Here is a 69,729-nt window from a genome sequence, read left to right as displayed (position 1 = left end):
CGTATACGTGCAAGCCTTTTTGTTTCTGGCTTTGATTTTGGTGCGGCCAATTAATATTTCTGTTTCCTTTTTTTTTTTTTTTTCATAAAGCGTAGTTACGCATGATTTCTGCTATAATATATATCGTGGACTTTCTAGCACTTCATTATATATATCTTAATTAGAAAATTAATTATTTCTTTATAAGCTGGGAGATCGAGCTACTAAAATTGATAAACTCACATGAATTCCTTCACTCATTTCGTTAACTCCCCTAGCCTGTATACATATATTCAAAGAGGCTATTAATTGCACCACTGTGCTACTTGGAAGTAGACATCTCCTTGAATTCCAAATCATCTCCTCCGTGCACAACCTAACACAATCATGAAGAGGCTCGTCGGTGGCCGGCCCTTGTTTTATCAATATGGAGTACCTTCCGACTCATTAAAAGCGGCCACCAGCTAATTATTGGTAGGTGCACGTTCTTTTAGGTCGCGCTACCCATATCTATATATCAAACATCAACAAATCTATTATCATTATTTTTCTCATCCTCTCATCATCCAATGATAAAAAAGAAGATGATGAATAACATTACTCATTAAACAAACCGGTCAGCTACCCACTAATTAACCAATATTAATTGGGGATTGATAGAATTGACATTGAAAATAGCAAAATTCTAAGATTAGATGTAAAGGATCTTAATTAATTGGTACTTAATCTTAATAAAAAAAACTCGAAATAAAAAATTAATTCAATCTCAAAAAGAATTTCTCGATAAACTTAGATATTTAAGTATAAAACACATTATAATATTTAGTTCTATTGAAGAATTAGTAACTAATAACTAACTAGTCCTTGGAACGGACTTAATACGTACATTATATTTGAAATAGTAAAAGAAAGTGTTATTGATAACAATACTCGAATGCGTAATCAATCAATTCTAATACATAGCACAATAATTAATTAGAAAATACGAGAAAAGTGCATATTTTAACAAAAAATTCAAATTAAATTCGTAAAAATATGACTTCAAATAAACATCTTGCAAAGAAAGTCCATTATTCTTTGGAAGCTTTGGTTGACTAGAACAGAGAAAATTTGAGGGGATGGATAGGTACCTTGGGAGTTGGGGCAGCCTGTTGTCCATAGCATCTCAAGCTGTGTAGCTTAGAGATCGTAATTCTGTATCTCTAATGCTCGAATCCTCAACACTTCAACATCCCTACTTTGGCTATTAACCCTGTTGAGAGAAAAATTAGTTGATTGACATATTCTTGTGAAAAACTATGTAAACTTGTGTTGTAACAAGTGTGTAGTGTGTCAAAGTGAAAAAGGGAGGGCCAACTCAAGTCAGAGAGTTCCCTCGAAGTGGTTTGACATTTCGCTCGAGCGAACTTCAAGTCAGAGACTTCGCTTGACATGACTCAACACTTCGCTCGAGCTACATTGAAGTCCGAGAGTTCACTTGACTCGGCTCGACACTTCGCTCCAACGAACTTCAAGTCAGAGAGTTCGCTCGACATGGTTCAACACTTCGTTCAAGCTACATTCAAGTCAAAGAGTTCGCTTGACTTGGCTCGAGCGAAACTAACTTCGCTTGACACTTCGCTCGAGCCAATGTTCTGGAAACCTAATTCTCTTATGTTTGAGCGCCTCTTTCCTTATTTGTATAAAAGGAAACCTTTTGGTTTTTCCTTGGTGTGGAGAAATCAGAGCAAAAACACAACCTCTTTCCAAGAGCACTTGAGAGAGTTTTTCTCCCTACATTCAAGTTGCATATCTCTTGGAAATTATACCTCCACCATAATACACTCAAAATAAAACACCATCAAGGTCCATTGAAGTGGACGTGTTGATTGTCCGGAAGGTTTCCGGAACTGCTGTTGATGCAGAGATCGAGTGGGTCACTCGTGATGTTGCAAGCCAAGTTTAGGAACTACAAAATTTTTGTGAGTGTCTCTAAATTGGTTGTAATAAACTCTTTCTATAGTGGATTTTAAGTGGTACCTCATACCCGGAGTGGTTTTAGAATTTGAAGAAGTTCTTCAAATTAGTTTCCACTTCGTGACCAAAATCATTGTGTTGATTGTTTGTGTTAATTGATTAACTGTTTGTTTGTCTCTATTTTTGAAAAGACCATCAAAATTGGATTACACCTATTCACCCCCATCTAGGTGTAGTCACTGGTAGAACCACTGCTTTTTCAAACCCCATTTGATCAAATGGTTTCTCCCTCCAATTTGGAAACTCAAACTTAATATTGATGGTACTTATAAAGGGAATCCGAGGCCAGCAGATTGTGGAGATGTCTAAAGGGCACCAACCGGTTCTTTCATTATTGGTTTCTCTCACCACTAATTAGGTGTTGGGCTAACAATTTTGCTAAGATTTCTGCAATTAAAATAGAGTTTCTCATTTGTTATCAATTTAGTATAGAAGATCTCATAATTGAACATTATGTTTCGCTTTCGGTGGTGAATTGGCCGAATAACAAATCTCAACCCTTGGAAACAACTTGACATATGGGATGATAATTTAAAATTTTAAAAGTGTTTTATTCCTTTAAGCTTGACTCATATTTATAGAGATGGAAATGCTTTAGCCGGCAATGTTGCAACACATGGGGTTTTGGGTAAGCTTCACTACTTTTTCTCAACTCCCAAAACATATTATATATAGGCATCCCCTCCATTGATAAAGCAAGTATACTTGGAGTAGGGGAGATGTTCACGGTAGTATAGGACAAGTTATGAATTTAATAAAGACTTGTGGGCACCAATAGGCTAGATGGAGAAAGAATTCTTTTGGTAATGTGCAAAAACAACCATTAATAGAGAAAAACAGGGGCGTGCAAGTTGCATTGGATAAGTATGAAAAGGTGTCGAGGCAGAAGATTAATAGAGAAAAAACAGCCATGGTCTTCAGTGGTAATGTGGGAAGGGCAACCAGAGAAGAGATTACCCAGTTATGGGGCAATAGTGAAATCCAACAATATGGATTGAAAAGGGTGTATCACAACTTTCAGGATGTCTGCTGCCACATGTGGATTGAAAAGGGTTCTAATCTTATCAACATTCCACCATCTTGTGTTTTCATCAATGATGGATGCAACCAGGGATTCTCGATTGTCCATCCTTACGAAACCTCCCTCCTATTTTAGAGGTTTGTGAACTAGAATCCATTTTTCAGTCCATAAAAAGAGCTAATTTCCCATCCCCAATCCGCCATCTACATCCTTCTTTCAACCACTTTTTTGCCTCCCAAATTCCCCTCCAAGTGTATGAAGGATTGTACGTAGCCCAAACCAGCTTAAAAAAAAGTGGTGTTTGAGAAGTATTTTGCCTTGAAGAGCCTATGCAGCAATGAGTTCTCATTTTGCAAAAGTCTCCACCCTTGCTTTGCTAGAAGAGCAAGGTTGAAGTTCCTCAATTCTTTGAAGCCCAATATCCCTCCTCTTGATTTCTTCTCACACATTTTGTTCCAGTTTATCAAGTGAATTCTTCTCTCATTCTTTTTTTGGCCCCACCAGAAATTTGAGATCAAACTTTCTAGTTTAGTACAAAACCCTGTAGGAAGGAGAAAACATTGCATAGAGTATGTTGGAATGGAAAGGGCAATAGCTTTTAGTAAGATCTTCTTACTCCCTTGTGACAAAAGCTTTCCTTTCCAGCATTGTAGTTTTTGCCACACTTTCTATTTTATTGCTTGAAAAGCTCTAGTTTTCGATCTGCCCACCACTGGAGGAAGTCCAACGAAAACTTATTTGACCCTTATGAGTAGGCATAAGGAAGTACAGTCAATTCCAAGAGCATCTCTTAAACAGTTTTTTACATTGGAAACCACCTCCCATGGAGTTTCTAAAACTTAATGTAGATGGGGCTACCTTCGATGGACTGCAAAGGGTGGGTATAGGAGTGATCCTAAGAGATGCAAAGGGCCAAGTGATTATGGCATCTAGCATGGTGGAGCAGGCAGTGGAGGAACCCGAGGCTATAGAGCTACTAGTCATTTTCTAAGGGCTTCAGTTATGTGTTAGCATGGGGATCTCAGAGATAATAGTTGAAAGTGACTATTTAAGGATTGTTGAAGCTCTACAGCAAAACACTATGATAGATTCTATCATGGTGTGTTATTTGGGGAAATTGCAAAGCTCTTTTATTCGATCAAAGGGACCAAAGTTTCCATGGGCAAAATGGAATTGGAATCCTGCTCTTCCAAAGAAAGTGTCAGTCACTATGTGGAAAGCCATGCATGAGTGTCTCCTATTGGACGATCGTATTAGGAGGCTTGTCATTTCGTTAATGTCTTGGTGCAATTGTTGTGTAGTTCGGGGATATGAAGATCTTAACTATGTTTTTGCGAGAGGTGAAGTTGCGGAAGAAATATGGCGAATTTGCTCTCAGTTAATTGGAATGCCGAGAATGGATGGTAGAATGTGGAAGGACAGAGTTGAATGTTGGCATAGACAAGCTTGAAGATCATCGCATAGTGGACAGTTGCTTGGTATTTTACCGTCAATCATTACATGGAGGCTCGATGGCGTCGGTGCAAGGCTCGAATGAGGGGAGTGGCAAAGTCGGTCCAGATGATATGGTGCTCAATTCGGTTTTGGCTTTCCTAGGCAGCAATAAAATTGAAAGCAGCTAGGAGTTTTAGTCGATGGGATGAAGAGGTTTTAGGCTTGTTTAGACTTGTTGCTGTTTTGGATTGCTGATTGTTTTTGTTTGGGAGTCTTTGATGTTTTCACCCATTTGTTTTTCTTGTTCCACGGTATTCCTCCACCAGAAGTGAGAACTTCTTTAATAAACTTGGGATGAGGCCACTATTGAACATATGGCTACTGACTCTTCTATTAAAAAAAAAAAACTTGGCCATTTCTATGGTTCAATGGAAACGACCTAAGGAGGGATGGGTAAAATTGAATGTGGATGAAAGTTCTATGGGTAATCCAGGGCCCTCAGGTGTGGAGGGAGTTATTCAAGATTCGAAAGGGGAGCTTATTTGTGGTTTTGCAATATCTACATGCCATAACTCGAATAACTATGCAGAAATGATGGGTTTATTACATGGTCTTTGGCATATTTGCAACTTGGGTTACCCAAATGTAGAAATTGAACTCGAATCTATGCTTGTTATGCATTGGCTTAAGACGAAGAGATGTGGGATTTGGTATATGGAGGATTTTTGGGAGGAAAATCAAAGGCGTTTAGTCAGCCTCAATAATTCTTTTTCTCATTCTTTCAGAGAAACTAATGCAGCAGCGGATGGCTTAGCAAAAAAAGGCGCTTAAGGTGTTAATGGGTCTTGGTTCTCAGTTTCGGATCTCCCTTCTTTCATTAGAGGAATCATTAGATTGGATAAGGGGGTTTCCCTTATATTCGGAGTAGTAGGAAATGATGTGTAGTATTTGGGCATTTCTTGGTTTCATTTTGTTTGTTATTGGTTATTAGTTATTTTTAGAGATGAGGGTTTCATGGTGTCTTGGATGTTACCACGGTATTCCTCCGCCGTAAGTGAGGGTTTTTGTTTTTTAATAAAACTGGGAGGGGGTCACTCTTGGACATGTGACATTTCCTCTCTTTAAAAAAAAAAAAAAAACATGGCGGCTCATTGTTTAGCCTGTTATGCCTGGAATGTTGCAAACATTGAAATGTGGTAGGATTGTAGTCCAGACTTTCTTTCTTAGGTCATTTGGCTTGAAAAATGTATGTAATCCTCATTATTAATGATATTGTTTTTCCTATCAAAAAATAAAAATTGATGTTACATATATAATTTAATTCTCCCTCAATATATAAATATATATATATATCTTAGTTTATTGTTTTATTTATTTGTATTGGACATGTTTGTACTTGGAAGGATGAGGTCATGTGTGTAAATATATTATTTAAATGGAATGATAAAAATGTAAAAGAGAGCTGCTACGTCCACCGCTCCCAGCTCCCAGCGCTAGGCCAAATTTTTTTTTATATGTATTTTTTAACACTTTTAAATATTTAAAAAAAATAAAAAAATCATAATATTATTAAAAAATACTTCCTTAATCACTAAGTAAAAAAAAAATAAAAATAAAAAATAAGAAATCACAGTGGTAAAATAGAGCGGTAGAAATGAGTGGTAAGAGTAGCATTTTTCAATGAAAAATTATATATATATATATATATATATATATATATATATATATATCTTAGTGTGTGGTGTAGGGATGAAACTCTAGGTATGCTAGTCTCACACTCTCATATCATGCATGCAACATTGTTCCTTTTCTGTTTCCCTTTTTCTAGTTTCATTTTATAGTGTAGCGAGGTCATCATTCCAATTGGTATTAGCATTTTATTTAGGACGTACCCTACTTTTTATGCTTATTGTTACGTCCAATATTACCAGTACTTTTTCACGCCTGTTTGATGTTTCTTATATATACTGAAAAATCAACTCGATCGTATCATGTTGTTTAATGTTTACCACTTTACCTTGAGGAACATTATATCCGTTTTGCCTTGGCAGTCTAAATTCAAGAGATGTGGTATGCATGTAAACTCTCCTTACACTCATCACCATCGTGAGTACCAGTACTAGTACTATTGCATATTTTCTTCAATATCCTCCTTATGTCATCCTCAAAGTGGTAAGACACTCCAAATCTTTGCAAGATATCAACAAGATCAAGTTGCTTTGGATGCTCCAACACTTTATGAAACATCATCGTCACTTCTCCCTTCAGCTGATCAGCAAGTTTTCTAGTGTATGAAACTCCCTGAGAATCCAATTTTCATATCTGCTCATTACCGTTAATCCAAAAATATATATACAATAAATTCTAAAACCAGTAGTAATAAACAATATAAACAGCAAAATGCACCACATATTCACTTTTCAATGACTGGATATAATCATAGTCCCAAATGGTAGGTTTGTAATTTGCGGATCTTCGAACAATAGTAGAGTCACTTGAATTTTGATCTCTAGAGGCCATGCCTCGAATTCCCTTTACTGTAGCCTGTAGCTAGTTTTCTTTTGGAATATTGAATGAGTTTCTTCGGAACAACTATAAGTCTATATATATATATATATATATATCTTTGTGTGTGTATGATCATCTGGTGACTATCATATATATGTAATTTGATCTTGAATAATAAAAGCACATGGCTACTGGTACTCAAAAGTGCATGGTTGTTTAATGGCAATAAACAACTCCAACGCAGTACGTGCAAGCCTTTTTTTTTTCCTAGCTTTGATTTTGGTTCGGCCAATTAATATTTCTGTTTCCTAATTTTCTTTTCTTTCACAAAGCGTAGTTACATGATTTCTGCTATAATTAATATATATCGTGGACTTTAAGGCTACGTTTGGGTAGTAAAAATATTTAAGAAGTGTTGAGAATGTTTGTGAATAATTATGAATAGAGATTGAAGTGAGTTTGTGAGTCCCATTGAGAGTATTTTGAGTTGTTTGAATGTGTGAAGTATGTTAAGTTGTTGACTTTTGGATATGTAGTTGAAAAATATGTGGGTCTCATAAATATTATAGTGATTTTATTTTTAGTAATAAATATTATAATAATTTTATTATAGTGATTTTTTAATATTAATAAATATTGTAGTGATTTTATTTTATTTTTATATATAATCATGATAAATATTATAATGATTTTATTTTTATATATATAATAGTGATAAATATTATAGTAATGTTATTTTTTATTTATATATTATAGTGATTTTATTTTTTATTTATATATAATAGTGATAAATATTATTGATTTTAATTTTTATTTATATATAATAGTGATAAATATTATAGAATGTTTGTGAATAGTTAAAAGTAGAGATTGAAGTGGGTTTGTGAGTCCCATTGAGAGTATTTTAAGTTGTTTGGCATGTGGAATATTTCCAATAGTACGAGAATACTTGAAAAGTGCTGAGGTATGTTGACTACCCAAACGTAACCTTAATTTTAAGTTCTAGCACTTCATATATTCTATATATATATATATATATACTTAGAAAATTAATTATTTCTTAAGATGGGAGATCGAGCTACTAAAATTAATAAACTCACATCAATTCCTTCTCTCTTTTCGTTAACTCCCCTGTATACATATATTCAAAGAGGCTAGCTATGAATTGCAGTACCACTGCTACGAACTTGGAAGTAGACATCTCCTTCATCTGCATGCACAACCTAACACAATTAAGATCAGGCTCTTACGTTGGTGGTTATCAACATGGAGTAGTACTCCGTACTCATTAAAAGCGGCCATGCACCAACTAGTTATTGGTAGGTGCACGTGGTAATTCCACGTCACGCGCTACCCATATCTATATATTAAACATATATACACAGCTACGTACCCACCAATTAACCAATATTAACTGGGGATTGATAGAATTGACATTGGAAATAGCAAACTTTAACAATATTTATTGCATTCCACATATGATCAGTCTCTCAAATCAAATTAATTAATGTTCCATAAATAATAATGTAGCTTTAACATCCTATGGTATCCCTCTCTAGATCATGGCCACACAATTCTAAGATGAGTTGTAAAGGATCTTAATTGGTACTTAAGCTTAATTAATAACAAAAACTCGAAATAAAAAATTAATTCAATCTCAAAAAGAATTTCTCGATAAACTTAGATCTTTAAGTATAAAACACATTATAATATTTAGTTTTATTGAAGAATTAGTAACTAACTAGTCCTTGGAACGGACTTAATACATGATTATATTTGAAATAGTAAAAGAAAGTGTTATTGATAACAATACTCGAATGCATAATCAATCAATTCTAATACATGGCACAAGAATTAATCAGACAAATACGAGAAAAGTGCATATTTTAACAAAACTTTCAAATTAAATTCGTAAAAATATGACTTCAAATAAACATCTTGCAAACAAATTCCATTATTCTTTGGGAGCTTTGGTTGACTAGAACAGAGAAAATTTGAAGGGATGGATAGGTACGTACCAGCATGGGACAGCTTGTTGTTCATAACATCTCAAGCTGGTAGCTTAGAGATCGTAATTCTGTATCTCTAATGCTCGAATCTTCAAAACTTTCAACATCCCTACTTTGGCCACTAATCCCATTTGATCAAATGGTTTCTCCCTCCAATTTGGAAACTCAAGCTTAATATTAATGGTACTTCTTATGAAGGGAATCCGAGACCAGCAGATTGTAGTACTGGAGATGTCTTAAGGTCACCAACCGGTTCTTTCATTATTGGTTTCTCTCACCACTTAGGTGTTGGGCTAACAATTTTGCTAAGATTTCTGCAATTAAAATAGAGTTTCTCATTTGTTATCAATTTAGTATAGAAGATCTCATAATTGAATATGTTTCTTTTTTGGTGGTCAATTGGTCGAATAACAAATCTCAACCCTTGGAAACAACTTGACATATGGCATGATAATTTAAAATTTTAAAACTGTTTTATTCCTTTAAGCTTGTCATATTTATAGAGATTGGAAATGCTTTAGCCGGCAACCTTGCAACACATGGGGTTTTGGGTAAGCTTCGCTACTTTTTCTCAGCTCCCAAAACATATTATAGACATCCCACTACAAGAAAAAGGGCATGTCCCGGCAATTTATTGATTGCTACAAAAAGAATCGCCGCAATAGAGTATCTTTTGCGGCGATTTAAAAATCGCTGCAAAATTTTGTTCTGAAAGCACAGAAAAATTAAGTCGGTCCCTATCTTAATTAGTTGCAGCGAATATATGTGTTTTTACATCAATTTAATTTGCCGGAAAAAGAAAACACATGTTGCAACGCATAAAATCGCCGTAATTAGGTCAGGCGCCAAATCATCTAAAAATATTTTCTTTTTTCCCCCGATTTCTTTACCCCTCCACTTCTCTCTATTCTTCCTCATTCCGTCTCCATTTGCCTTTCCACTTGTGCTCAGCTGCTACTCCACCCACATCCCCCGAACGATTTCATCTTCATTTTCATGCGACCACCTAAAGGTTTCTCTTTGACCACATTTTCCTCCCGCGAAAGCTACGGTCGAGACAGAATCTCTGATACCATACTGTGCCGTGCAATTCGTCTCTTTGAATCCATGGGATTTTGGGTCAGTTGCTTCCAACTGACACTGGTCAAAATTCAGTTGTGGGATAGCGTGGGTCCTTCCGTCACCACAGGTATGGCTGCAACTCAGAAGTGGATTTTTAATGAATCGATTTTGCAAGCGTGTTTCTTTACAAAATTAAAAGCTTTTTGTTTGTAGACTAATTTCTAGTTGTGCAGTTGTGAAATCTACCCCTTTTTTGCACGAATTTTGCATGTATATCTACATTTTGTGGTCCACATTCAATGTCCGTGGCTCGAACTTTTTTTGACCCTGTAAAAAATATATATTTTGCCAATACATCTACTAGTAATTAGTTGTTACTAGTTTATAGATAATCTCAAGTTTCTAGTCCTAATTGTTTTTGGAGTGTACCTATTCTGATAACACAGTATGTAAATTAATTTGTGTGTTTCGGTAACATGAGTTCTTCCTTATTTGGGACTATTCCCTGGTGCAGTTACCAAGAGATTCAAACCCTAGAATTTCCAAAGTCATTACCGACATCCAAGAAACAATTTTAATTTTGGAATAAGTTGGCATATATGTGTGTGTGTGTGTGTGTGTGTGTGTGTGTCTTTTTTGTGGGGCTAAATCAAAAAGACTTCTTTAAGGAAAACACTAAAGACTTGAGGAAATTTTTCAAAAGTATGTCTTCCCCAAGCATGACCCCAAAAATTTGCCAAGATTGATGATCATGTTTCCAATTCTGATGAACTGATAAAAAAGGGATCATGATATATATTTTAATTAAATTCATTTTTAAGTGCTCACTAAATTGGATTTTAGCTAGCTAGGGCTTGCCTTTACATTATTCATCTTGGGCAAATGCTTTTAAGGTAAATAGAAAAAGCCCCATTTACCCCACAACAGACTACATGTACCTCTTGAGTGCTGGAAAAATCCTTTTTTCTTGTAGTGTGAGTGCATGTAGTCTTAATGCAAGCCATGATCAAGAACATAATGACTCTTATATTAAGATGTGATTTAAAAAATGATTATATATATATATATATTTAGATATTGAGATATATCTAATTATTTTTAAATTAATCATACCTATCTCATTTGTTGGCCTTAATTAAGTTACAAAACATAATGACACACTTTAACTAGGAACTCCAATTATAACTGTAACTACTTCTTTTGGTATAAGTAAGAAGCTCGCTCACATATGATTGAATCGCACTTTTTCTTAAAATTAGAAATACATTATCATTGTGAGAGATTGATAACTTGGTTACATAAGTTTTTTTTTTTTAAAGAAAAATGACAATATCCCGATTTTATCAATCATTTGGGTATATAAATCGCTTAAATAGTACTTCCTAAATACCCCTTCAAGTGCATTATTAAATATTGATCAATTAAGTGCACTTCCAATATATAAAAGCTATGAGCATTTCCTTTCTTATTATTACTTTTTGTTTTCATGTTTGTCCCATTGTTTATGCATGATCTCTTACATGCATGATGATTGTTAGTCCATAGCCCTCTGATTTCTTTGTATAGAAAGCTCATGATTCAATATTTCCCCCCGAATTACATTCATATCATTTCCGGTTAATAATAGGTGCATAAATTATCTCAAATTTCTTTTGAGATTCATGATATATTAAAAGATAATATTGGGGATTATCTTGCAACATATATGGTGTGTATATATATGATTAAATAATCGAAATGCATGAAATATAATCACTATTGAATACATAGGTTATATTTTCACATAAATATACTACTCCATCTAACTTCACATGATGACTACTTGTGTGATACACATGTACATGATGTATTAAAAAATTGACCAAATAAATCTCTAAATGATAAGGAGATCATTTAGAGAATTTTTAAGTACTAATTAAAAACAAATATTTGGTTCATGAATTAATATTATATATATATATTATTTTGGATCAACCCATATTCAACTTATATATTATTGAATAGACTGAATTTTGGTTCTTGACATCATGATCATGGATGAAAATACTGTCATCATGGACTGGTATTTGTCCCATTTTCACTAACATATATATAGAGACAAAAGCCACTAGATTCCTTCCATGTAACACACGGCAAAAACACATGGCATCCGAACCACTATAATCTTGGGACCCACGTACAGTTAGGGTTACTGTGTCTAGCTGTCAGCATCATAGAGAAGGACATCTTCATCAGAATTGAGTTCTCTCTCCCCTCTCTCTTGGTACGTAGGGTGATCCAATTAATCAAGCCCACAAGAGTCTTCCAAGGACCCCATCCTGCGATTTCTTATATTTTCACTGATGAAACCTTTACTTCCTTGGCATCTTCTTGTGCATTTAGAAGTTTCCCTTGTCTCTTGCGTGGTAACATTTTTTATTTGGCTTAGGATTAAACACATGACTGCATGCATGCACAAGTTCATGTTGATCCAACACGACCAGAAAATAAACTACAAAAATCATTGATTTGCTAAGAAATATGAAACAGATTAAAACTAATACTACTACTACCAAACATTGCATTATTTATTGCATATAATATGCTTTCAAGTACCTCCAGCCAATCCTTTACCCTCCTTTAATTCATTCGTTTCATTTGTCCTTCTACATTCTTTTGGCAATAATTTCTTGGCTGCCAATAGGGTTGATGAAGACTCTTCCTGAATTGTAGCTTTCATTTTGTTAACAAACAATGGTTAGCGGCTGGCCTAGCTAATGCTGATAATGCAGTTTCATTTGGATGTGATTCCCTAACTTTGTGACCGACTTATAATGCATTCTTCCACATGTTATTCAGGAACCCTAAATAATGAATACTTCTTCAAGCTTTTTTGTGTAGTTCATCTCATTATATAGGAGAGGTAGACCCCATATATGGAAATCGATCATATCCTATTATATATTATAAAGTCTATATATATATATTTATTTATTTTTTTGGACATTGATCCTATGCTCATGAATTAGAGAGTAGATTAATTTAAGGATATTTGCATGTTTATATGCCCCCCATGTTTAACCCAATTGCTTCATTCTTTTAATTTCTTTTTTGGATTCCTTTTTCTCCCCCACAACCAATTATTAGGAGCTAATGAAAATCGATATTGGGAAATGGATATATTAGGGGATCCCTTCCATATAGAGAATATTGAAAACAAGTATTGTATGTGAACAACTTAACTTTCATTGAGTATTCGTATACAATTTATAGTTACAAACCGGAGCTATAAAAAGAACATTTACAGGAATAAAAAGAATACAAAGAATACAAAGAATATGCTATACAAATAAATAGCACAATCAGTGCTCTTGTAATGAGCTAGAAATAATGTCTTGAGATCACGCAACGATCAATGTAATCCCATAGTTGGAGGCTGATTATGTGATTGCATTTATACGCCCCCACAAGAATGGTGTACCATCTGTTACGCCAATCTTGGAGCAGAGGAGCTAGAAGCGTGAACAAGAGAGCGGCTTGGTAAGTAGATCGGCCAATTGGTCTTGAGTTTGAACGTGAGCAACCTTCAGAGCTCCACGAGTAACATAGTCACAAACAAAGTGAAGGTCAATAGCAATGTATTTCATGCGTGAGTGCATGATTGGGTTGAGACTGAGGTGAGTGGCACCCACATTGTCGCAAAGCAAAAGGGGAGGTTCTGAGAGAGGAATACCAAGTTCAAGTAGAAGGGACTTGACCCATGCAATCTCAGAGGTAGTAGTTGCTAGGGCCCTGTATTCAGCTTTTGTCAAGGATCGAGCTATTGCCTTTTACTTCCTAGTTCGCCATGATATTAAATTTGAACTAAGGAAGAGAAGATAGGCAATGGTGGAGGTTCGATCATCTTGATTGTCTGCCTAGTCAGAGTCCAAGAAGGCACAAAGTCGAATAAAAGATGATCGTTGAAGCAATATGTCATGCTTAACAATATGCTTCAGGTACCGTAAAAGTCTCTTAGTAGCTTGCCAATGAATAGAACTAGGATTATGCATGAATTGGGCTAGTTTGTTGGCAGCAAAATTGATATCAAGCCTCATGAAAGAGAGGTACTATAAGGCACCGATGATGCGGTGAAACTCTATGCAATCCACTAGAGGAGAGCCATCTCCAAGATGAAGCTTGACACTGGTGGATAGAGGTGTGGTCACAGATTTGGCACCATCCATGTGTGTGCGATCAAGTAGGTCTCGAACGTATTCTTGTTGAGTGAGGAAGAGACCCTTAGTGGTAGGGACTACTTCGATTCCCAAAAAGTAGTGGAGAGGTTGCAGCTCTTTTAAGGAGTATTCAAACCCCAAGTTGAGTTTGATTATTACCTGTAAGGATCAAATCATCGACGTAGACGAGTACATGCATGGTGATTCCCTTAGAATTGTAGATGAAGAGAGAACAATCTGAGGTTGAATTTTTGAATCCCAGTTGAAGCAAGCTTTGATGCAGAGTAGTATACCATGTGTGTGGCGACTGTTTAATGCCATTAAGGGACTTGTGAAGTTTACACACAAAGGAGGGATGAGAAGAGTCTACAAAACCTGCTAGTTGCTTCGTAAACAACGCCTCATCAAGTATCCCATGCAAGAAAGCGTTGTTAACATCAAGTTGAAATAGAGGCCCGTTTTGTTGTAGTGCTAGGGAGAGAACAAGGTGAACAATGCTGAAATACCGGACTGAACGTTTCGCCATAGTCAAGGCCGGGGCGTTGATGAAAACCCTTTGCAATGAGTCAGGCCTTGTACTGTGCGATGCTTCCATCTGGGTTTCGCTTGAGTTGAAAAACCCACTTGTCGCCAACAAGATTTTGAAATGGATGAGGAGGGACAATAGTCCAGGTGCCATGCTGAACCAGGGCAGTAAATTCCTCTGATATTGCCTGTCGCCAATTTGGATCCTTGATAGCTTGAGAAACACACATTGGATCAACTGATGGAGTAACAGGGTGTTTGGTGACCAGATAAAGTTTTTTCGGCCAGTAGATGTTGTTCATGGAGCGTGTGACCATTGGGTGAATGCGCAAGGGAGGTTGATCCTCTAGTGGAGGTGGTGATGAGGAAGTAGTATTTGTAGAGTAAGGGGCAGTGATACTAACCTCGGGTGAAGTGGGATGAACACATGGCATATGCTGCGTAGGGGTGACTGCATGAGGAGGTGATGCATCTTAACCTTGTACTGGAGGAACAGGGGCCACTAAGGTACTCTCGAGGCAAGGACACGATGGACTAGTTGGCATTGGAGGTGAATCGGTTGCATGAAGAGGAAAGGTATCTTCAGCAAAGGTAACATGACGAGAGACATAAGTGTGATTAGTGTCCACGTGAAGACATAAATAAGCACTATGAGAATCTGAGTAGCCAAGGAATACGCATGGGAGGGATTTTGGTTCCATTTTGTGGCTGTCATACAGTTTTAACCAAGGAAAGCAGTGGCATCCAAATGTGCGAAGTTTAAGGTAATTAGGGAGTTGATTGAAGAGTTTTTCTAAAGGACTTATCATGTTTAGGACAGGGGTGGGTAATCTGTTGATTAGGTTGATGGTTGTCTTGAATGCGAAAGTCCAGTAGGTTAATGGCATGTTCACACGGTGGAGGAGAGTTAAGGCAGTCTTGAAAATATGTCGATGGTGTCGTTCAGTAGTGCCGTTTTGTTGCGGCATGTGGGGGGCGGTAGCTAGATGATTAATGCCTTGAAAGTTGAGGAATGCTTTGAGTTTGACAAATTCCCCGTCATTGTCAGTGTACAAGTTTTTAATCTTGTGACTATATTGGCGTTCAAGGAGAGGAACAAGCTGATAGAAAATAGGTACAACATCAGATTTATTTTTTAAAGGAAAGAGCCAGCATTACTTAGTGAAGTGATCAACAAATAATACATAACATTTAAAACCAGTTTTGTCAACAATTGGGGCAGGACCCCATACATCAGCATACAAGTATTCAAGAGGAAGGTGACTTGTGAGTGATGTGGTCGAAAACGAAAGCTTGTGTGATTTATTTATATGGCATGAGACGCAAGTATTGCTGGACTCTTGGAAGACAAAGGAAGAGAAGTGTGACTGAGGAGATGCTGCATGATTTTGAGGGAGGAATGTCCGAGACGATTATGGCATGCATCGAGAGAGACCTATGTTCCAGTAGCAAGAGTCGAGAAGGCTTGCTTATTCGGATTGGCTAGTGCAGGGAATGGATACACACCTTCAATGTAATTACCTCGAAGCAGTTGCACCCCTGTGATCAAATCCTTCACAAGAAATGAGAGTCAAAAAATTCAACAGAGACATGATTCGTTTTGGTGAAGCTGTGAATGGAGATCAGATTTTTTTTTTTTTAATTAAGGGAACACATAAGGTGTTATCAAGGAAGAAAGAACATTTAGGTGCAGAAAAACACATTGAGCCAACGTGAGTAACAAGTAAACATGTGCCATTGCCAATGATAACCTCATCTTGTCCATCATATTCAGAGTGAATGTTGAGGTTGGAGAGATCAGTAGTGATGTTGTGGGAGGCAGCGAAATCCATGAGTCACTTTTTCTCTTGACCACTAGTGGTTGTGCAGTTGACAAGGACATCAGGAGGGCACAGCTTGTTGCATTTCTTGGTTGTGTGCCCATTTTGATCACAGAATTGGCACGTAGGGGTAGGGCGATTGTTGCACTGTTAAGGTTTCTTTGTTGAATTTTAGCGATTGTTGTTCTTGGGAGAGGAATTTCCTTTGCGATAGGAAGCGTTTGCGGTGGCCACCAGTGTTGAGAAGGTGGTTTCTAGACATTTAAGATAGGCTTCATGTCCAAGGAGTAGATCATGAAGTTCTTCTAACGTGAGGGAGGTCTCTCGAGCCAGAATCGGAGGCACAATGTCACGGAACTCAGCGCCAAGTCGATTGAGGACATGAAGGGTAAGAACATCGTTGGTCAAGGGGGTGTCAATGAGAGCAATTTCATCAGCTGTGGCTTTGATGGATTGCAAAAACTCAGAGACTATGTGAGATCCACGTTGATTCAACGTGAGTGTTTCCTTTAGCTGCATCACCCTGGTCAGTGAGCAGTTTGCAAACAGGTGAGCAAGGGTGTCCCATGCTTCTTGGGAGGTGTCAGCCATGGCTATAAGGGGCATGACATTCTTGAACACAGATGAGAAAATCACACTGAGGAGAAGCTTGTCCTGACGGTACCAGTGAAGGTATGTAGGGGACATGGAAGAGGTGTCTGTGCTGGAGGAACTATTGGTATCTCGCGGTGGACTTGGGAGGGAGCCGTCCATGAAACCACGAAGATTCTAACCAATCAAGAGGGAAGTAAAGTGTGCACGCCATAAGGAAAAATTCATGGTTGTGAGCTTGATAGGCAGCTAAGAGGCAATATTGATGGCGATAAGGGAAAAGGTGTGGGTATTTTCTGGGTTGGAGATGGGTGAGGGACCAGAGTTGCTCATGGATGAAGACATGATATGGGCCAAGAAGAAGATTCTCGTTTGAGATTAACGAGCTCTTGATACCATATAGAGAATATTGAAAACAAGTATTGTGTTTGAACAACTTAACTTTCATTGAGTATTCGTATACAATTTATAGTTACAAATCGGAGCTATAAAAGGAACATTTACAAGAATAGAAAGAATACAAAGAATGTGATATACGAGCTATACAAATAAATAGCACGATCAGTGCTCTTGTAATGACGCTAGAAATAATGTCCTGAGATCACGTAATGATCAATGTAATCCCATAGTTGGAGGTTGATTATGTGATTGCATTTATACTCCATTGATAAAGCTAGTATACCATGTTATTGCTATTAATTTCCAGAGTATCCTCTGCTTTCTGGTTCTAGTCTCTTGTTAACAGGTCCTTTTATTCTACTACATATTTAACTTTAATTTGATGTATATTGTTGCCTTTTGTTCTGGTATAGGTTTTATATAAGCATGGTTTTTTATATTTTCTTCTATCCCCCAAGCTTTATGATTTAATATTTATTTCTCCGTCAAAAGTTAGGGTTTATTAATAAAATTTAGATTTTATCCTCTTCTAAAAAAATAAAAATAAAGATAAACATAGTTTTTTCAATAGTTACATAATTTAAATGTAAGATAAGTGATAGGATTTGGAATTGCTGCACTAGCCTCCCTGTTCTATATTTATAACCAAAATAAAACATATATGTTACAATTGAATATACATGATAAGGAAGAGATTGATTTACATAAATCCTATCTAATCTGAAAAAATAAAGAGAAGATAAGATAAAGATAAGAACGTGATCATCCCAACATATTTGAATGTGAAGGTAGTGTTGGTGTTTGAGAAGGACTCTGTTGTTGGGGTAAATCTGTTACTGTTGTAGTGTTTGTTGATGTGGATAAGGATAGTGGTTCATTTACTCTAACATTCCCCTGCAAACTAATGGGGAGTGCACGAACCACCAGTTTGTCCCTAAGAAGTAAAAATTGATCCTTTGTTAAGCCCTTGATGAAGATATCTGCAATCTGAGCTTGAGTGGAAATGAAGCGAAGACTGATATCTTTGCTTAAGACCTTCTCTCTAATGAAGTGGTAATCTATTTCAATAGTTTGGTTCTTGCATGAAAAATGGGATTGGCAACCAATGACAATGCCCCAAGGTTATCACACCAGAAAACTGGTGCCATTGAAAGATAAATATGGAGGTCTTGAAGAAGCATTCTTACCAATAAAGCTCTGCAGTCACCATTGTCATTGATCTATAATCTGATTCAGTGCTCAATTTTGAAACCACAGATTGTTTATTTGCACTCTAGGAAATTAAGCAAGAGCCAAGAAATATTGCATACTTAGTTGTGGATCTACGATCAACCACTAACCCTGCCTAGTCAGATTCACTAAGGGCTCATTTGGATAGTGAGATGATTGTTAGGATTATATTATTTAATATGACATTTGCCAAGAAATAAACTGTGATGAATGCAACCCTTAAGATATCTAAGAACACGTTTGGCAGTCGAAAAATGTTCTGTTGTAAGTGAATGCAAGTAACAACATAGTTGATTGACTGGAAAAGAAATTTCTAGTTTAGCAAGAGTACAGTACTGAAAGGCTCCAACCAATTTTCTACAGGTGGTAACATTATCCATAGGATCCCCTGGGAACTATGAGAGTTTATATCCTGAGGCCATTCAAGCAGTGCATGGCTTGGCACCAGTCATGTGAAATTGATGTAATAAATCAACTATGTACTTAGACTTGGACAAATAAGGACCAGTAGAATCACGATGAACCTTTAAGCCAAGGAAGTAGTGCAAGAAACCTAAATCCTTAACTGCAAGCTCTTGTTTACGAGAACTAATGAAGCTCATAATAAGATTCAAATTAGTACCTATTATAATGATATCATCTACATAAATTAGTAGAAAGATATATATGTACTGAGTGACGATGAAAAATAAACAAAGAATAGTCAACATGAGATTCTATGAAGCCAATATTCTGCAAAGTTTGTGCAAACTTGTGAAACCAAGCTCTAGGGGTCCCTTTAAGCCCACAGAGGGCTTTGTTGAGTTGAAAAACATGATGTGGAAGTTGAGGGTTGTTCCATGTACACTTCTTCAATTGGAGTGCCATGAAGAAAGGCATTAGAGATATCAAACTATAAGAGGGGTCAGTCATAGTGAAAAACAATACTAAGAATCATGTGAATGGTGGAGGGCTTGATAACTGGGTTAAAGGTGTCAGTGTAATCTAAGCCATCTTGTTACTTAAAACCCTTGGCTACAAGTCGAGCTTTGAGTCTCTCAACGGAGCCGTCTGAGTGTTCTTTTACTTTGTATACCCACTTGTTCTTAATGACATTCTGATTAGAGGGTTTTGAACAAAGTGTCCATGTGTTGTTTGCTTGAAGCACTTGGAACTCTTCTGCCAAAGCCTTATGCCATTCAGGTTGCTTAATAGCCTAATGAAATGAAGGAGCAATGGGAATAATAGTGGTTTGTAAGCTACACAAGGGATAACGAGTGTTATACATGTGGTAATCAGAAAAATCTTTTGGTTTAGAAGGGCCAGTACATGATCTTGTAAGCATAGGATGGTTAGAGGGAATCAGAGATGATGTCACAGGAGAGGATGAAAGGTTAGGCAAAATAGAGTAAGGTGAACTATTTTCATGCGCAGATTCAGAGACTATTGGGTTAATAGGAATTGCAACAGGGGAAATATGTGAGGAAGATGAATTCGAAAGAGGATTAAGAGTTGGTACCTCAACAAACATGTTTGGTGCAGGAAGTGCAGATCTTGTTGGTTCATATTCTTGAACAGATGAGCCCTGCAAAGTAGACTTTAAACCAGGAAATTGTGTTTCATCAAAGACTACACTACGACTAAGATAAACCTTATAAGTGAGAGGATCTAAATAACAATAGCCTCTGTGATTAGAACTGTAGCCAATAAAGATACATTTTTTAGATCGGAATTGGAGTTTATGACTATTGTAAGGTCGAAGTCAGGGATAGCAAGCACAACCAAATTTCCTAAAAAGTGAGTAGTCTAGTGTTTTAATTAAAAGCACTTCATATGGTGATTTGTGCTTAAGAACAGCAATTGGTAGGCGATTAATTAGATAGACAGTTGTGATAAAGGAGTCAACCCAATAGTTTAAAGGTAAGTGAGAGTGTGCGAGTAAAGAGATGCTTGTTTCAACCAAATATCTATGTTTTCTCTCTGTAACACCATTTTGTTGGGAGGTACGAGGACATGATATACAATGAAAATACCATTGTGTTGAAGAAAATCCTTAAATTGATTGGAACTGAATTCACCGCCACCGTCAATTTGTAGTGCTTTAATAGATTTATCAAACTATTGTTCAGCAAAACATTTGAATTGTAAGAAATACTTAAAGACATCAGATTTGACATATAGGGGCTACATCCATGTGAATCTAGAAAAATCATCAATAAATGTAACATAAAATTTACAGTCACTTAATGACTAAATGGGAGAACACCAAACATCTGAATGTATTATTTCAAAAGGAAATGTAGACATCCGTGAAGAACTAGAAAAATGGAGAGTCTTGCTTTTGGCTAATTGGCAAGACTCACATACAGAAGATTTATTGATACCACTAGACATGGAGATAAGACACCTAGACTTTAACATTTGTAAGATAGCAATAGTCGGATGACCAAGTTGATGGTGCCAAATGGAAGAATTAGCAAAGACTCAAAGGAAGGCAACATAGGCTTTAGTTTTATTGGATGTAGTTGGAAACTTGATGGGATAAAGACCATTTTTACTGGGCCCTTGTAAAAGAATCCGCCCTGTGAGATTTTCCTTCACAACAAAAAAACTTGGATTTGAGTGCAAACCAACAATCATTATCCTAGCAAAAACGTTGAATGGATAACATATTAGCAGTAGCTTTAGGGCAATGTAAGATATTATTTAAATGAACTTTGGATTGACAAATAGTTGAGGAACTAGTGGATGTGATATACAAACCAGAGCCATTCCCAACTGTGACTTCTTCGCCTCCATTATAAGGTTCAGTGATGGTAAGATTGTTGAGGTCGGCAGTGATGTGTGCATTAGCACCATTGTCTGCAAACCAAGTTTGTTCTTCTCCTGAATTAGACTGTTTAGCAGCCATGGTAGCAAGTTGTGATGGAGGGTGGCGTCCTTGATATGAGAAGTTCATGCAATAGAAACAATCCAGGGCTTGGTGTCCACTTTTGCCACAAATTTGACAAGGAGCATAGTAGCTAGTAAAGAATGTATTATCTGAGTTTTTGTCACCTAAAGCTGCAATGGTCTTTGTAGGGTGGATGGTTTGTTGTGAGTGTTGCTATTTCGGATTCCCATTGTGGCGTTGGGGCTTGTAAGGGCCATTTTTCGTTTTGTGAGAATAGAGTGTAAATGAACCTACATCTTGAGTACTTCCAACATTATAATTAGAAACTAACATTTCATAATTCAATAGCTCAGTTTGAAACTCATCAAATGTAAGGGATGATGTTTAGGTGGCAAAGGAATTAGAAGAGACAAATGCATGATAGGAGGTGTTCAAACCACTGATGATATAGGTGATCAAATCGTCATCATCAACAGGCTTTCCACCAATAGCCAGTTGATCAGCCAAGAGTTTAATATCCTGTAAAAATTCACCACATGTCTTGGAGCCTTGCCAAAGGGAATGAAGTTGGAGCTTCAAGTTGGCAATTTGAGATCATGATTGAGAAGCAAATATGGAGGCAAGAAAGTTCCACACCTACTGTGAAGAATGAAGGCCATATACCAAGGCCAAAACATTTTCTGAGAGAGTGGCATTCAACCAGCTTAACAAAAACTGGTCTTTTTTATACCAAAGGGTAAATGTAGGGTTGATCGTGTCAGTGAGCTTCCCTGTGGAGTCAATGACAAATTGGGGAGGACAAGCCTCAATGCCATCAATGATACCCATGAGATCGTAGCTACGTAGGACAGGCTGGAATTGAGATACCCAAAGTAGATAGTTTGAGTGATCCAATTTAACTGAGATTAGAAAAGCAAGATTGGGAGCATTGAATGGAATAGTGAGAGCAGCGGTAGTGGGAGTGGTCATTGTAAGATCTACAGAAGCAATTAGAGTAAAAGCGCTGGTACCATGTAAGATAAGTGATATGATATGAAATGGCTGAACACAAATAAGGGGCTTGCATGTTGTATATTTATAGCCAAGATAGTACATATCTGTTACAATTGAATATACGTGATAAGGAAGAGTTTGATTTACATAAATCCTATCTAATCTGAAAGTACAAAGAGAAGATAAGATAAAGATAAGAACATGATCATCCCAACATATTTGAATGTGAAGGTAGTGTTGGTGTTTGAGACAGACTTTGTTGTTGCACGGGGTAATCTATTACTATTGAAGTGTTTGTTGATGTGGATAAGGACACTGGTTCATTTACTCTAACATTAAATGCATTAAACTTATCTTTCTTGTAAATAGGTTTTCTATAAACCATATATTTTTCAAATATATATTCCAATTAGAAATCGGACCATAATTTCAATAGACTATCATTCCACGGTGGTAATTATTTACACATGCCTATATGTATATCTACCTCATTGAAAATATATTTAGTTGCTCAAAAATCAAGCATGCACTAGTGCTTTGGGTTTTGAAGGGGCAGGGTGTTTCAAGGTTAGGGTTAGAGAGGTACTATAACGACTTGGCCCAATAATTGTAAGGTTGGAATTGATAAATTTTATTGAGCTTAAATTATATTTAATGAGTTATATTGGATAAGACTATGAATGATAAATTAATGAAGTTTTTTTTTTTTTAAATTCAATCTCATCTATTATTTATTGAACGAGGACTCATTTTAAAAGTGAAAGAGCGGCTATTATAAATTATTTCAATTTAAAATCATTATTAATTATAGTTACTTATACAATTTCTAGCTATCATTCTCAATCAACTACTTAATTATAAAATATATCTTTAATTCAAATTGTAATCTCATATGTCAATCACTATCAGAGTCCAAATTCTAATTTCATATGTCAAATTCAATCTCTTCCCCAAATTTCTCTATATCTTCCCTTATTCCTTAGCGTCACGCATGCCCACGTCTAGCAGGCAGCAAATCTCCAACGCCGCCGCACGTCCCTGCACTTCTCTATCGCACAACAAATCTTTTTCTCTTGGCCCCTCTATCCTTATCTCTATAGTTTATTAGTTTATTCTTTGTCAATCGTATACTAGCAGTAGCAGACAATAGCAGGTGCCGCCCTAAGTTTAATTTAGTGTGGGCTCTCTATCTCTCAGCCAAGCTCTCTCCACCTTTCTCAATAGCTTTTATAATTTTTATTCATTTAATTGGTTCAATTCATATACATTGGAGGCCATTACACTAGCTACTAGCAGGTAGGTAGGCTAGCTTAAGCAAGTGATGATGGCTTACTCTTAGTAATATTTTCGTGTAGCCCTCTATGTCAAGTGAAAAGAACGTCATTCTAGTGGAATATTATTATAATTTTTCAAAAAGTATGTTCAAACTTTCAATTTTTTTTAAATAAAATATCATTTAAGCCCAATTGCCTTCAAGTCTTCTCCGTAATCTTTTTTCTCTCACACACACACACTCTCTTCTTAATTCTCTCTATATCGGTATTGGTTACGTACGGACAAGAATGAATATTGAAATGAATTTCACTTAAATTTGCCATTGGAATTAAGATATGAACTTGATGGGATTATAGATTTATGAGAAATTCGCCCACAAAAGAGAAGGTCACAAGATTTTAGGATCCGAGAGTTCTAGATTTCTTTTAGGTTTTAATAACGACGTAATTAATTAGGAATTTACAAAAATTACTGACATGTTTATAGGTAATCAGTTATGCATTAAAAGGTTTATGAAAAGTCATGATTTTATGTTAGAGTTATGTATTAAAATAATTTATAAAAAATCATGCATGATTTTATGTGAAGATTTATCTATTAAAGTATTTATAAAAAATCATGACTTTATGTGAGGAAACATGTATCACAGAATGTTACGAAGGAATGCAATTTCATCTTAAATCTATGATATGAGTTTACAAGTATGATTATGATGAGGTACGAATGATAAGATATGTAACGGCCTATGTTATGATATGAAGACGGTACCTATGTTATGGGCATATTGCTATGTCAAGTCGTACATGCTGGTAGTGCACCCAATATGTCTTCCTTATGTATGAATTCCACAACTTACGGCCACGGACGGAATCAGAATCTACTTAGATTCACTAACCCTAACTCATAGGGTCAACAATGGATATCGGCCTATGATAAGTGAAAGATAAATTCATGTTCATATTCATGTTATTTATCTATGTAATTATGAATATGCGCATTTTTCAAGAAAATCTGATAGTTATTATGTTTACTATATGATGTCTTGATTATTGAGTATTTGCCTCATTTTTATATATTTTTATATTTTTAAACCACTCCAGATGATGACATTTATGAGGATGAGATTTCAGGATAAGACTTGACCCAGGAAGGTGAGGCAGAGGCCTTGATAGTTTATGTTATGCTTAGTTTATGATTTAAGGTTTGAATAAATTATTTTGATAAACACATGAGACTTTAGTATTTTTTTCAAAAAAATAAATGATTTCGCAGACTCTATTTTGGATTTTAAGTATTTACTAGAGTTTGTTTTACTTATGAAATCTTTTGCATCTAGCGCGTCATTAAATAGAAGAAGTTTTAGTCAAGTTTAGTAGCATATTGTCTCTCCAAAAATTTTAAAAAATGACTTTATTAGGGAGCGGGGTGTTACAGGTACCCTAATTTGGCAATTGGCCCTCCACTCAGTCATACTATAGGGGCTACTTGCTATGCAAGGTGAGAGAGTGTGTGTGTTTTATTCAGGAAAAATGGCTTGGATGATTCTCGGATATGCAAATCCCGTGTAATCATTTTCAAAAGAAAAAGAAACACACCTAGGACTCAAAGGAAAAATCTTTCTCATGAAAAAAGGAACACACCTAGGACTCACATGAAATACCGGTTTTTTCATGGTGAAGAAAGCCAACCCTCGCTCGAATGAAATTTTAGTGATGGAAATGAACCAACACAAGAAGTTTCCCACACTTGAATGTTCAACTAAACATCAAGTCACAAACTTAAAATGTAAATTTTTAGAGTTTGGCTAGGATTAGGTGACTAAGATGATAGCTAGATATCATCTTTAGTTTGAGTTTGTGAGTTGTTGAATGTAAAATACTTGAGTTTATCTTGAGTCTGTACTTAAATGTTTTAGATAAGTCAAAACAGGTAAGTCGAATTTCAAGATCCTTATCTTATCCAGTGAAGAGTTTGGATTTGAAACCGCCCCAATGCTGTGAAGATAAATTTCAATTGTCAGCAAACTGTCAGTAAAACCATTGCAACAAATTCAATCCGTTAGCAGAATCTTACTAGGACTTGGAAACTGCTTCCAGAACTATATTTAAGTTGTCGTACTAATTAGGAACGTGTGGATTCAGAGATTGAGAGATATTTGAATAGCACTTTCCAAGTGGTTATTTTTTGTGAAAATATTCTCTTGAAAATTTTTCGATTTTTTCTCTCAAAGAGTGTGTCGTGATCCATGGTTGAGATAATGAGATTGTTTCAACCATTAGAGTTCTAATAGAAAAGTCAATATTTGAAAATAGTCAGAGGTTCTAATTGTTATTGTTGTAGAGACAAACGGATTATTTGGTTGGTCAAGTAAGAGTGTCAATAGACAAAGGTTTGTAATTAAAACTCGCTTATAAAATATTTTCAAATAATAAAATTGACTTTTCAATATAGGTTGCCTGGTAGAGTTTTACCATTAAAAAATTCTTTAAAGTGTTTCCATTCGTTACCAATTGATGATCTCTGTGTTATGCAATTAATTTATTTTTATGCTAATGCTATTCTTATTGAATAATGATCACATGAATATTGATTAACGAATTGATTGAGACATTGGTAGATCTTCGATCATGTTGCTATATCTTCCTAATGGGAAAATATACGATCATCAAGCTTGCTAGATGGTTAGTGAGATTGAATGGTAAACTGTCAAAAAAAAAAAAAAACTTTAGGTGATTGTGATTCTGTGATGGTTATAAAAAAAATTTTGTAATGGTTTATTCCGTCACAAAAAATCAATTACAATGTAGTAGTGGTGGTTGTTGCCTCTAGGATACGGCATATTATACTCAGTACTCTATAGGATTTGAAAGATCTCATGATTGTCATCATGTACTAGGCGGGGGATCTCGAAAAAATTTCTAAATTCTGTTTCTAAGAAAAGGTTCAAATGGACATGCTTTTATTCAATCATTACATAATTTAAAGCAATTAAAATTCTTGATGATAAATTTTACCTAATCGATCTAATGTTTTGAAATATATTTTCCAAGCGGAAATTAGGCCATATTGACAATTAACTATCATCCCAAGCTAATTAGTGAGCATGCATGCAGTGTACGTAAATTAATTACACATACATATACCCAAGCACATATATATACACCTACTCTACTCCTTGGGTATAAATTCATAACGTAATGCATCAAGCTAGAAACAGTATACATGTTTAATATAGATATATATATATATATATATATATATATATATAGGTACAAATAGAATGTGCGATTCTCCAAACAAAATATCCTAGCTATATGTTTAAAGCATTATGACCTGGAAGGTTCTGATCCAAGTTTATAACTTTCCAGCCTCTTCCTTCCTCTCTCCCTAGCCATGCAAGCAACTGCATGCAGGGACCGGAGACGGCAGGTTTCAATTATAGTACAACCAAAACCTTTTCATCCATATCGACTAAACTACGCTTACCTAGAACATGGAGCTCTACAAAAATATAAACACTTGATAATTTATTGAAAGTGATGATCATGATCATGACAGTCTTGTTTGAATTTCATGATTGAGTAGATTGTGGCACGGTTATATAAAAATGATCTCGATCGATCTTCTCCATATAATATATAAATGGTGATCAACATGACAGTACTCTTATTTTGAAATCCAAACAGCTTGCCGTATCTTCCTAATGATCATATATTTTTGGTTATGCACGTATATAGCTAGCTTTACTGGGGGGCTAATCGGGTCTTCGATCGATTCTGTCGGCCCAATGAATCATATGATATTGCTCAACTATAATTTAATTGATGTTACATATATAATTTAATTTAAAGTAGTACTGTCTCGTTGATGTTACATGTATAATTTAATTCTCCCAGCGCAATATATGATCTTAGTTTATTGTTTTATTTATTTGTATTGGACATGTTTGTACTTGGAAGGACGAGGTGTCTGTTAATATACATATTTAAATATAATGATAAAAATGACAAATTACATATTAGTGTTAGATACTGAAGCTAGGTATGCTAGCTAGCTACTCAACACTACTCTCATCATGCATGCAACATTGTGCTGAGTCATCAGTTTATGTTTCCCTTTTTCTAGCTAGTTTCATTTGATAGTGTAGCTAGGTCATCATTCTAATTAGTATTAGCATTTTATTTAGGACGTACCTTACTTTTTTATATGCTTATTGTTACGTCCAATATTTACCAGTACTTTTTCACGCCTGTTTGCAGCAATATTTGTTAATGGTGACGTCTATGTTGATTATAATCTCTACTGATTCGTATCCAAAATTAAGCAAAGATCCAAAAGCCAGATCATGACCCAGAGACTCAGTACGTGAAGTTGAAGTTGAACCTGCATGTACTGCATGGTAGGAGACTGGGACCAAGTGATCATCATGACAGATCATGCAGAAGAGGCTGATACATATACATGTATATACATATACATATTATATATATATTTATTTATATATATGATGAAATGACCATATATATAGACATGAAAGCCTGATCAGAAGAAATAGTGGGATATTCAGCAGAAAGTACAGAAGCTGAACCTATTATTGCATGCAAATTCTTAGTTTCTGTTAATTGAATGGCTCGGGCTCAGTTCCTAATTGCCTTCTCTGGATCATCATGATCTGGCTTTTGCATCTTTGCGTAATTTTGGATACGGACCAATAGAGATTATAGTGAGTTCTGGTTCAATGATCCACGATAAATGTTTAAGTGGCAGATTTATGTAGATCTTTGTTGTTGGAGGCAAAGTTGTACAACAAATATGTACCGATCGAGCGGCCTTCAACAATACATTGAAAATGCATGGATTACAGTAGCAGTATTCCCATAGAAAAGGATCGAATCCTCGGACTTGAGGCTTTAAACATAGCATTTCAACCCCATGAAACCAATATGAAAAAATCTACACAATCTCTTACTATTCATCCAACCTCTACACACCAGTGACACCACACTTTTTTTAATTTTTATTATTTGTTTCTTTTATCAAATATTTAATATATGAATAATGAATAGAAGAATTGAATTAGTTTTAAAAGAATAAATTCAAAAACAAATTTGAAAAAAATATTAAAAAATTTAAAAATTTTAAAAAATATGATATGTAAAGGTCATGAAGGTTATGTAGCATTGCTGCTCTGTAACAACAAATCACACTATATTACTTCATACAAATCTTAAAATATGCATTCAAATTAAATGCATGCAATTAACCTAATCCAACCAAATGCACAATACCCACTGTTCGTGAGGCATAGCCCGAAGAAGCCCGAAACGATTAAACCCAACCCGCTTTAGAAAAACGAACGGTGCATTTTATACTGGGGTTTAAGCCCTAGCTAGCTAGGCCCCTCTTTCTTTTTCTTCTCCAAGTCAATATTATAATTAAAATTTATTAAAATTATTATAAGGAGGATAAAGATTTCTTCCTCTCAAACAGTAATACTTTTTATCTTATAAATTTACCACTCCATCTATATCTTCTAATATCTTAAAAGTATGTATAACGTGAACAATAATAAATAGTGATTATTATTCACATTAAAATGTAATGAACAGTGGTTATTATTCATGAATCACTATTCACGTTAAAAGCCAACAGTAATAAACAGTGATTGAAAAAATTAAGATTTGAGACTTTAAATCTCAACCATTTATCTTGAATCTCCAGAATTGATCCAACAGTAGAGATTAAAACATTAAAAATAAACAAACTTAAAATAGATAATTAAAATATAAATTCAACTTTAATTTATAAAATACTAATATTTTATCATTAAATAAAAAATAGAGTTTTGTTAAATATTTTTAAGAGAATAAAATCATATAAATACTTAGAGTTTGGAATATAATTTAAATTTCATAATATTCTTAATTAACTAAAATCATTTAGATAAAATAATTTTTTTAGTACTCCTTGAGTTATTGAGTAGTGTGGTTAAATTCTACAATTCATATATTTTGTTAAAAAAACTATTGTTAGAATATCCAAAATCTTTTAATTTTCATATTACTCATATTACTGTAATATTTTGTTATCATTATGATACTTGTTGAAATTTATTTTTCTATTCCTGTACATTAAATTATTGACTAATTAATTTTATTTAAAAAAAACATATTATTTTTATATTTTGTGGATATTAGTCACTAGGAAAATGTACATTGCACGTCACTCACTGCTAATATATATATATATATATATATATATATATATTTATATATATATAATTAAGTAGCATGCATGCAGTACCATATATTTTGAACTTGTATGCGATGATTAATTAGTACCTAGTCAGGGAGTACCCTAACCTAACCTAATTTCCAAAGTTCTGTCCCTTTTTTCCTAAGAAAATTTTATGACAAAATTAATTAATTAATTGCAAATTAAATATATATAGAACTGTTCTTATAATTAATTATGACAATATTTTATGCGAGTTAAACATGAAGACATTTAATTTTTCACCTTCAAAACGTTCAAAAGACAAAATTGTGTGAAATGATATCTTATCCCACGCATGGTCCGGTCATGATCAATGCATATATGGACAACACCATGTGTTACATTTTGGCTAATGACATGACGCGTACGTACATTTCCAAACAAGGTCGATCGTGATTAAGATCAGCATGAACTATATAATAAATATATTCAATTCATGTCAAACCAAAATGAAGCAGGTCCATGAATGTTGACATTAATAAATATTGCCAATTAATTATGGTGGACATGATGCATGCATGCATCAGATCTCCACCAACCCGCATTAGACCAGTACTCTATACCTCCATATATATATATATATATATATATATGGCATGCATGCATGCCCAAGTTCAAAGCTTTTGGTTAAGCGCAAACTACTTTAGTGCATGCAGTTGTTTATAATTTTCTTCCATATATCACGGTTGAGATAGAGTTAGATCAAGTCATGCAATCTGTTTCTTTTTGTACCTTTTTGTTGATGGACCACAAAGAATATATCAAAGCGATCAATCGAGATAATATAAGAACGTGATAATAGGGATCTTTTGGCCAAAACTAGCCCGGGCCCTAGCTAGCTAATTAATTTAAGACAATTAGGGGTGCTCTAGATCTGGGTTGTTTTTGGGATCCGTCTTTGAAAGCAAGTGATCTTCCAATTAAACTTTTCAAATTAATGAGCTACGTACGTATATATGTAGCTAATTTTTAGGATTTCCATAAATAAATAACACTCGAGTACTCCACATATTATATATATATATATATATATATATATCATGATAGCACTACAAGAAAAATGGGCTTTTGTGGCCATTTAATTGCGACGAAAATGTTATTTGTGACCAAAACAGTCTCATTTTGACTGTAAATAATCATTTCGCTGGAATTAAATGGCCACAAATAAGTAGTTTTCTTGTAGTGTAGGGACCAATTGTTTTAAATTACTTGCCATCATCTATCTTATTTGTGCATATTTATAATTTATAGATATTAGGATGATCATCACTAGATTGCTAAAAACAATCTGATTCATATGATTATTTTATATTTTTAAATGGATCGATCGATTTGAAATAGATAACGCATGCAGTACGTAGTACTCACTATACATGAAAACTTTATCATGTTTTGACGAATTACTTGAAGAGACGGGATAGGATGGGATTTGGCCTGACTCAAATTGGGTGATGTATCCTTCTGTTAATTATGACTCTCAAGATGTAATGAAAGATATTGAAAGCTACAAGTTAAATACTGATAAGATTTATATTTGAAGAATATTTTCATATAATCTTTTTAATTAATTATATTTTTAACATAATTTTCTTTTTCCATGTAGATATAACTTTGATGAGTATTTTGAATGAGACCGATTGAAGATTACTTGAATTTTCCCTACTTATTGAACTCACGGTGATTCGGAAACAAGCTGTTGTGATGAGTATTTGTTGGGCGGCTGCTTTTTGTTTATCTTTACGTCCAAAAGGACTTCTCTTCACATATACCATGCTGCTTTTTGGTTACTTTGTATGTACTTTTTTTCTAGACTAGGAAGGAGTTTTATTTGTATGCTACGGCTTAATGGCATGCTTACTAGAGACCATATCTCTAGTCTCTTAAAGATATTGTTTGAATATGCATGCACACCATTTAAAAAACTCTTGCACTACATGTCAACCTTAAAACTCAACCTCATTTCAAACTAACCCTTTTATTCGCATGCAGCTTTTGCTTGTTGTAAAAAGATTAGGTAATGTCATATATATATATATATATATACCATGATCATGCACATGAATCAACCATTGTTCGCAGGTTAATTTCTATACACATCCTTGAGAAACTGCATATATAATCTCGTTCATGTTGCAGAATTAGATCAGGAAAATACAGGTAAGAGCTAGCTAGCTAGAGATCATATTCTAGCTAGCTACGTACCAGTACCTCAGTTTCAAACCATTAAAAAAATACCAAGTTTGAATGACAAAAGGAGTAGGAGTAGAGCAGGAGCTAGAGATCATCTCCATTAATTTCGCTCGAGCAAGTACTTTTCTAAGTACGTACGAAGTTGCAAATTCAATTCACTAGGCTTTCAAATTACTTTCTCCCTTGCTTTTTGCTCACTACGAGCAATACAGGGAAGTGGGAAAAGGTTTGGAATATTGATTATGACGTGCATACGTAAAGTAAGCGTCAAAATTTATTCGAAACTACTAATAAATTAAAGCTCAGAAAAAATTTATACAATTTTTTATTATTTACACAACTTTTTCATACCATCATATTTTGTTTAATTTTTATTATTTTTTTATCAAATATTTAATATATAAATAATGAATAGAAGAATTGAATTAGTTTAAAAAGAATAAATTTATAAAAAATTATAAATTTATAAATTTATAAAAATATAATAGATAAAAATTAAAAAAATTGTGTAACATTGCTATAAAGCTTAATTGGTTTTATGGAAGGATCCATCGCTTTGAGATTTAGGAGATGTTTGGATTTGAAAATGACTTGAGATGATTTGAGATGAGCTGAGATGAGTTGAGATGGATTGTGAATAGTAATGAGATGAGTTGTGAATAGTAGTGAGATTTATGAATTAAAGTTGCTGAATAGTAATGAATAATAATGAGATGAATTGAGATGAGTTGAGATGAGCTGAAATGAGCTGAGATAACTTGCGAATCTTTACTGTTTACATGATAGAGCTGCAGGACAAGATAATGAGTGGCAGGCAGCCTTGCATTTGTCGGTGTCAACTGGTTAAAAGTTAAAACGCCACTCTCAAAACCCTTCTCTCTCACACATCATTCCGAGTTTACCTCCAAAAGAACCCAAAAAGAGACCTCAAGTTTGGGCCAAATAACGGGGTGCAAGGGGGACCCATACCCATTTACCAAAGCAATTCCAATCAGAATTCATCTAAGAAGACAAACACTGAAGAGACAATCCACTCGGCTGTTTTTTCTTTTTCTTTTTCTTTTCTTTGTTTTTTAGCACATCACTTTCCCACGTTTTTCTTCTTTTTCTCCTCTCTCTCTCTCTCTCTCTCTCTCTCTCTCTCTCTCTCTCTTGTGATCTCTCTCCACATTTCTAAACTTCGATCCCTGGCCTAAAGTTCCTTGAATCCATTAAAAGAGAATCTTTGGAAACCCAAATTGGAAATTAAGAAATATATCCATATTCATGTTCAAAAGTTCTTTTTTTTATATATAAATAATTTAAATTAGAACCTAAATTAATGGACAAACTCGATTGGGTGGGGGAAGTGCTGCACAGTGCACACGCATGCTTTTTCTTTGTAAGAAAATAAAGGAATGGGGACATGTCATTCAGATGCAAAGCTTGTAAATTAAGGAATGACTAAATTCACTTAATCTCCTCCATTAACTAAATAATTTCCTTTTTATATAATAATATATGGTGAACTAATTTATAAGTGCGAAGTTGGGTTCCCAAATTCGAGTTCTTCTTTTTCATTTGATTCAATACAATTAGTTATATATAGTACGTACGTGAATGAATATGAGAGCCTGGTCATAATACTTATAATTAGTACAAAATTATCAAGCACTCTAAATGACTCACATGCATGATCATATTCCTCACTAATTAATGCCAAAAAAGATTAATGAATTAATTGGCCACCATGCTGACCCACCTATGTGGCGCGCAGCCTCAATGATTTCCCACGATACTCTCTGCAAAAACTAAATTAAAGACTGTCTTTTTCCCCTTCCTTGTCTGATAATTTCTACTACATAAATTCGGCCGCCAAGTGTTGCGGTTGTAATCCACCACGTGTAGGCAACTTATAATGGGAGATCAATCTATTTCCTTGAGAGTAAGCCAAGTACTGTACATACCTAACTCCTCATTTGCTCAAAAGCAAAGTAACCGGGGCAGCATACATATATATACATATTCAATGAATGTATATATAACCAAGAGTATTAATTAGTAGTGAACTCAATAAAATTTGATCAAAATTTAACTAGCCACTTTCTAACAACACTAAATAACAAACTCTCCAAATATATCACTATTCTATTAAAATATTGATTTTGACATTTTCATTTATTTTAATTCTAATTGTAGTTTGAATATTTATTCGTTATTAAAAAATACACATTAATTTTCTAACGTTGATATTAGATTTTAAAAGAAAAAATTGGCATCAATTAAAAATAATATTGCAAAACTAAAACTTGAAGTACTCCAGTAAATTGATGCCACGTTATTGAAATGATGACTGATAGAGAATGATCGCCTTCTGTGGTTGAGTTTTGGATTTGAGTGCTTCGTGCTTTCGTGATTTGGGTCGCCTTCTATGTCTATCTCGTTGAGCTGTCACGTTATAGCAGCCACCTCCGCCAGGTCCTTGCCGCTGCCCCTAGTTCCATCACTAGTGCTAGTAGGTTTGTCTCTCCTCGCTATTCATGTCTCTGTTTCCTTCTCTCCCCCCATCCGTTCGCACTCTTGGTTTTGCTCTTCACGATCTTTTTCCCTTTGTACGCATCACATCGCCACCCTCCTTCCTGGGTTCCATCCTTGCTCGCCGTTGGTAAGCCATCTTTCCTCCACCATCTCTTTCTCCCTGTCTCTACGAGTCACCATTGTAACCGAAGCCCTAGCCACTACTATCGTCTGTTTCCATCTTCCTACGTTGAAACCAGGTCGGTGGTAACCCCCTTGGTCTATGTTTCTCTCTCTCTCTCTCTCTCTCTCTCTCTCTCTCTCTCTCTCTCTGTGTGTTTCGGTTTAGATCTGCAACCATTCCAACCACCGTCGCACCACCCCACATTGGTAAGCTTCCCTGCCATCTTGATTAATCTCTATTCTTCCTCCCTCTCTTGCTTCCAAAGCCCAAAAGCTTGACCTCAACCGCCATCCCCTTCGTGCTCCTCCCTATCGATGTTGCTATAATGGGCTCTTCATCTCTTGGCTTCTCTCTTGTGCTCTCTGTCTCACTTTCATGCTCTCTGTCTCACTCCTTTGGACGCTTCGATCATCCAAAATGTTTACCTCTACAATGTAAGTAGTTCTCGGACTAACCTTAGAATAACACTATTGAGGGAACTAAGAAGTGTGACTTGTGAACCATACTTTACTGTTGTAAACTGTGAATTATGTACAATCATGTGAACTGTGTAGTTTGGGATGTGGCCATCTGCTGTGTAAGTGTTGGGTGAATGCGCAGTTTGAGATGTGCTTGTGTAGTATGTGAAGTGTTGGGATAAATGTGCAGTTTTGGGATGTGGTTGTGTATCGTGTAAAGTGATGGGATAATTGTGTTGCTTGTGATGAGATAAATGTGTAGTTTTGTGACTTGTCGTGTTGAAGTGCTCTTTTGTTGTTTAAATGTTATGTTTATATATTAAATATTATTGTTGAACGTCATTCCTCATGTAATTAACTACTGCATTTTTGGACTGCATCATTATCGATGTCTATAGAATTGTTGGATTTTTGTGTCAATGAATTTTTGTGGATGTGTGCATTTCACAACCCCAAGCTGAGATGGAGCATTGTCTAGTGGAGCTCATTTGCTCACTCAAAAGCACATAAAATTGAGTGACATCTCCTAGGTTGTGGTTGAACGATAATAGGCTCAGGTGAGATAGTAATGGTCTTCGGTCAATATCGTTGCCTCTCTACTAGTGGAGGCTAGGGGATGCTTGGTCACGAAGGTGGTGGGCATGAAACTAGGTATTGCTTGTTATAAAATCACATGCATAATCGTTACGTGTGAATGGCCCATAGGGGAGACCATGGTGCATACATTAATGAAATGAATATTTTCAAAATAAAATATATTATTTTTGGGTGTGTATCAATTTGTGTGGAAAATCTTATTGAATTTTTAAGTTTGTATTAAATGTTTTCATAATTTCCCTTTCCATCTGCATGTACTTTGAGCGTTAGACTTAGTTCCACCTACTAAGATTTTACGAAATCTCACTGTAGTGGTCCCACTTGTGGTTCTGCTCGTCAAAATTGTAGATTTTGGTGCAGATGATGGACATGATGATGGGTACGAGTATAGAGGTCTGGCTTCGTCAGAAGAGTCAAGATTGGGGTTATTCCCCCGTTGTAATGACATGTTTTTTTTTGGCTAGTTGTAATTATTGGAGGATTGTAATATTCTTTTGTCTATGGTTTGAAGACTTGTGGCTTACAGATATTAGGATTGTAATGTATTTAGTTTTTTAGGGTACTATTAGTTAGATTTTAATGACTACCTTTTTAATTTCCACTACAGATGAACTATAGACATTTATTGAGCATGCGAGCACATACTGTATTTTCACATTGTGCGAGGGGTGTATGACTTGAGCATCCAACATCTCGACATCGCGGCTGCTGCCAAACCACAAGCAGGGGCGTGGAGTGCCACAAAAAGGCCCATATTGGTTGAGCAAGAGATCATTTTAGAAGACTTTTGTGATTTCATTTGGGCGAGAAGGAGTCTCGAGTCCATAATCAAGTATAGAGCATGAGTTTTGATTTGTGAACAGCAAGGAGGGGCCTATCCTGATATGGTTGTTCAATTCTATCAGGCAGTATCAGAGATGGGGGCTAATGACGAGTCGTTTACATTAACTATTCGGGTGTCAGTATCACCGTCTCAGCAAAAAGTATCACTAAGTTCCTTAGCATCGCTCGTGTGGCAAGTGCATACCCTACATTGCTACTAGTTATATGGCCAGATGGTGATGTTGGACTCGAGGATAAAACTCCCCCAAATGAGGGTCCAATAGATGATGAAGTTCTTCGGTTGATGCTAGAAGATTTGGCTCCTCAATATGATGGTAGCAAGGTGATCAAGCAAGTTGAATGTAGAGCCTTCTACCATATGTTGCAGTTGATTGCCTCACACAATACTGATCCTAAAAATCACAAGAAAGATTTCGGTATGGATCAAGCTCAATTAATGTTACGAATAACAAAAGGGGAGCCAATCGATCCACCTCTATATAACTTCCTCATCCAGATTCGATCTGAGTCACAATATTTGACTAGAGATAGTCTACCATATGCCTTAATGATCTCTAACCTACTCTTAAACATGGGGTGAGTGTGCTGGAGTGGAGTTGACCATAGATCAGGCCGTTTAATATGGCCACCTTCAGCAAAAGCAAGTGCCACTTGTAGAAGATTCACAATATTGTGGCAACATGCAGTATCACTGAGTGGGATCCAACTACTACAGAGGCTGCCATTGCTATAGATGCTACGGAGACTAATACCACAAAGCAATGGTCATCTCATATTCCAGAAATTGTTGATACTATGAGCAGGGAGATCTAATCAATGCTTGAAGAGCATCGTGCGATTTTGATCGAAGACATGCAGACGATCATTGTGCTCATCATGATTCGACTGAATGATATGGAGGGTTGCATGGCTGCAATGGAGGAGGTCCTTGAAAATCTAGGTCAATAGTTTAACTTATATTAGGGCATTTATGGGCACCATTGTCACTTTTGGAAAGATTTTTATGCATCGAATGTTGGTTCATATTATTGAAATTTTTATTTTCTCAAACATTTTTTTATAACTTTTTTGGTCTTTTGGAAAGAAAGTTTATTTTATGTGCAAATTGTTATATATATACACGTCATGGAATTTTGCTCATGCATCTTTCTACGTATACTTGTTTTACAGCTAATAAAAGAATATAAATTTATACTTCCAATTAATTTGAATTTTCTGTCTCCAAATGAATATAATGTTAACTTAATAAGCTTTGTTGTTTTAATAATTATTTAAGTGGAAGTTTTGATAGTTTTACTACATTGCATGAAAGCTTTTTTGCACTTTTTGCAATTTTGACCCTATGTGTGCCAAAGTTTAGGTCAGTTGTGCTACAGTAATGGTAATATTGTCTAGCTCCTCATGAAAATACATTATGTACAAGCCAGACCTAATTAATTTGCATGCTTAGTTTGTCTGAAAAATAAAAACGCTTTATACATTGCATACTACACTTCTATATATATCGAGATAGCTAGACCGACATAGATACATATATACACACATACCAATATATGTATGTATATAAATACCAATACATACATAATTAGGTATGTATATACATACCTAATTAATTTGCAAGACATACATACATGTATGAAAACTTAATATATATATATATATATATATATGTGTGTGTGTGTGTGTGTGCGCGCGCACGCGCGCGCGCGCGTGCATGGCAGTAGGTTTGATGAACTCGAGGTCTTCACGGATTCTGTAAGAGATTTTTATCAATTAATGGCAGTACTATATACACCTCCCATAAACCTAAGTGTGATCTTTGTGGATTTGGAACTTCTTTGCTGAAGAGTAGAACTTAGAGAGAGAACCTCCAACTTCTCTCTAAAAACTCCCCCAAACCGAAACTAGTTTGAGGGGGGTGGGAGCTTTGGCCCCTCCCCCCTCACTTTCCTCCTGCCCTTTCATTTATTTTTCTCTTTTTCAAATTTGTGTTGTGCTCTTTGTTTTTGTGTGTTTTTTCTCAGGTCAAATAAAGGACCAAACTGGGAATTTCTGGTGTTCCAAGTTCGACCCGCAACCCTCCATGGTGGAGATGAGCAGATCGGTGCTCGTGCTTGTGAATGCACGTCGGATGGACTAGATGGACTGCTGCTTAGGGGTGGCAGCGATAAATGAGAATGGCAGGTGCTCATGCATGTGGAGGGGGGGGGGGGGTGAGAGGCACGGTGGCTATGATGAGATTTTGATCTATTCGCGGGATTTGGAGGACCATGCGAACCATTTACTACTTGTGCTAGGTAAGTTGCAAGAGCATCAATTATATGCGAAGCTTAACAAATGTGAATTCTAGCTCGATGAATTCAAGTTCCTTGGGCATCTCATCTCTCAGGAGGGTGTGCCTACCCTGTGTTTCCACAACTGTGTGGACGAACAATGATATCAAGGATGAGGCTCCAGCAGACGATGAGGTTCATCAGTTGATGTTGGACAATTCAGCTCCTCCATATGATGGAAGCAAGGTCATCAAACAGGTTGATTGTTGAGCCTTCTTTTGCATGTTAAATTTGACTGTCTCACACAATATCTTTCCAAGAAAGCACAAGACATATTTCAGCATTGAATGCGCTCGACTAATGTTATGGTATTTGACTAAAGGTAGTCTATGGTATGGATTGATAATCTCCAACCTCCTAATTAAATCGGGGGTGGACGTGCTTTCAACAGAGTGGATGCACCCACAAATTGGCTGGCTTAATAAAATCACTTTCACCAAGAGTGAGGGCCACTTGCGGAAAACTCACATTAATGTTGTGGCGGCATCTGGTGGCATTGAGAGTGATCTAGCTACTACGAATGCCGGAGCTCTTACAGAGGCTACAAGGGTACCAGGGAGATGAGATCTCTATTGGAGGACCATCGTGCACTTTTGATCCATGACATGGAGATGTTCGTGCAGAGGATCACTGTGACCATCATTACTCGACTGAAAGCATTTGAGGCATGCTTGACTATGATGGAGGAGGACCAAGATAATCTATCAATGTAGTTTTATTTTACATCGAATATTTGTTTTATCTCGAACATTGTCACATTTGAATACTTTTTGTTTTATTATATATAGCTTGTATATTCATTAAATATTTGTTTTTTTTTCCTTATCATTTAGCGATATCAAAAATCAGTTTCATCGGAATATTTTTTTTTTTTTTGAAAATTGTTATTTACTTAAAAAAAACTAATAATTTATATTTATAATAACATATATTACTTTTCTAGGACGACATATATGATCTATTTTAATTAACCATTGAAAATAATAATCCATAAAGGTAGATTTCTCATCTTTTAGAAATGAAAATTAATAAATTCAAATAATGATTACTTTTAAAAAAAAATTTAATGCCTTTAAATAAATTTCTATAACAATTAATGGTTATTTCAATTTTTCTCATCACAATCTGAACAAATATTTGGACCATTCCAGCAGTTTGTAACTTTGTTCGAACCTAAAATTTAGGTTCGAACTAGATTTCAAACATCCCTGCCAAAACTGATAGAACTTTTGGCCAAAAATATCATTCGAACAATTATCTCAACATTTGAATGGAAAATAACATACCGTCGAATGGTCTAAAACTCAGTTCAAACTAGAAGCTTATGTTCAAACTAGGTGCAACCCTCCCCCGCCACAATTGTATAAAACTATCCACCACAAATATTGTTCGAATCGTTATCGCAACATTCAAATGTAAAATACGTTATCGTTCGGATCGATTACATTACATTTGAGCTATTTTCCCTTTTGGGACGCTATCTTTCATCCCAAAAATAGTAGTTCGAACGAATATTTATCTATTTGAACGGATAAAAAATCGCTTCCATATTTTGGGATGAAATTTAAATTTTGTAGGGACAAAGACAAGCTGGTTTCTCTAGAGGGAGGCTGAAACATATATCAAAATTTGTATATAACTAAAATGAAAAGATTACTTAAAAACATGCACAAGTATATCATAAGTAATTTCAAGTTTGAATGCTGCATAAAAATTAAAAACATTTAATATGCCGACTCATCTCAATATTCTTTTAAGATGTAAAGGTCATTAATGATCACATTTCTTCTCAATATATAATAGGAGATAATTTATAAGAAAGACTTCATTTATTTTGTTTGAAACCTTGTCTCAACATTATTAAAAGCTTAAGAAGTTAATTTTTTTTAATATCAAAACCTAGTCTTAACAAATATTTTTTTTATTTTAAATTTTTAACGTGTCCTGCATATTGTTCAACTTAAGTATTCAAAATAAATGGTAAAGAAGATAACACATGAAAAGTCACATTAATTTTGATATTCAAAGCTAATTTAACTATATATTTCAGATTCTTAAATAGAAAGAGACTCAGATTCTTAAAAGGAATGAGATTTACAGGGCAAGATAGACTCAATCATTTCAAGGAATACACATCTATATAAGGTGGAGATCTCACAAATCTGACAGGCTCTCCACAGAAGCTCCCTACATACTAACTCTATCACACATAACGACTCCAAAGGACCTTCTCTCAAGGGAGGCATAACTTGGCCCTAAGAGATTATAAGATCACCCATTATAGTGGATTTCACGCCCAAACAACCCATTGGCGTATACTTTTATGTCGAACTACGTAAAACCATATGTCTCTCTTTATTTTTATTTTTATTTATTTTTTATTTATGTTATGGATGAACGCAAAGAGCAATGATATGTGAGACCCTGAGAGATTTTTTGGAAACCTTGTCCCAACATTATTAAAAGCTTAAAAAGTTAATTTCGTTAATTTTTTTTACTGCCAAAACTAGTATTAACAATTTTTATAATTTAAAGTTTTTAACGTGTCCTGCATATTGTTCAACTTAAGTATTCAAAATAAATGGTAAAGAAAATAACATATGAAAAGTCATATTAATTATGATATTCAAAACTAATTTAATCGTACGTATGTACAACATAATAAATCAAACTAAAAACATTGCGTTTACATGATGAATCAATGAGCATATATATGACTTATGGAAAATAAAACATGTTTGGGATTGAGTAATACTATGACCCAAACTCTCATCTCATTTTCACGCCAAAAGAACCCATGGGCGTGGACGTAGGTTTTAATGCCGAACTACGTAAAGCCATATGTCACTCTTTATTTATTTTTATTTTTTATTCTCTATTTATATTATGGATAAACGTGAAGAGCACTAAATTAACACTCGAATCATTATCGTGGACCAATAATAATCATTTCCTCCCTTCCGATTTATTATGTGAATTCAAGAATTACTAGCTGGCACCGTCTGTGGGATATTATTATTCTCTACACCAGAACTGGGAGAATGAAGATTTTTTGACATACAAAATCATCCCTGAACAAGCAAATGGAACACCCTTGAGATTTGGTTTCTGGAGATTTTCTCAACTAAAACTCATTGAGGTTCCACGAGAAACGTAGTGGTTGTACCCCACAGGAATATACTTCACTGGAAATCACCCACATGGTGCGGAACACCAACTATGAAGCCCATCTCGAACACCGCTCAGGCATCTCAATTTCTTGTCATCAGAATAAATTGTTCAGTATTGCAAGTACCCCGAACCTTCATCACGCCCTAGCAAAATGGCTCAGGTTATAAATCTCAAACTTGTAATTTATATTACACTTATCAATTTGGTTTTTGGTGAAAAACTATAAGGACGGGCGAACTCCGCCTCATGCCACAATAGTGCGGTTGACCATCCCCTCCTAAAATACCAAAGACGAGTCCAAAGGCTTGTGGTGATGAACACCAAAAACGAGTCTAAAGGCTTGTGGTGACAAAAAGGGTGTGCATGTCAGATGACCCCACTCCTAAACACCAAAGACTGGCGATGATGAAAAGCCTGTGCAAGCCAAAGGATCTCGCGACCTTCAACATTACAAAGGGCGCGTAGCTCAAAAGACCCCACAACCCTCGCACAATGCCTTATCCAAAAAATGCCAAGTGACGACCCTCGCGCCACGACTGCCACCAGCGGGTTACCTTCGGAAACGAGCCTTTGAGCTCCACAACCGCCTCACGAAGGTTTTCTTTGGGAATGAGTCGACGGACTCGACAACCGCCTACTGTAGACTCAAAGAGTTGATGGGCTTCCAAATCACTTAAGCACGGCTTACTGCAAACAAACTATAACATCAACTCCGAAATGAGAACATCAAACGACGATTTACACCAAGAGGCAGAAAATCCACTACTACCAACATTAGCAAAAACGATAAGGAAAATACGCACAAAAAACCAATCATGAAAATATGTACTCTTTGCCAACAATAAACAATCTCTTAAGCAAACATCCACACAAATAAACAAACTCAAAATCGAGCTTCGCGCTCATACCTAATGCAGTTGAGGACATCTCCCGCCAAAGCCAAGCTCTGCGCTCGCACCTAACACGGTCGAGTACATCTCCCGCCAAAGCCGAGCTTTGTGCTAGCACCTAATACGGTCGAGTACATCTCCTGCCAAAGCTAAGCTCCTCGTTAGGTTCGGTTGAGTACATCTACCACCAAAGCAAAGCCCTACGCTCGCACCTAATGTGGGTGGGAGATGTGCTCAACCACGGTTGTGCCGAGCTTGAAGCTTGGCTTTGGTGGGAGATGTACTTGACCGCATTTGGTGCGAGCGTGGGGCTTAGCTTCGGTGGGAAATGTACTAGATCGTACCTAGCAGGGAGCTTGGCTTTGGCAGGAGATGTACTCGACTGTGTTAGGTGTAAGCACGAAGCTCGATTTTGGCAAAATATGTACTCGACCGCATTAGGTGCGAGCACAGAGCTCAACTTCGGCGGGAGATGTCCTCGACTGCATTAGGTATGATTGTGGAGCTCGGTTTTGAGTTTGTTTGTTTTTGTGGATGTTTGCCTAAGAGAGTGTTTATTGTTGAGAAATAGTACATATTTTCATGATTGGTTTTTTGTTTATATTTTCGTTATTGTTTTTGCTATTGTTAGTAGTAGTGGATTTTTTGCATCTTGGTGAAAATTTTCATTTGATGTTCCCATTTCGGGGTTGATGTTATAGTTTGTTTGCTATAAATCGCGCTTAAGTGGTCTGGAAGCCAGTGAACTCCATTAGTCCACATTAGGCTGTTGTCGAGCCTGTCAACTCTTTCCCAAAGAAAATCCACACGAGCCGGTTGTGGAGCTGGGATGCTCGTTCTTGAAGGTAACCTACTGGTGGCAGTTGTGGCGCGAGTGTCGTCACTCGGCATTTGCTAGAGAAGGTGTTGTGCAAGGGTTGTGGGATCTTTTGAGCTACACACCCTTTTCGATGGTGATGGTCGCAAGATCCTTTGGCCTGTGTAGCCTTTTCATCTTCGCGAGCCTTTGGTGTTTAGAAGGGTTGTGGGATCATCTGACATGCACACCCTTTTTGTCACCACAAGCCATTGGACTCGTTTTTGGTGTTCATCTCTACAAGCCTTTGGACTCATCTTTGGTGTTTTATGAGGGGATGGTCAACCGCAGTGTTGTGGCATGAGGTGGAGTTCGCCCATCCTGAGAGGTTTTTACCAAAAACCAAATAGATAAGTGTAATACAAATTACAAGTTTGAGATTTGTAACCTGAGTCATTTCGCTATAGCGTGATGAAGGTCCGAGGTACCCGCAATACTGAATAGGCTATTCTGATGACAAGAAATTGAGATGCCTAGCAGTGTCCGAGATGGACTTCGTAGTCGGTGTTCCTCACCATGTGGGTGATTTGTAGTGAAGTATATTCTTGGGGGGTACAACCACTAGGTTTCTCATGGAACCTCAATGAGTTTCAGTTGAGAAAATCTCCATAAACCAAATCTCAAGGGTGTTCCATTTGCTTGTTCGGGATGATTTTGTATGTCAAAAAATCTTCATTCTCCCACTTCTGATTAGAGAATAATCATATCCCACAGACGGCGCCAACTAGTAATTCTTGAATTCGCACAACAGGCTAGAAGGGAGGAAATAATTATTCCCGACCCACGATAATGATTCGGGTGTTAATTCAGTACTCTTCGCGTTCATCCTTGACATAAATAGAGAATAAAAAATAAAAATAAATAAAGAGAGACATATGGTTTTATGTAGTTCGATATAAAAGCATAGATTGTTTGGGGGTAAAATTCACTATAATGGGTGATCTTACAATCTCTCATGACCACACATATCTCTCAATACAATGGAGAAATTTATGGTTTTAGGAGGTTGAAGGTAATGCCTCTCTTGAGAGAAGGTCTTTTGGAGTCATTATATGTGATAGAGTTTGTATGTAGTGAGCTTCTGTAGACAGCCTGAAAGATTTGTGGGAATCTCCACCTTATATAAATGTATATTTCTTTAGAGTGATTGAGTCCAACTTGCCTTGTGAATCTCATTCCTTTTAGGAATCTGAGTCTCTTTGCTTTTAGGAGTCTAAGTCAACTTGTCCTATCTCTTCTTAGTTTTATCCGTGGAAATAATTATTTCCTCTATTCCGGCCTATTATGTAATTTAAGCAAATCAATATTGAGAAACACGGAATACTATTGGAATATACTGTTGGAATAAAAGTAGGGAAAGAGATAAAGTCAAGAATATAACCTAAGAACAAAGCCATCATGAAAAGATATGACAAGTTGACTCAAACTCTTAAAAGGAAAGAGACTTAGACTTCTGTTTAGATAGTGAGATCACTCCACTACTATTCAATATTTTATCATTACTTTTTCATTATTGTTTCACTACCATTTATCATTACTCAATCCCAAACATGGTTTATTTTTCCATAAATCATATATATGCTCATTGATTCATCTTGTAAACCCTTTTTTTTTTTAGTTTGACTTATTATGTTGTTCATACGGTTAAATTAGTTTTGAATAGCATAATTAATATGAATTTTCACGTGTTATTTTCTTTACCAATTATTTTGAAAACTTAAATTGAACAATATGGACAAGTTAAAAACTTTAAATCATAAAAATTGTTAAGAATAGGTTTTGATATTAAAAAAATCAAAGAAACTTTTTCAGCTTTTCATAACATTGGGACAAGGTTTCGAAACAAAATACGTGAAGTATTTTTTATAAATTATATATTTTGTAGTCTATATTGAGAAGAAATTTGATTATTAATGACCTTTACATGTTAAAAGAATATTGAGATCAATTGGCATATTAAATGTTTTTAATTTTTTATGTTACATTCAAACTTAAAGCTTATTATATACTTATGCATGTTTTTAAGTAATCTTTTAATTTTTGGTATGTACAAATTTTGATATATCTTTCGGCCTCCCTCTAGAGAAATCTTGGCTTTGTCCCTGAAAAACAGATCTCTTTTGCATTGCATATTTCTACCATTATTTCATAAACTCACTAGAGCTGTTGTTTGCTTAAGTAATATATAATATGGAGTCTTTAATTTTGTTTGGTAAAATAACCTGAAAATTAAATATTATAATGTTAACAGACCATTAATGTTTGTTTGTAAATATTTAAAGAGCAATGCTACACAACCTTTCATCCTCCACACACTATATTTTTTAAAATTTTAAAATTTTTTAATATTTTTTTAAAGTTTTTTTTGAGTTTATTATTTTTAAACTAATTTAATTTTTCTATTCATTATTCATATATTAAATATTTGATAAAAGAAAAAGATAATAAAAATTTAAAAAAATGTAATGCGTAGAGATTATATGAATAGTAAGAAGTTGTTTAAATTTTTTATGCAGAAAAATATGTAAGGCGGCGAGAAATTAAAAAAAAAAAATAGAGGAATTAGTTATCACGGAAAGAATCTCAACGACTACTTATTCATGCTAGAGTCCCTGATGATGTTCACGGAAAAACTGGTCGGACCATGGCCCAGCTTATTGAAGATCACATCAAACGTTTCAAAAAAGGGCAGAAAACAAAACCCAGCTTATTGGAAGATCGCATCAAATGTTTCAAAAAAGGGCAGAAAACAAAATTGGTCCGAGCATGGCCCAGCTTATTGAAGATCACATGACTTCCTCATTTATAATTTAGAACGTCATTTCTAATTATATAATTTTATTTGGTATAGTCTATAATACACATGCTTTTAGATTTAGGGATGAGTTGAGATGATTTTAAATAAATTAAATAAAATATTGTTAGAATATTATTTTTTAATATTCTTATTATTTTAAAATTTGAAAAAATTAAATTATTTATTATATTTTGTGTGAGAATTTAAAAAAATTATAATGATGAGATGAGATGAATTTTCAATCCAAATCCAAATTAAAAGATTTATTTTTTCTAACTATATATAAACAACCAAAGACAACAGTCTTATAAACAGTAGCAGCTCATGCCAACCTTCATTAGCCGCCCTTGACTGTTTGACTACACTTGTAAAGAAAAAATCTACATAATTTTTGCACACCACATTTTTTTTAATTATTATTATTATTTTTCTTTTATCTAACATTTAATATATGAATAATGAATAGAATAATTAAATTAGCTTAAAAAGAATAAACTAAAAAAAAACAATTACAAAATATTACAAAGTTTAAAAATTTTTAAAAATGTGGTGTGTGAATATTGAGAAGATTACGTAGCATTGCTCTTATAAAAGGGTCATATGCTTGAAGGGTGAAGCGTATGTTCCACAACATTCCATTTAATCAGAAAAGCAAAGCTTCACTAATCATGCCTTACACAATGTGCCTTGGCATTCTTGATTCAATCAGGAATTGCAAACCCTCTACATTGCTCCCACCTAAAAAACGCGTCTCAGCTTTAACAAGAGGGAAAGGGGGCTATGTGCTCCATCCTTTACAAAGCATGGCCCCTGAAGAAAACTCAAGTACTATTGATTCTACTATTGTCCGACGATCAGCAAATTACCATCCTACCATTTGGAATTATGATTACATCCAATCATTAACAAGTGAATACATGGTAAAGTGTGCAACTTCTATTTTCTTATTATTTTGCTAAATAGTTTTTAGAATTGTTGTTAGATTATCCAAAATCTGGTTTAATTCATAGGGGGAGGCATTCACTCAAAAGATTGATAAGTTGAAGGGAGAAGTAACAATGATGTTTCACAAAGTGGTGGATCCTATAAAGCAACTCGAGCTAATTGACATCTTGCAAAGACTTGGAGTATCTTACCACTTTGAGGATGAAATAAGGAGGATATTGGAGAATAAGCATGATACTCATCATAGTGGTGATGCTTGCAAGAAGAAGAGTTTGTATGCTACAGCTGTTGAATTTAGACTACTGAGACAACACGGATATCATGTACCTCAAGGTAAACAACATAATAGTAATGCTTTGACAAAAATAAATAAATATTGGATTCATAACCCCTCATTTATTTTTAACAATGGGTGTGCTTTGTTGTTTCAGAGACTTTCAAAAGTTTCTTCAATGAAGAGGGGAATTTCAAAGAATGTCTTTGTATCGATATTGAAGGAATGCTGGCTTTGTATGAAGCCTCGTTCCACTTGAGAAATGGCGAAAGCATCTTGGAGGAAGTAAGAGATTTAGCAACCAAACATCTTAAAGAGTATGTGGATCAAGGCAAAGATCAATATCTTTGTATGATGGTTAGTCACGCCCTAGAGCTTCCACTACATTGGAGAGTGATAAGGTTGGAAGCGAGGTGGTTCATTGATGCATATAAGAAAAGAGAAGATATGAACCGTACCTTGCTTAAGCTTGCAGAACTGGATTATAACATGGTACAAGCAGTCCACCAAGAAGATCTAAAAGAAGTGTCAAGGTAAAAAGGCATGTTTATCCTCATTTTGAAATTAAAAAGTGTTTGTGCATCAAATTTTGAGAAGTTTTGAGAATTCTCATCATGTTTACCAAGCATCCCCTTACTTGATATTATATTATATTAGAGGGGTAAGAATCTGCAATATATGCTCAAGTTCTAAAACTAATATTATTTCCTTATCTCCTACAAAAGGTGGTGGAGGAGCACTGGCCTTGGAGATTTGAGCTTTGCACGGGATAGGGTTGTGGAGAATTTCCTATGGGCAACAGGCGCAATAATTCAACCTCAATTCGGATATGAGAGGAGAATGTTAGCAAAGCTCGGTGCATTGTTGACAACAATAGATGATGTTTATGATGTCTATGGCACTTTAGAAGAACTTGAGCTCTTTACAAATGCTATTGAGAAGTTTGTGTTAATGGCAGCACACCTCCAATACTTCAAATATGGCTGCTTATCTTTGATGCAAATACTTATATGTAATTTTTTTCATGTGATCTAGATGGGACATCAATGGAATGGAACAACTTCCTTATTATCTGCAGATTTGTTTCCTTTCTGTCTACAACACAATTAATGAAATGGCTTTTGATACTCTCAAGGAAAAGGGATGCAACATCATTTCGTACATGAAAAAGGGGGTAGGACCTAAACTTTTCACTATTTACCATAGAACTTATTTTTTATTAGAGTAATGATACATATAGTCATGGAGTACACAAGCGCCATGCAGTTGCTTTGAGAAAGAGTGGGGTCTACTAATAAATAATTAATTTTCTTTTCATGTGGGTCCTGTATTGATTAACTTTTTTCAAAGTAATTGCGCAGTGATTGTGCACTCACGACTGCAAGTATCATTTCTCTTTCTTTCTATTATAACTCTTCTAATTCATTGATCCACCATATACGTTTTAGTGGGCAGATATATGTAGATCTTATTTGTTGGAGGCAAATTGGTTTTACAATCGATATACACCAAGCCTTCAAGAATACCTTGAATGTGCGTGGATCACAGTAACAATACCAAATATATTGGTGCATTGTTATTTTTTCGTCACAAATCCCATAATAGAGGAAGCCTTGGATTCATTGGAAGAGTATCCCGATATAATTCGCTTGCCATCATTCATTGTGCGACTTGCAGATGATCTCGGAACATCTACTGTTAGTAAAACTCACTATCCTAATTATTTTATAAAAAATATTTTGGATTAGTACTTCACATGAACATATTATAACATGTTTTTGCTTTATGTGTTTTGTAACCTAGGACGAGTTAAAGAGGGGGGATAATCCAAAGTCAATCCAATGCTACATGAATGACACCGATGCTAGTGAGGAAGAGGCTCGTCAATACATGAGGTTCTTGATTAGTGCAACATGGAAGAAAATTAATGGAGAATGCATTGCAAGTTCTCCATTCTCTAAAACATTTAACGAGATCACAATGAACATTGCAAGGGTGTCCCAATTCATGTACCAGCATGGAGATGGTCATGGCATTGGAGATGGTGAGACTAAGGACTGCGTGCAAGCGTTGTTTATTCATCCCATTCCTATAGCTAAGAATTGATGAATGGTTGGCATATATAATTACGTGCATGATGTTTCAACTTTATTAGTGTGTACTAAATTACATACAAATATCTAGATCTCTTATATGTGGAAGACTAGATCGTGTGTACGTGCATCATGTAACTATATATGATAACGTTAGCATTGCGTCTATGTTTAAGATGTTTAAAAACTTCTCACAAGTTAATTAATTACAATGGGCTAGCTAGAAGCTAGCCGAAGTGGGCAGAATTTTTACAAAATCTTATGCGTGATTAATTAATATTATTTACTTAATTTGAGAAAGAAATGATCCCTGGCCTCCCAATTAGATGCTAGCAAATAAATTATTAAAACAGTTTCTTTTTAAATATGTATGATATAATTACTCTCATGGAGTTTTCTATATATATGAAGAATCATCTTGGAGCTCTCTGATTCTCTTCTCTTCCAGAACTCAACTCCAGTCCAATGGAAGCAAATCCAAAACCCCTCTCTGTTGCCGCTCTCCTTCTTCAAGTCTCTGTCCCATGCTTTAAGTATTAATAACTTTATGTCTCACTTTTCCATTATGTCTAATTAACTCATTATCTTTGTCAGATCCTCTGTTCCTCCTACCATCCATGCATAGTCGGCTTTAATCTTTTATAGGCACTCGATGGGCTTAACACGTAACTCAATTTACAACACACCTATTTTAAAAGTTCTCTCTTTCCCTAAGACAAACTTGTCTTTGTCATGAATAATTCTATAGTGATTATTTACTCTTAAATATTACCGAAATGACAAAAACACCTTAGCATCTATCATAATAATCAAGTGACATCCAAAAACTAACCATTGTTGAAAATGAAAACCTCTTAATCGTGAATTCTTTAACCTTTTATGTCATGCTAATTAAGCACCCGGAGATGAACCCATTAACCTGAAAGAGAATTTAAATACAAAAAGTCCTCCAAAATAAAAATGTCTAAAAACATTTTCCAAGCAAAATAAACTAAACACTAGCAAAACTTCTCTCAACTAGCTCATGACAAATTCACTTATGCTACTGGTCACTTATCTCATATTTCTCTTATAATCCTATCACTCAAAAGGGATGAGTCCACTGTAACAACCCCTCTCTAAGATGGGATGAGCTGCTACATTTCGTCCTGCTCTCTTTTTTTTCTTTTTTTTTTTTAAATAGTAAACACAATTTATCAAAGGGACCTGAATAACAAACCACTCAATAGAGTCCAATTGAGAGAGGTGAGCAATTTTCAAAGAGCGATGGAAAATTCGTTAAAAGTTCACATAGACAACCGGAGAGGCACTTGATGATATAAAAGGACAGACAACAGCCCTGTTATGTCAACAGCCCAGAGAAAAGTTGGTCCGAGCATGGCCCAGCTTATTGGAGATGACTTAACTTCCTCATTTATAATTTAGAACGCCATTTTTAATTGAAAAATTTTATGTAAAGAGTAATGCTAAGTACAGTTGTGAAGTGTGCATGCGTCGTGAAGTCGATTTGAAAAATAGTAAGATCCACTATTAAAAATTTAACTTTTTTTCATGTAGATCTCATATTTATTCACTTTTCAAAGTGATTACGTGTCGCTTGCACACTCACGACTGCAATTATCATTTCTCAATTAATATAATTTTATTTGGTATAGTCTTATAATACACAATATATGTTTTTTTTTTTTTTGAAGAACACAGTACATGCTTTTAAATACTCTAAAAGATTTATATTTTCTAACTATACTTTTTCTTTTGATAAGTAAAACAAGCATTATTAATCCAAGAATGGGGCAACAACTGTCAATTACAAAGTCTACGTAGGCACATTAGAATCTAAGAAATCATGAAGGTTCATGCCATTAAATTCCACAGTAATGGTCCAAGTACAAATAGTCCTAAAAAAGAAAACTTTTAGCTACACCATAGATCTATCTGTCTTCAAATGTCATATCATTACGCTCCTGCCACAACCACCACATAATACAAATAGAGATCATCTTCCAAATCGCTTTGATCTGATGCACACCTTAAATAGAGGTCCAACATGCCAAATATCCACCATGAATTTCGGCATAAACCACGCTAGATCCATCCTTTTAAGCACCTCATTCAAGAGAATCCTGGCTACCTCACAATGTAAAAGTAAATGATTCACCAACTCACCCCCTCTTTTACACATACAACACCAGTCTACAATGATTATCCCCATCTTTCTCAGATTATTTGTAGTGAGAATCTTGTCTAATGACGATGTCCACACAAAGAATGAAGATTTGGGAGGAGCCTTGTGTCGCCAGAGCCTTCTCCAGGGAAATTGTATCTCTGGCACTTGTGTGAGGACCTTATAAAATGAACGGATAGTGAATACCCCTCCCTGCTGGAATCCACCACAAACCATTTTCATGCTAGATATTTGGACGACAAGAATTCAAAAGACTATAAGAATCTGCAAAACTCCCAATTCTCAATCTTGTGCCGTCCGGTTGAAATTGATATTCTAGTAAATACTCCCTCCTGAGATTCCCATAACCTCTGCCACTGTGGCATCTTTGGCACTTGCTATCAGGAAAAGTATAGGAAACAAACCTTGGAGAGCACTGTTGCCATACCAAGCATCCTTCCAAAATCTTATAATGAAACCTATACCCAACTGAAACCTAGTGTGATGATGAAAGACCTCCCACCCTCTTCTGATATGCTACCATAGCCCCATTCCATGGGCCCCTCTAACTTCTCTAGTACACCAACCTTCCCCTAAACCACCATATTTATTCTCGATCACAAATTTCCATAAGACTTCTGGTTCTTTGATTATATATTGCCACAACCATTTGCCATGTAATGCCCGATTAAACAACCTTAAATTTCTAATACCCAAACCGCCACTAGAGATAGGACGACACACCATTTCTCATTTGACAATATGAAATTTAAACTCTTCTCCTAAGTCACCCCATAGAAAATCTCTTTGTAACTTCTCAAGACAACCCACCACACTTGTCGATATAGAGAATAACGATAAGAAATAGGTGGGTAGATTAGATAGTGTACTTTTGATCAATGTAATCCGGCCCCCTTTCGATAAGTATATTATCTTCCACCCTGCCAGTCTCCTATCTATTTTTTCAATCACTGTATCCCAAATCGAGAACACCATCGAAGCTATACCCAACGGTAGTCCCAAGTTGTCATAGGAAGAGACGTTATCTTGCAACCCAATGTGTCAGCCAACTCCCTAATATTCTGAACATCTCCAATCGACACCAACTCGGATTTATCATAATTCACTTTTAAAGCAAACACTACTTCAAAACAAAGCAGCAATGCCTTCACAGCCCACAACTGGTCTCGATCAGCCTCGCACATAATAAGCGTATTATCTGCAAATAGCAAGCGAGAGATAGTAATACTACCCCTGCTCGGAGATCCAATCTGGAAACCACTAAAACCCCACTAGCCAACAAAGCCGAAATCATCCTACTTAGTGCCTCCATAACAATACTGTGGATATATACCAGCTGATCCAAGACCTCCACCTTTCACAAAAACCACACCTACCCAGTAGATATAGAAGGAAATCCCAGTTAACATGATCATACTCGTTTTCCATATCTAACTTACATATAATTCCTGAGCTGCCAACCTTCAATCTACTGTCCAAACATTCATTGGCAATTAGAACCACATCAAGGATCTGTCTACCCTTAACAAAAGCATTTTGAGGCTTAGTCACAATTTTTCCCAAAACCTCACTTAAGCGATTAACAAGCACTTTTGAAATAATCTTGTATACTCCATTCACTAAGCTAATAGGCCGAAAATCTGTGATCTCAATAGCCCCAACCTTTTTAGGTATTAATGCAAGGAAAGTGGTGTTATGACTTTTCTCAAATTGTGGTGTTAAGACTTTTCTCAAATTTTCCAACCAAGAACAACTCTTGAAACACCTTCAAAAGATCTTCTTTAATCACCTTCCAACATTCTTGGAAGAAGCCCATAGAGAAACCATCAAGTCCTGGAGCCTTATCTTTTACCATTTTCCTTATTACATCAAACACCTCTTCCTCCTTGAAAACCCTCTCCATCCTCACTACATCCCCCGGTTCAATATGTCAAAAACCAATCCATCAAGAGTAGGCATCCACCCCACCTACTTAGTAAGAATCTTCTCAAAGAAATCAACCACATGATCTTTAATAGCCTCTTCTTCTCTGCACTCCACCCCCTCAATTTTCAACACATCAATGTTATTATTTCTTCTATGAGAGTTTGCAATTATATGGAAAAACTTCGTGCTCCAATCCCCTTCCTTTAACCATAGTGCTTTTGGCTTCTGGTGCCAAGACATTTCCTCTTGCAAGATTATCCTCTTAAGATCTGCGAACAACAAAGTTTTATGTGCTTGCTCTTCCTCAGTAAGTGGCCTCCCCTCTTGTAGTCTTTCTAAAACCTGTATTTCCATCCACTTGGTATTTTTGTTCTCCTCTACATTACTGAAAGACTGTTTATTCCACTCATTTAAGTCTCTTTTTAAGGCTTTCAATTTATTTGCAAAAATGAAAATGGGTGTACCCTCGAACTGATACGAAATCCACCATTGTTTGACCCTTTCCACAAAACCTTCAGATTTCAACCACATATTCTCGAAATTAAAATATCTTCTACCACTCTGAATGCCTTCACAATCAAGCAAGATAGGCTAAAGATTCGAAGCTAAGCGTACCAAACGCTTTTGCTATACGTCTAGAAAATGGTTTTCTCACTCTGGTGAAATTAAGAAACAATCCAAGCGAGTCCAAGTCTGATTATTCGCCCATGTGGTTGAGCCACCTGCAAGTTGAAGGTCTATCAAGTTCAAGTCAAAGATATACTCTGAGAAATCCAAGCTTGCTAGCCTCAATCTGCTATTTCTGAAACTTTCACTTTGGAATCTAACAATATTGAAATCACCCTCAATACACCAAAGAAGCTCCCACCAATTGTATACCCCTGCTAGCTCATCCCATAATAATCTTCTATCCACGTCTAAATTCGGCCGATAAACACCTGCAAATGCCCACAAGAAACCATCGGACACACATTTAAAAGAGCACGCTACCATATATCTCCCTACATAGTCCTCCACTTTCTCCACCACCCGCCTATCCCACATCACCACAACTCCTCCTGATGCCCCTGAAGAGGCCATGTACACCCAATCTACATAATTACTACTCCATAAACTCCGCACAATCTTCCTATTGATCAACTTCAACTTCATATCCTATAAACATACAATGTTCGCTTTCCACTCACGACACAAGTGCCGAATCCGAAGACGCTTCTCTACCTCGTTAAGACCAAGGACATTCCAAGACACAATCTTGGATTTCATTGAGGAACAGTCAGCCCCTTCCCTTTTACCCTACTCCTACTGGAGCTACCCTCCGAATTCATCGACCACATCAATCTTTTAAGCTCCCGACATTTCTTTGAGTCCCCATTCCTTTTTTGTTGATGTTCGGCTTCCATAGTAGTTAACAAGGCAATGAACTATTCTTCATACCCCTCAGACTCAATCCCCACAAAATGCTGGATTTCTTTCACTTTATATATTATCCAATCTGAAGCTTGGTTTAGAAAACAGTAGTTCAATGGGATAGGATTCCCCATCCTATTATTCTAGAAGTTCTGAAACTCTTCGCCCACCAAAAACTCCTCCAAGCCCATCTGATTGCAAGCCTCAGGGAGGAATAATTCGTCCTCCACATCACTAGGTTACTTCCACCAAGTTAATAAATGAAATGCATCACTAGGTGTCTCGACATCTTTCATAAAATAAAGCTCAACCTTAGACCTATACTGCATAATATTCCTCAATGCATGCTTTTGATGATACCGCCGCACCAAAATAGATGAACTTCGTACCTGTGTGTCATTTAAGGAAGATGTGAAACTGGTCGGGTGGGAGAAGCTACCACCTACGGTTGAAGATGAACCGATGTTGTTGTAGTGGCTATATAAGTCATCAATATCACTTTTCTACTCACTAATAAACTCTTCAGCGTTCTCTTCCCCGAGGACGTCCCTAATCCAAAATTCTATAATGGTCAACTTATATCGGGGTCAAGGATTGCAATCACAAATAATAATCTATTTATCTTCTCAACATTTTCTCAACATTTTCTCAATATTTATCATATTTAGATTTCATCCTCATAGACATAGAAAAAAACAATCCTACAGTGTCAGCACAACTCTGTTGCAAGTGGTCATGATGCCCCAAGAGCTTGTCGAAGTAAAAGTTTGCAATCGTATATTTGGATTCAAATATCCGTAGAATTATGTCATAAAATTTTTTAAAAAATAGACTAAAATACCTCACATTGGCCCAATCAACTATATCCGACACACTGAGCCCCTTTTCTCCCCTTACTTACTCTAACAAAGCATATCTCAGGCCCCCCATCCTCGACCTCCATCCACTCAAATGCTCTTTGGTACTTCTGTGCCATATCCAATATCATGGGATCTCATGGTACTTCTGCAACACATCCATCGAGTCGGAACGTCAAAGCACAATGTATTAGAACATGGGATCTCAATGTCCTACTATCTTACGACACATAATTTTCCAATCCATTTCACACCTAAATTGAAAGAAATATTCCATTTTAATCAGGGAATTCCATAGTTCCATCAAGTGGAACTTAATGCGCTATTCACATTGCCAACATTATATAACAAGCAACAAAAAGCTAGATTGTGAATATCTCTCGACGATGGTTACGCAAATTAATCTAGAGATTATTTTCTTTAATCAAATTTCAATATGCATGGCCATTATACACAGTATCGAAATTGGATCATGTTGAATATGGATTTGAAATCTTTTTGTATTTTATTGCATTCAATATGTTTGCATATTACTATATATTGTAAATGGGTTTCAATGTGTTTAAATTAGATACGTACATATATGCATGTAGGCCATCCGTCATTTTAAACAGAGCAATTAATCAATGTTTTGAGTTGTCTTTGCAGTTTCAATGGGTTTCAAGTCTTCATGCCTACAATAGTGAGTCTGTTATTGTTTGAGTTGTAAAAAAAAAAAAATCTAATGATATGTTTAAGATTCGAATTTGCTCACATATTTCGTAATAGTAATTTATCATATCATTTTATTCATTACTTCCACTATTTTTTTTGTTTACACAAGTGCTTGTTCTATGGTTTTAGACTTTATAGTCAACGTCTGGTGTTAACAAATTTTTTTTTATATATTAGGTAAGTAATTAAAATTTAAATTATATAGGAGGCTTTCTGTAATTTTTATGGACATTAAAGATAAAACCATACAAGTATGAATACTTAAAGATCTCAAACCATCATCTTTCATTTGATCACAAATAATAAATTAAAATTAAAAAATAAAAATAAAAGCACATTGTGCCGATTATAGGCTAGTATATACAAGGGCTTGATTACATAAAGTGCACTAAAACCCCGTCTCTCTCGATCCCGTCTCTCTCTCGAACCCGTCTACCTCTTAACCTTCCTGTAACGAGGGGGTGGGCGCTTCGGCTCCTTCCCCCTCCCTCCCTCTCTCCCCTCGTCCTTTCTGTGTAGTGCTCCAGTTTTTGTGTTTGTTGTGTTTTGCAGGCTAAATAAGGGAGAATCGCAGATCGGGAATGTCCGGCGACTTTAGAGGAGCACGCGCCTCTCCATGGCGTTGCCCTGTCGCCGATCTTCAAGCTTACCGAAGGCGGTGCCAAACGGAGCGGCGAGTAGCCCACAAGCGCGGCCCAAAGGTTGGGGTCGCGTTTCGGTGAGCGGCTTTCTTGTGCTGCCAGGAGGCCTCTGCCATTGCCACGTGCGTCTCCGCTGTGGCCTGTGAGTCCGGCACCTCCAAGATCTGTCGGCGGTTTTCTTCCAAGGAGGCGCGTGTATTGCATGCGCCACCATAGCTGCTGAAGCATTGTCTTTTTCTGTTGTCTCAGTTGTTTTTCTTTGTAATTTATTTCGTGTCTTGTTTATCTTTTTTTAGAAAATAAAAATCCAAAAATTTTGTCCTTTCGGACCTTGGTTCGAACGGTGTGTTGTCCCCTCTCTACTTTGGCAGTGTATGGGGTTGGTGTACCCTACTCCGCTTAGTCGGGGTATAGGTTTTGTCACCTGGTTACTTTTTCTCTGTTGGGGATAGAGATGTGTATGACGGATTCTTTAGACTTAGGTCTTTAGCGATCTGTCATCTGGACTAGACCATTTCAACCACGGTAGTGTGCTAGGGAGCTCTTAACATTTATATTTGACTTTTTTAAGTCATATTTGTATGTCCTCTTTTATGAATGATATGTGATCCTTTTATTAAAAAAAATATACAAGGGCTTGTTTCGAGTGTAAACCAGATCATAGGTTTTTAGGTTGGTTCTAGGCACACACGGCCTAGGTCCATTTTATGGGCTTGGTCACGGGTTCTAAGCCAATAATTTATGGGCTAAGTCACTTAATAACCCTAATGAGCCCATCTTAAATTTTATAACAAGTCCATCTCGCCCAATAAATATTTTTAGGCTTATAAAATAATTATTGGCCTCATACTGACTAAATTGGGTCCACTTGTAGGGCTTAAATCTAATTGTTGGGCTCAATGGAAACCATTAATCCATCATAATAAATAATGGGCACATGAGCTTACCAAATAATCTAATAGATTTCGATTGGGCGTCTAAAAAATATTAACCTATTAAAATCATCCCAAAATGATCTACTAAACCTTAACAGGCCTTAGAATATACTGTTGGGCGCTTGGGCCTAATTAAAATTCACAGCTAACATCAAAATTATAGTTAGTGGACTTATCCAAAATAATTCATTTAACTTAATTTAAGCCCAAATTACACCTTAAATCTCAACCATCCATCTACGAGATAGATTGACGGGACAAGGCACACATGTTTCTACAGCTTGTCTTTAATCCAATTTGCAGTCCTTCTCCAAGTAAGGATTTCCCACGTGGCATTGAACCATACCTCTAGGTTCAAATGATATTGTCTGCACAGTCGTAATTTTCATTCTGCAAACTCAATCCACGTGTGACCTTTCAAGTTGAGTATGGGCCTTTACGTCCGACACTCCTGCCTTCTGAGTAATATGGACTTCACCTCTGATCTTTCTAATATCTCTCTGTCCTTGGGCCCTCATAACTTGATGCCACCTGTCTCGGTTAAGTATGTCAAATTTCTCTCAAACAACCACATTTTGATTTGGGGGTGCGGCTTTTAAAGCATCTTTGGTAGCCAACCAATATATAGCTGCCAACATCTTTGGCAGGTTTGGGGGTGAGATAAGAATTTTGTGTCTTGTTTTAATATTTAAAATATTATGTTTTAGTATTATTATTGTTTTAAGATTTGAAAAAATTGAATTGTTTATTATATTTTGTATAGGAATTTAAAAAATGTGTAATGATGAGCTGAGATGAGATGAAAATTTTGTGTCTCATCCCACTCCACAAACATGCCCTTACCTCCGTAATTTGTCCCCATGAACATGAACACTTTTAAATCCTACTAGAGTGTGTCTTTAATACCGTGGCAATAGAGATGATACCAACTCAAGGGCTATATTTGTGTGCGCATATAAGTGAATCATACATATAATGTCCACAGCTTAACCCATTTCATTAATCAGAAACCCAAAGTTTCACAAATGGCCTACTCAATGTGTCTAACCGTTCTTGATTCAGTCCGAGATTGCAAGCCCTCTATACTGCTCCCATCTAAAACACGTCTCAAATCTAAGAAAAGAAAACTCAAGTCATGATGTTATTATTGTTCGACAAGCAAATTACCATCTTACCATCTGGCATTATGAATACATTCAATCATTAAGAAGTGAATATGTAGTAATTTTATTGTAGAAGTATGTTCTTCCTCCTTAATTACTGGAAAATGACGAATTGGTGGGGGTCCTAGCGAGGTTGAGGTCGGACTAGGAACAGAAAGGAGGGATGATGGAGAGCATTTACTCCAAGAAGTCGTCGTGGGAGGTGGGGTCGAAGTGGGAGTTCTGGACCTAGTTGTAAATCTCAAAGCTCTACATCTATGACTATTGTTGTTGGTCATGATCAAATAGATATGTTTCCAATTATCAGTGTAAAATTAGTTGAAGAGGTACTGTGTTGTTGGATCATAATGACCCTCCTGTCATAAGATGATTGTTTTAATTTAAAGTACATAAATTTTTATTGAACTTAAAAGTGCTGGTGAGACTTTCTTATCGGTTACTCTTCGAGATTGATTTTCTTTCCTGAATGGATCCTGTATCACATCTAGAGAATCATATTGTGTTTACTATATGGTGAACACTTAAGTATTTTGTAAAAAAATTGTTTCACCCTACTAGGCATACGTGCTTTGCATGTTCTCCTGACCTAGTGTGTATATATATATATATATGAAAGATTCTATATACTATACTACCATCTCATTTTCATCCCAATAAGTAAGATGTGGTATATTTATCACCATTGAATGGTTATTTATTGCATGCTTCTTTATTATCTAATGGTTTTACTAATTGTATCTCTTTATAGTGTATAGTGCATGTGCTTCCATGCCAAGATGCCAAAAACAAAAGATATTAAAACATGAGCTAGGTTTACGAAGGTGGTACTGTAAAGATCATGCAAACACAATTTAAAATTTTCAATAATAATAATAATAATTAATAAATAAATAAATAAAGCCAAACACAGTTTGGGAGGATAGTTAATTTGTATACAATATTATGGCCTAGTTTCTATCAAGAATTTATATTTGAAAAACTATATTATGTAAAATCTATTAAAGAAGAATTTAATTCCCCTAATTAAGCCAATTGTAAGTACTATTGGATAAAACCATATTTATTTAAGACCGATCGAGATTATAGAAAGATAGTTTGGCATCTATGTCGTCGAAGCACATGCACAGAATATCCAATTGTAACTATTGGATAAACGATGATCATACAATTCATTGGGTTGCGTGAGTAGTACTTATGGCATGCATGCACAGGTTTTGTGGGGATTTTTTGGGCTCACGTACGTACGGCTATTACATGAGAAAGTTCAATCGAAAAATTTATTTGTGTGGGATGATACTTCCATTTCATCAGGCAAGATAGTCAAATGCCTACGGGTCTGGTGAAGTAATGACTTCGTGATGGAGTACATGAGAAAAGGGCAAGAAAATACAGTGGTAGATGCCTCTCTGGACCCTGCAAAGATGATAATTTTGTCAAACTCACTGCAACGTTAATTTTCGTTGCCAATTGTACGTATACGTTGGTTGCAAGTTGTTGGTAGTGTTGAGGAGCTGGCCATATCTACTTATGAATAGGCGTGTAAAAAAAATAAATTGAGCAACTGGTGAACGGACCGATCGAACCAAGTCCGATTGGAACTGGTTCCAATTTTGTAAAATCGGTTGAAAATCAGTCCGAGTCCACTTTTGATTTTTAGAACACTTGTTTGAATCGAACCAGACCGTTACATAAATATATTATTTTTTTATTTTTATATTATATAAAATGTATTTTATATGATTTTTTATATTTTATCTAATTTTTTATTTCATATTATATATATATTATATTCTAAATTACTAATTAATGTAATATGAGATTTTAAAATCTTATTATTCAGATATAATAATCTAATAACATAAAATTAATATAACATTTGATATAACATATAAATTTTAATTTTATAACATAATCATTAATATTAAGTTATTAGTATAAACCTAAATACACTTTAAGGCATATTATTTAAATTATAATATATATATATATATTCTTTTTGATAAATACATTTCTACAATTTGATCATATATACTCACATAAAAAGTGTGTGGTCTAACTTATATAGACCATAGTAGTATAGTTAAATTTAATTAGGACTGTAAATGAACCAGTCTGCTTGATAACCCGCTCGGTTAAATTCGAATCGAATTCGACTCGTGAAAAAATAGTTCATTCGTGAAAGAAGATACCCGCTCGAATTGTAAATGACACATACGTAACAAAACTCGACTCGACTTGGTTAAGACTCATTAAGGCTCGCTCGTTTATGCTCAAGTCGACTCGTTAGCCTGATTCGATTAAACCTCATTTATATATTGATAAATATATACATACATCTATGTATATACACACACACACACATATATATATATATATGTAGTAACTAATAATATAAGCATACCACTTTTATAATTAAATATATAATATGTAATATAATTACTTATGCCTATATAGTAAATATATTTCATTGGTATATTTTATAATTTGTATTATAATTAGTAGATAAAATTTAATAATTTCATATACTGGTATATGAGAACCATATATAATAGATATATGATATTATATTAAGTGTATGTATTAATAATATATGTAGGCATATAATATATTGTTATTTTGGATAAATATAACTAGTTAGATATTAATTATTTATAAATTTTTTAAAATTTTATAATTCAATAGAGGTTCTACTTGTTAGTTGTATAAATTCAATATTAGATTTTTATTTATTTTATTAATTATTAAATCTTATTAAAAAAAATACACAATTCGAGCTCAAGCTCGAGCTGGCTCAACTCGAACTCGTTTGTGGGATGAGCTCGAGTTGAGCATTTAGCTTATCAAGCCGAGCTCGAACGAAGAATAAAAAAAAAAAATCTCGAGCTCGAGCTTGAGTATTTTGAGTCGAGTCGAGCTCGGCAAGCCAAAAACCGGCTTGGCTCGATTACAACCCTAAATTTAATACTATACTCGTATATGTTAATTATTATAAAATAATGTGTGTATATTATAATATAAAAAAACTAAATAGTGTTAGTATATGTAACTATCACATTATCACTAACATTTTTTAAGAGAAATTGTCATCATTCATTTATTAGAGAAACTAGCATACATTTATGGCCGGATACATTCTGATATGTCTCCATATCAAACATGATATCATAAATAAAAGTAATGCATTTAGAGCTCTACTAGTACACTATTTTCTTTTGTGACTAGTTTGGTCTTCACTATTGTTAATACTCTCTACAAACAAACGCCTAAGAGAAAATACTCTCTATCTAAACAGAGACTCAACTTCACATTTCAGAGAAAGAGAGGACTCGACCTCTATAGACAAACGTTTAAGAGATGAACTCTTTTTTTTATTTTAATTAACAATAAGAAAACCAAAAAGGAAAGCAGTAAGATAGATACAAAAAATGGCGAATTACATTTTGGACCAACTTCGGTAGACATCAGAATCTGTGATGGCCCAAAAAAGTAACACACTTATATCTTTTTAGCCACAAAAGTCAGATCTGAAAGGTTTGGTGGTGACATGTCTAGTGATCTGGTGCATGTGTCGAGAAGAGCTGTCGGAAGAGGTAGCGCGTGAGGACCACGTACAGATGTAGGCAATGCGTGAGAACCACGCACAATGATTTTCATAAAACCACAATTTCCTCCTAACAATTTTCAACCTGTGAATTTGTTTGTACCACGCGTGTCCGGTCACTACACTAGTATAATAATTTGGAATTAGACATTATAGTATGAAAAGAAATTAAACACCACAACTCTACTTACTAGTAGTCTAGTATAGAGATAAGTATATTATATTAAGTTTATCTCACTAATTATACTATACTAAGTTAATCTCACTGATAACTAATAATTTAATCTCACTAATAAGCTGTTAGATATTAGTATAATTAGAAAATAATAGATTAGTAATTATTAATAATGTCTAATAATTAAAATCAGTGTTGAAAAAATTATAAAAATCATAAATAAAAAAACTTATGGATAAAAGTTTAAGACAAATACCAAACTGAACTGGACCAGAACTGATAAAATCAAAAGTTTCAGTTTCGGTGATAAATTGATCTGGCATTAATTCTCGAATATATACAAATCCAGACAGAACCAGATCAGTTATGCCCTACTCAAGAGGTCAAGCTATTGTGAGCATCATGCGTGGTTGTAAGGTTTTTCAAAGTCAGCACCGAACGTTCGTACGTACGTTGCTTCATCTTTATGTTGGTTCCTTTGATGGAGATTGCATGAAATAAAAGCTCCTTCGACTTGGATTGCTCATCATTATTCCTCCCGAAGGTGCTTTAACATGCATCGATCACGAAACTAAGGTGTTCAAGCCAATTAGGAGAAAGTACGTACTTTGCTACCATGCAACTGTATCATTAAGCTTGAATATATATATTAAGTCTTTGTTTAGATGTTTAAATCCTTCTCACAAGTTAATTTCCAATAAAATGAAAGCCTAGCTTCAAGCATGGATATAACTTGAAAAAAATCCGGCCTAATTGAACAGTCTTACTAGCTTGAGATTTATTGGAGATACGAGATGGACTTGGGTAGATCGTAAGCATGGATATATATTTACTTTGAGAAAGAAATTTTCCGCTTCCAAGATGCCTAAAAAAAGAAAGATATAAAAACCCAAACACAATTTGGGATGATAGTTTGTTTGTATGCAATATTATGGCCTAGTTTCTATCAAGAATTTATATTTGAAAAACTATATTATGTAAAATTTATTAAAGAAGAATTTAATTCCTCTAATTAAGCTGGTATGCAAATTGTAACTATTGAATAAAACCATATTTATTTAAGAACGAGATTTTAGAAAGATAGTTTGGCATTTCTTGCGTTTTAGAAAAATGTTTTTTAGTAAAGGATGATCATATAATTCATTGGGTTGCGTACGTGAGTAGTTATGGCACAGGTTTTGAGGGGATTTTTTGGGCTCACGGCTATTACATGAGAAAGTTCATTAGAAAAATTTATTGGTGTGGGATGATACTTCCACTTCATCATGCAAGAAGTGATGAGCCCTCTAATTTTTTCTCTACTTGATTTCTCTAAGACATAATTTGTCTAAGAGAAAATTAGTTCAAGAGACAACACTTTCTGCTTAAACAGAGACTCAACCTCACACTTCATAAAAAGCGAGGACTCAACCTTGACAGACAAATGTTCGAGAGACGAACTATTTTTTAATTTTAATTAACAATAAGAAAACTAAAAATGAAAGCAGTAAGATACATACGAAAAGTGAAGGATTACAGTTTGGACCAATTCCGGTAGACATAAGAATCTGTAATGGCCCGTGAAGGCAACACACTTGTCTCTTTTCGGTCACAAATGTCAGATCTGAAAGGTCTGGTGGTGGTGAGTTAAGTGATCTGGGTGTCGACAAAAGCTGTCGGAATGGGTGGCCTGGCGCATGAGAACCACGTGCAGATATAGGCGATGTGTGAGAACCACACGCGGTGATTTTATGCTTGTGCCGCACGTGTCCGATAACTACACTAGTATAATAATATGGCATTAGACACTATAGTATGAAAATAAATTAAACACCACTAAACTACTTACTAGAAATATAGTATAGAAATAAGTGTAGTATAATAAGTTTATTTCACTAATTATACTATCCTAAGTTAATCTCACTAATAACTAATAAGTTAATCTCACTAATAAGTTAGATACTAGTATAATTAGAAAATAATAGATTAGTAATTATTAATAATAAATACTAAATTCTAATAATTAAAATTAGTGTTGAGAAAATTATAAAAATCATAAATAAAAAAACTTATGGATAAAATTCTAAGACAAATATTGGATTAACCGGACTCAACTAGACCGGAACTGGTAACACCAAAAGTTCCAGTTTCGGTGATAAATTCGTCCGGTATTGGTTCTCCAATTTTCAAAATTAGTATATACCAGTTCGATTCTAAAATATATTCAAACCCAAACTTAACCAAATCAATTATAACCCTACTCAAGAGATCAAGCTATTGTCAGCATCATGCATGGTTGTAAGATTTTTCAAAGTCAGCACAGATCTTTCGTACGTGATCCAATTATCAAAAAACAAAGTTCCAGAGATTCATGCAGAAAAAAAGTTAGATTTGCTCTTAGGTAAATTCTAACGGTAGCTCATGGTATGTATATATGTAAATAGTAAGCATGTAAATGTATGGCAAGATGTAAACTTTTACTGAAAATTAAACATAAAAGAAGATCCGGAAAGGAAATATTAGAAATACAAAAACTAATAAACTGAGAGAAGGCTAAATTAATAAAACGATAAGGATTGAAAATAAATAAATAAAAGTGGCGTATGCTTTGCATTGAAATTCCTTAATTAGGACTTCACCTCTCTCTCTCTAATATCTCTGTCTGGGCCCTCATAAGTTGATGCCACAGTTTAGTATGGCAAATTTCTCTCAAACAAACCCGGCCATGATTTTCATTTGGGGGTGCGGCATTTAATTAGCTAGCCAACGGCCAATATATTGCCGCCAACCCCTTTAGCCACGGTAATCTGATTCCATGGACAGGAAAAGTACTACCTTTGAAATCCTATTAGAGTGTGCCTTTAATACCGTGGCAATAGAGACATACCCACCCGAGGAGTATATATGTGTGCGCATATAAGTGAATCATATCTATAATGTCCACAGCTTAACCCATTTAATTAATCAGAAACCCAAAGTTTCACAAATGGCCTACTCAATGTGTCTAACCGTTCTTGATTCAGTCCAAAATAGCAAACCCTCTATACTGCTCCCATCTAAAACACCCGTCTCAGATGTAAGAAAAGAAAACTCAAGTCATGATGTTACTATTGTTCGACGATCAGCAAATTATCATCCTACCATCTGGCATTATGATTACATCCAATCATTAAGTAGTGAATATGTGGTAAATTATATTGTTTCTGTTTTTCATTGTTGTCTTAGTTTGTAGTTTTTATAATATTTGTTGGAATACTAGTGATTCGACTAATGAAAAAATTGCATGGTTTGGCAGGGGGAAACATTCACCAAAAAAGTTGATAAGTTGAAGGGAGAAGTTACAATGATGTTTCACAAAGTAATCGTGGACCCTTTAGAGCAACTCAAACTGATTGATGTCTTGCAAAGACTAGGAGTATCTTACCACTTTGAGGATGAAATAAAGAGCACATTGGAAAATATATACAATACTCATCATAGTGGTGATCATGTGTGCAAGAAGCAGAGTTTATATGCCACGGCTCTTGAATTTAGACTGCTAAGACAACATGGATATAAAGTACCTCAAGGTAAACAATATACTACAGAATGCTTTGTAAAATATTAATAAATAAATGTCAGATTTGTAACCCATAGATATATTTAACAATTGGATAGATATATTTAACAGTTGGCGAGTTGTGTTAACTACAGAGACTTTCAAGAGTTTCACCAATGAAAATGGAGATTTCAAAGAATGTCTTTCTAATAATACTGAAGAAGTGTTGGCTTTGTACGAAGCTTCCTTCCTCTTGATAGAAGGTGAAAGCATCTTGGAGGAAGCAAGACATTTTGCAACCAAAAATCTCAAAGACTATGTAGAGAAAAGCAAAGATCAAAATCTTTGTGCAATGGTGAACCACGCTCTAGAGCTTCCATTGCATTGGAGAATGAAAAGGTTGGAAGCAAGGTGGTTCATTGATGTATATAGAAGTAGAGAAGATTTGAATCCTAGCTTGCTTGAGTTTGCCAGATTGGATTTCAACATGGTACAAGCAGTCCACCAAGAAGATCTAAAAGCAGTATCGAGGTAAAAAGCATGTTTATTCACATTTAGTAATTTTGACCACAAGTACGAGAGTAGATACAAGGGAATTTACTGAATATATATGATTAGAAAGTTAACAAATTTTTCATCTACAGTTCTAAACTGATATTATTTCTTTGGCTCAAACGAAGGTGGTGGAAGAGCACTGGCCTTGGAGAATTGAGCTTTGCAAGGAATAGGGTGGTGGAGAGTTTCTTTTGGACAGTGGGAATATCATTTGAACCTCAATTTGGGTATGAGAGGAGAATGTTAACAAGGCTCATTGCATTGATTACAACAATAGATGATGTGTATGATGTATATGGCACTTTGGATGAACTTGAGCTCTTCACAGATGTTGTTGAAAGGTTTGTATTAGTAGCAGTAAGCCTCAAAAGCTTCATATATGGCTTATCGACGTTTCTGCAAGTACTCAAGTGTAATCTTTGTGATGTAGATGGGATATCAATGCAATGGAACAGCTTCCTCATTATATGCAGATTTGTTTCCTTACCCTCTACAACTCGATTAACGAAATAGCTTTTAACATTCTCAAGGAAAAAGGATTCAACAGTGTTCGATACCTTAGAAGGGAGGTATGGCCATTACTTTTATATGCATCATTATTTACTCTAATATTGATTGTGTATAATAACTCTTTTGGTTTGCTGATCCACCACAAATGGTATAGTGGGCGGGTTTATGTAGATGTTTTTTGTTGGAGGCAAAGTGGTACTACAAAAGATATACACCAAGCCTTCTTGAGTACTTTGAAAATGCATGGATTTCAGTAACAGGACCAGATATACTGGTGCATTCTTATTTTCTTGTGGCCAACCCTATAACAAAGGAAGCCTTGGATTTATTGGAGGAGTATCCAGATATAATTCGCTGGATAGCATTGATTGTGCGACTCACAGATGATCTCGGAACATCTACGGTTTGCAAACCATTTTTTCCTAATCTTTAATCATGAATTTTTCATGCTACTTTACATTAAAATAGGATAACATGTTTATATATATGTATTTTGAAAATCAGGATGAAATAAAGAGGGGTGATAATCCTAAATCAATACAATGTTACATGAACGATACTGGTGCTAGTGAGAAAGATGCTCGTGAGTTCATAAGATCTTTGATTAGTGCAACATGGAAAAAGGTTAATGAAGAACGTGGTGCAAGTTCCTCCTTCAGTGAAACTTTCATTGAAATCGGAATGAACTGTGCAAGAATGTCCCAATGCATCTACCAGCACGGAGATGGGCATGGAATTGAAGACCGTGAAACTAAGGACCGTGTTTTAGCATTGTTTGTTCATCCCATACCCATACCTGCTGAAGACTGAAGAATGATGGTTATATATATATATATATATATATATATATATATATACGGTTACGTGATTGAAGCTTCAACTTGATCAAATATGTCATTTGTACTAAATTACATACAAATATTTCCTGGCCTACTTTCGAAAATAAATGTCGTACAACCCAAACCAAAAATATTTCCTTATATTTTTGCTTAGAAAGAAATAAAAATGCTCTATATTTTAGAAATAAATAAATGTTGTCCCTTTCTTTATTGGCATCGCTGCATTAATTGATGCATTGATTACTTAAACATCTTTTATATATAAATATATATATATATATATATATCTGGAGAATCATGACCAAAATATTTATAGGGATAATTAGTCGAAGTTTTTGAGGATGCTTCTGAGTTATTTTCTTCTTCAG

At 35.3% G+C, this 69,729-nt stretch overlaps 2 protein-coding genes and 1 pseudogene across 2 annotated transcripts; 2 read left to right on the top strand and 1 right to left on the bottom strand.

Moving 5' to 3' along the window:
* Positions 1–22,014: 22,014 nt before the first annotated feature.
* Positions 22,015–22,139, bottom strand: LOC118344405 (annotated as a pseudogene).
* Positions 22,140–47,701: 25,562 nt separating this feature from the next.
* LOC108997202 (myrcene synthase, chloroplastic-like) lies at positions 47,702–50,346 on the top strand. The gene is made up of 7 exons (XM_035684402.1): positions 47,702–47,941; positions 48,032–48,299; positions 48,398–48,773; positions 48,966–49,181; positions 49,276–49,414; positions 49,689–49,937; positions 50,044–50,346. The coding sequence occupies exons 1-7, from the start codon at positions 47,702–47,704 to the stop codon at positions 50,344–50,346; spliced, it is 1,791 nt and encodes a 596-aa protein (XP_035540295.1).
* A 16,524-nt stretch (positions 50,347–66,870) lies between these two features.
* Positions 66,871–69,343, top strand: LOC108997180 (myrcene synthase, chloroplastic-like). Its single transcript, XM_018973334.2, has 7 exons — positions 66,871–67,106; positions 67,215–67,488; positions 67,613–67,988; positions 68,138–68,353; positions 68,443–68,581; positions 68,677–68,925; positions 69,027–69,343. Exons 1-7 carry the CDS (start codon positions 66,906–66,908, stop codon positions 69,330–69,332), a joined length of 1,761 nt encoding a protein of 586 aa, XP_018828879.2. The 5' UTR covers positions 66,871–66,905; the 3' UTR covers positions 69,333–69,343.
* Positions 69,344–69,729: the final 386 nt, after the last annotated feature.

This window comes from Juglans regia, chromosome 13, assembly GCF_001411555.2.
Source record: "Juglans regia cultivar Chandler chromosome 13, Walnut 2.0, whole genome shotgun sequence".
NCBI lineage: Eukaryota > Viridiplantae > Streptophyta > Magnoliopsida > Fagales > Juglandaceae > Juglans > Juglans regia.
This window is presented reverse-complemented; position numbering and strand designations above follow the sequence as displayed.

Coding starts and splice junctions, on each gene's coding strand:
- LOC108997202 (XM_035684402.1), top strand. CDS start 47,702: ATGTGCCTTGGCATTCTTGATTCAATCAGGAATTGCAAACCCTCTACA. Junction 48,774..48,965: donor GATCTAAAAGAAGTGTCAAG/GTAAAAAGGCAT, acceptor CTCCTACAAAAG/GTGGTGGAGGAGCACTGGCC. Junction 49,182..49,275: donor TTTACAAATGCTATTGAGAA/GTTTGTGTTAAT, acceptor CATGTGATCTAG/ATGGGACATCAATGGAATGG.
- LOC108997180 (XM_018973334.2), top strand. CDS start 66,906: ATGGCCTACTCAATGTGTCTAACCGTTCTTGATTCAGTCCAAAATAGC. Junction 67,107..67,214: donor CATTAAGTAGTGAATATGTG/GTAAATTATATT, acceptor ATGGTTTGGCAG/GGGGAAACATTCACCAAAAA. Junction 68,582..68,676: donor TTCGATACCTTAGAAGGGAG/GTATGGCCATTA, acceptor CAAATGGTATAG/TGGGCGGGTTTATGTAGATG.